Below are 70,635 nucleotides of genomic sequence, written 5' to 3'. Positions count from 1 at the left end.
GTATGACAAAAAAAAAATGTAGATAATATCATATTTAAAAAAAAAAAAATTTAATTTAAAAATCATTAAAAACTAACTAAACTAAAACTAAAAAAATAAATACCAACTAGGGCTGGGCACGAGCGGGTCGGGCTCAATTTGAAAAGGACCGACGAGGGTTATCGACGACAACTACCTAAAGCCGTACATGATATTGGAGCCGGAGGTGACGGTCACGGATCGTGCGGTGGAGGACGAGTGTCTTATCCTTGCCAGCAACGGCTTCTGGGATGTGGTATCGAACGAAACCGCCTGTGGCGTTGTCCGCATGTGCTTACTCGCGCAGAAGACGGCGGCTTCACAGTCGGCATCGTCCTGCCGTGACGCAAAGGCGAGGTCAAACAAGGCGTGCTTTGATGCATCCATTTTGTTGACGAAATTTTCCTTGGCGAGGCACAACAGTGACAATATCAACGTCGTCGTCGTGGATTTGAGAAGACCGGGGAGGTTATGGAGCTCCTGCACTCCAGTCCAATGGTTCAAATTCATACCAAACTGAAATTGCACAAACCCTAATTCAAAAATTGGGAATACAAGGATTTGGACTCACCTGGAGGCAAAGAGGCCCAGAAGCAGAACCTAGAGAGAGAGAGATCCAAAGACAAATAGGTGATTTTATTTTTGTGCTTTTCGAATTGCTTAGAAATATAAATGTTGAATTGCAGAGATTTATCTAGGAAAGTTTTGGATACGAAGTTGGGGGTGAAAATCGGTTCGAGCAGAGGGCCCATTTCTTCCAGGATTTGGACCCGCCCCGAACCGCTTAGACCTGCCCCGATCCGCGGGTCCAAGACCCGTTTGCCTACCCTTAATACCAACCCACCACCCCAACCACCTCAACTCGGCGTCGCCCAGCCCCTCTCTCTCTTTCTCAATAAGGTGAAGTGGTTGGTGGCGGCAGAGTGGAGTTGGTGTTTGTCAAAATTGGAGTTGTTAACTCATTTTTAAGTGCCTTGATTTTGTTTAACAATTTGTTACTTTGTTCTTCTAGTTGTCTATGTCGTAAACTGGTATTAGAAGCAAAATTCTTTGAGTTTTCAAATCTCTACTCGCACTAAAAATAGTGGATCCCATCTATTTATCATTTTTATACCTATAATATTCCTTCTATTTTCATTTATATTTCCCATCACGTTGTTCTCTACATCAGTAGTTAACTATGGTTATGTGATAAGACACATGATACTCTATGAATGACTGGCTAGCATAGTTTACTACGTGTAGCAAAAATGCTCCCTTAATTAACGGGAATGTCCATAACAAGAAAACTTCTTTTTATATGAATGGAAGAACTTATATGGTAGCCTATAGTGCCGAAGTGTTGTTGTGAGTCAATAAAATAAAAATGTGTAAATAGTTGTCAACTTATATTAAATTTATCATCACGGAACGGTACATGACGGTGTATCCTATTTTAAGGCCAACACTTTTGAAGAAAAAATATTGAGTTTAAAATGAATAAAGGAAACTAAAAGAATTTTATTATTAGTAATCAATTAGAATATGACAAATGAATAGATGCATAATTTTTTTTCATCGTATTAAACATTATAAAGTATTTTTGTATAGTCAAAATCTTTTTTTTTTTTTTTCAATTTACAAATGCCTTTTTTTTTTTCTTTTTTTTTTTTTACTGTTAAGGACAAGACCAAAGAGAGAAAGAAAAAAAAGTCTCTATTTATTTATTTGTGATTCTTCAATTTGGGATAGCGAGATGTTAACGTCTAGTCGATCAATTGCATCTTTGTGATCAACCAGACGCTCACATCTCACAACTTTCCTCCATTCTAGAGAACCTATTTTAATTTGTTAATTGTAGTAAAATAGGAGTTTTGAGAAGAAATATGTTGGATATATAAAGATGGCAAAAACAGCAATGATGTTTTTGATCTTTTGGATTAAAAAGTCTTTCTGTACATAACAAAATCCCCGTTTGCCATTAGATCCGTGGGGTGCCCTTTCATCCAGTATTCTTTCTGCAAAGACACACTCTTTGTGCAACCAACAGATTTTGAACATGAAATTCCGGTGCTCCAAAGACGGAGAAATGCTGCGAACCACTGTCTGGTTGTTGTGCTTTCGTGATTTCAATGCTGCCTAAATTCGTGTAGCACAATGAAGAATAGTGAGTACTTGACAGATACAAAGAAATTGCCACAAAAACTTGAAGGCCAATTTCATCTGCACACATGGTTTTAGCGCTACTGCATTGCTTGAACTCTAAGCAACCTTTAATTTGCTTCCAAACACAACCAAAGCATAAGTAATTACGCGGGAAAAAATTTTCCAAAATAAATTTTACCTACTCTATATGAAAAAACTAGGTCTCATCATCTGAACTGAAACCCTCCTCCACCCGCCGTTCTGCAATTGCCGGAAAGAGCCGTTGACGCATATCTGTAGGTGGTGGTTGACGATTTTTTGGAGTTGTTTCTGTCGCTGTTGGGGCTTGACGCATAGCTGTAGGTGGTGGTTGACGATTTTCTGGAGTTGTTTCTGTTGCTGTTGGTGCCTGGGCCTCTGTAGGTGGTGCTTGACGATTTTCTGGAGTTGTTTCTGTCGTTGTTGGTGCCTTGGCCTCTTTCTTGGCATTCTTCGCCGCCCTCATTGTTGAATTTCGAACCTCTGTGCATATCTTGTTTAGAATTACCAAGAAATCACGGACAATCGCAAATAAGCGAATGCCTTCTTCCCTCCCTGCGTTCCCGTGGAAGTAATCCGCTGTGCTTTTCACAAGAGCAGCTATCCTCCTTTCTTCTTCCAACAACCATGTAATATCAGATTCTGCGCGCTCCACAAAACTGACTAGTGTGCGTTGGAATTCACTATCTTCATCCAGATTCTTCATGTCAACATTTATGAAATCTCGAGTTTTGGTTAGTGATTGGCCAAGATTTGCAACTGTCGACACTAGGCTATCAGCATCTACAAGTGCCGCCTTTTTCACATCTTCAAGTTCATCGCTTAAACCAGAGACAACCTGAAGACCGAGGCTACACAAGTGCTCCTCTGATTCATCATTGACATCCTCAGCTATGTCCTCTGTACTCAAGTTTGACATGCTCCGGCTTTCTCTGGCTGTGCGAATAGCTCTTCGACCCTCAGAACGGATGATCTCTTGAACAACAAAGTGCATGAGTGTGGTTTTGCCATCAGTGCCTTTTACATCAGCAAGTTTCAAAAGTGTATCAAGCCTAAATGCCTGTGCACCCCCACGGTAGGTGCCATCATTCATACGGTTTCCAGTTTTAAGAACCGCTTCTAAAAGTTTTAAGAATAGCCTGCTCTTTCTGAGTTTGTTGCAAGCAACCTGACATTTACGACGAGGAATAGTAAGATAACAGAGAAACATTAAGGTTTCCTTGACTGGCTATAATCGTTCAAGAGATATAGTGCTAGTATCTCACCTCTAAAGTTATAAAGGACTCTTTAGTGGTAGAAACGTCCTCTTGGAGGGAACACATGAACAACAGTGACTCCATGCGCTTAAAAGCAAATGGTATGTCAACCATGACTTTGAGGAACCGCTCTGCAGTACCGAGTTGAGCAATATCGCCTGTGAATAACCTAAGCTTCAATTCTTCTTCTGTGGTCGGTGCCATCTTCAGCAAGGTTTGGAGGAACTCCACAGGAAGCTCATTACCTGACTCAATCAATAAAGGAAATAACTATGTTACTAATAAGAAATATCACATAGACTAGCCCATCGTTCTTTATAACTTATTAAACATGGTAGTTCCAGTTTTTATTCAATTCAAACATGGTATTTTTGAATTCTTAATTTCTGAGGTTCCATGTTATGTTCTTTCCTTTTAGCTTTTATTCTTTGTAACATGGTAATCGAGTTTTTATTCGATTAAACATGGTAGTTTCTATTTTGTACATGGCCCCGACTTATTCATTCTATTTCTTCTCATATTTTGGAACTTGGAATCAAAATTGGAGAAACATAACATGGAACTTCATAGTGGCAAACGCCAAAGGATGAAGAGTTGATCAGATGTAAAGAGCATACAAAATGGAATATATCCTAGAAACATTTCTCACGATGAGAGAAACAGAGAGAGTCACCTTCTCGGAGGGCATCAGCAACTTCTTCCGTTGTCACATTCAATGCTCGTAGAAGAATTGCAAGATTTTGTGCTTTCTTTCTGTCAATAATTTGAATATACTGGACTGCAGGTTCTGAGGCTGATGATTCCTTCTTCCGATCATTTTTAGCTTTATCCACTGCGTTATAACCAAATAGCGACTCTATCTGCTCCTCATTGAATCTGTAAATAAGTTGGAAGTTAAATTGGAGTTTCTTTAAGTAATTTTGTGGATGAAAAATTCGATCCATCAAGAGAAAGTAAAGCCTTACTGGAATGATCCTGCACTGATCTCATGCCAGACCATTGACTGATCAGAATTGGCATTAACCTTATCCCAGAAAAATGGCTTTAGCTTGGTCTTTTGAGATCCCTCAGCATCCATATCACCACTATCGCCACTTTTTGCTTTGCGATTAGGTCCTATAGGTGGACGGTTGATCTTACCGGCCAATGGTTTCGGTGGAGGTGAAACTTTTGGAGGTGGTGGGGCTTTAGGACGAGGAGGAGGAGGTGGTGGTGGACCTGGTGGTTCAGGCGGCGGAGGAGCTTGTCTTCCAGGGGGAGGTTTTAGGGGAGGAATTGACCCTCCTGCCATGGCTTCTGATGTAGTTGCATCACCCGGTGCAGATTCATTGTCTTTTTTCATGGCCATATTGTTTACAAAATTTGCGTTAGTGCCAAACTCTTTGTTACCGGAGTTTTCTAAACTAGCAGACTTCTGAGAAGAACCTGTGGCATTCAAAGATTGTGACACGCCTAAAAATGCGAAGAAAATCATCAATCAGTAGAAGAGATCTGAGAATTGCATACATACCAGCGGATAATGTGAGAAGAGGCCTGTCATCATTTGGTCCATTTCGTGGACCAATTTTTCGGCTTCTCCTTTTCTTAACACAGCAGAAACAGATAAGTGCAACAATGATAATTGTTACTACTGCAATTCCAACAATAGCAATTAGTTTAATCACACCGCTGTTATCCTTTTGTGGCGTCTTTTGTGGCGCCTTTTTTTTTCCAGATGAGGGATTCTTTGCTGGTGGATTTTTCTTTTTTGGTGAGGCATTCACATCCTTTGATGTTGGATTTTTCTTTTTCGATGAGGGATCCTTTGATGCAGGATTTGTACTAGCACGTAAAGTAGTATGAGTTCGTTTAGAAGGTGAGGGTGAAGGTGCTTGATGTCTAGGCAACTTAGCTGCAGGGCTGGGAGCTATAACTGGAGTAGGCCCTGGAGCTAGAGATGGAGAAGGGCTTGTCGTTGTTAGCCTAAGCGAATCACTGGCCAAATGTCTTCTAGGAGCATCGGGCCACCCTAAAAGCCACTCTGAGTAGTTGATGAACCAATTTTTCGAGGTAGCCTTTTTTCCAGAAGCACGAAGCAGAAGCCCTTTCTTTCTTAAGCAATCAAACAGTGTTTGTTTCACATGAGGAGGAAGAACTAAAACTGCATGGTGTATGTTGCTTTTCGTTAAGAGCGTTGTTTCAGAGTCAGCGGCTGCTTCCTGTGGAATGTACAAGTTAAAATTTTTGACAGCATCTTTCACGTCTATCAGTTCTTTCCTGCAATGAATCCATGCCTGCTCTACCTGTAGTCAAAATAATCTAGTCAAATTTATCCCTAATTAAATTCATACAACTATATATGTATCTACCAAATTACTATCCCCATTACGAAATGGCAAAATGTTCAACCTTGAAATTAATCATAACATGGCTAAATGCATGAAAAGGAGAAATAATCAGCACAAAAAATAATTTAGAGGGTAATTCCATACCATGTCTTCGTCTATCTCCTCCGAAAGCCAATCACCGCCATTGCCAGGAAACGTTTCTTTAGTCCTCCTCACCCCCTCCGACGCCCCTATCACCAATGCACAAAGCAGAATCACAAAAACAACCGCATAACCGTCTCTTCCCATTTCCATCCCGTCCATATATTTTCCTTCTCATTTCATCGAACTTGTCGCACGATCCTCCAATTTTCTCTCCAACCAACATAAACGAAACGTTTCCAAATTTAAAAAAAAAGTAAAATACCAGCCTCCAAGCTCCACCTGCAACAATGGCGGCCGCGCGCGCTTCTGCTCCTCCTCCCAAAGTGATTAAAAATCTTCAATTTTGACGACAACCCACGTCAGATTTCTTAGCTCCGAGAAGAACCCGCAATTTTTTAAACCATCTCGATCGGAAAATCCGAGACGTTGAAGATTTGAACGTGGAGATATGAACATGCAAAAACAACAATGCCTGAAAAATAAATTTATACTTTTTGATACGTCAGAGCATTGTTGTGTTCACGACCGCCATTGATAAATGCAATAAAAATGCTGAATCAAAACATAAGGTCATGGGGGAGGCTGTAAACTAATTCAACCCCAGAAAGATTTTAGCTAATTTGGATATTTTTTTAATAATATTTTTGCGTTTAGATTTTTGTTCGTCGGCATGTTTCTTGCTTTTCGGGGGTTTAGGAGGAGAGAGAAAGAAAATGACGCGTAATATAAGACGTGAGGAGAACAATGTGGGACGCCCATGACTGTCTTTAGACTTATTTTGGTCTTTTATCTCTTGACCTCCTTTCTGGCTTTACAATACTTGCCTTCAATCAACTTTTTGTTTTGTTTTTATTTTTTTTTCTTTCTTCCTTATCTAATACTTTCCATATTTTTATCCTAAATTTAGCTTCCATGTTTTTTTTATTTTATTTTATTTTATTTTTTTATAGGAAAACTAATGAAAAGAGCTTGAAAACTTTAAGTTTTAACGATAAGGACAAAATAAAAGGTAAAATGAATAGTATCATGTTTGACTTTTTAGTGTAAAAATGTGGTTTTTCGTTAAAATGAACAGTACCGCGGGCTTTACGTTAAAACTTTTTTTTTTTTTTTTTTTTATTAGAGTAGAGGGAAAAATTGAACTTAATCTCTCAAGTTAAGTGATAAATAATATTAATCGATTGAGTTACAAACTCTTTTATTTCAATGTTGTTTAAAGAACTCATTTTCTTAGCACTTGAGTTTGAAGTCGCCCCCCCTGCGGGCGGCCTCCCCAGGGAAACCCTTCATTTAATTAAGTGTTGATGTTGCTTTTCTTTCCAATTCGGAATTGGTTCGGTTGATTGTAATGACAAAGAAAACGTTACGATGGTAGTCGCAGTTGTCTTTCCTTTCTGCTCTACTGCTTCTCTAAAGTGCGTATAAATTTTGGCGGTTTATATACAAATATTTGATTGTCATGTGTATACATATATAACATGTAACAATGTTGCTCATCAGCTAGCAAACGATGTTTTTTAAGTTGTAGACTTGTAGTAGGACTCGAAGACCCCAACGCAGAAGTACCTGGACGCCGGGATTGTATGCCTCGATTCTAAGTCCTGAAGGGGGCGCAAAACAAACATGAGTGGACCAAGTTGATATATATAATAAAACAATTATCAACATACTAACCCCTAAGTTTTATGAAAACACATATATCATGAAAAAATAGGTTTTCCGAAACCTAGCATGCCATGCAATGTCTCAAAACATAACTCATATATATAGTAATCACTAGTGAATGTCCAATATCCCTCCAGGCCCCATGCCAACTCCCTGTCTCTGAGTAAACAGTCAGAGGAAAATTACCCCCAGGCCTCGTGCCCGCTCCTCGTCCCTGTGCTAATAGCCAAAGGAAAAACACTTCAAGCCCTATGCCAACACCATAACCATCGCCCGAGACGGACCGGAATCTATCCCTCGTCCCGTAGTAGAATTGGGACCAGTAGGTAAGTACAAAACCATTGAACATACATATATTTGAAAAACAACTTCATAGTATAAAGTCATTCATCATCTATACTATAAAGAGGTGTTCTAAACATGTTCTAAATATCATATCATATCATAAGAACACGGGTTGTAGGAAAAATAGTAATAATTCAAAATAGCCTCAGTAAGCATGTTATCTCAAAGCGTTTCATAGAACATAATTGTTAAATCATGCTTTTCCATGTATGCATATCTACTATCAAAACATGCATTTTTAGAAGGGGTCCACTCACAGATACTTAGCCGCTGAAGAGCCACGCAAACTAGCGAACACGAAGTTGCCACAAATAATTGCCCCTAAGCACATAAAGGGTACAGTTAATAAAGCTCTATTATAACCATTGAATTTGGGAAAAATGGACATTGGAAACGGATTCAAAACGTCGAATTACTCTACAAAAGGGTCCCGGGTAATTTTCAGAAAAGTCAACAGAGGAATATTCCATTGGACCCGAAATTGGGTTGGGCTAAAGGTCCAAGGATTTAAAGGGTTAAGGGTTTTGGGTTTTAAAGGGTTAAAGGTTTCAGATGCACAGGCCTAAGGCCCTAAAAGGAAATGGCCCAAAGGCCTTTTGGGTTTTTAAAAAGAAATGGGTTTAAGGGGAAATGGGTTTAGGGCTTGGGCTTAGGGCCCCCAACAACACACGGCCCAAAGGCCCTTAGAACTGAAATGGGAAAATGGGTTTGGATTCAGGGTCTTCACAGATGAGGCCCAAGGCCTTTAAAACAATTAATAAAAATATACTAAAAATAAAATAAAAGGACGTTGGGTTGGGCTCGGCAGGAATGGCCCGAAGGCCTTAGACTTAAAAGGATTTGGGTTTGGGGTAATTTGGCTAGGTCTCAGCCCAAATGGGTTTGGGTTTGAAGGCAAACTGGTTGGGTTAGCCCATTTTCAGGCCAAGTTTTTGGCCAGTTTTTGGGTTGATTTTCCAAGGCTCATAACTTATTCGTTACTCATCTAAATCAAGTGATCCAAACATGAAAGTCATAGTTCTCGAAGAGACAAAAAGAATGGTACTTCGCATGATGGCTAACTAGCCGTGGTTTGGCTGAAAAACACCTCAAAAGCCTCGGAGGTCGCCGGAAACTAGGTAAAATTCAAATGGATATAACTTCTTCAATACTCAACGAAATTGGGTGATTCAAAAAGGAAAGTTGTAGTACTCAGTGAGATGAAGAGATTGATACCTGTACGCTGGCCAACTCACCGTGCTTTGGCTGAAAATTTGGAAAAGGTACTTCGAGCTATTTTATGCAATTCACACGTATACACCACTTAAAATAACCTTCAATATAACCCTAAAACAGAACCCAAGGTTTTCTAGAAGCTTACCAACGTCGGAAAAACATGAAACACGTCGGAGAAGACGATAAAAAGTGACACCATCACTATTGGGGTTCCATGAAGGTTTGCTTGAGTTTTCCCGAGGTTCCTACGTCCAGTGGTGTTGGTTTAAGGCTGTTGTTGCTTGTGTGAGTGACAAAATCGAGAAGAGAGGGAGAGATCATAGAAGGGGTGCACGGGGAATGAGAGGTCTGGGGGTGACGGAAGAGAGAATGAAGGAAATGAGAGTTGTGAGAAAGGGAGAGAGGACTGAAAGAGGAGAGAGACGAGAGGCTCGGGGGACAAAAATCAGGGGACGAGCCCCTTGGGCTCACCAATTAAGATCCAAAACCAATTTTTAAAAGAAATAGATCTAGCCCAAGGTGAAATTTCACGCAAAATACTCCCTTTGTTTCGATAGAATCGGAACGGCTTGTTACATTTACTTATCATTTTATTTCAATTTCATAGATCTGTTAGAAAATCTGTTAAGTAAACCTTTAAGTGATGATGTGGCAAATATGAGATCCATATTTGTGCTGACGTGGCTACCACATTTGTGCCACGTGGCAAGAAAAATAATTTTTTATACATTTAAAATATAATAATATTTACCCTTAAAATAAAAAACCAATCAAACTCTGAAACCCAAAAACTCCCCCAACCCACTTCTCCATCTCCTCCCTCTTCATCGCCTATTCTCTCTCTCCCCAAACCCACTCCTCTCTCTTCACCCCCCCCCTCCCCGACCAATTTCCTACTCTCCCTCAAACCCCTCTGCGACACTCTCGCCATAAACCCCCAAACCTTAATCCCCATAATCCATCTCATCCCCAATCACCCCTAACCTACCTCCCAACTCGCACCCTCACCACCCATTTCGCCCTTTTCGTTCTAGAATTTTGAATTTGATTGCAGATAGAAAATTGATTATATAATAGTTAGAGAATCAAGCTTATTTTTTTTTATTAAGCTCAAGAGGAAGTTTAACCTTGTTGAAATGGAAGAAAATTGATTAAGCTCACGAACGTATTGAAAAGCTCGGCGGCAATGGAGAAGCTCAGCGGCAGAATCGGAATCGAAGAACCACATTTCAACAAAGACAGCGGCGGCTGAAGATTGGCCTAGTTCGAGCCGAGCTCCATGTTCTTGACGAAGATGGGTCATAATTTCATCGAAGGGAGCAACGAGAAGCAAGCTGAAGGTGGGTCGGGGGGTGAAGAGGGAGGAGTGGGTCTGGGGAGAGAGAATGGATGGAAGGTGAAGAAGGAGGAGATGGAGAAGTGGGTCGGGGGGGGGGGGGGGGGGGGTTTCTACGTTTGTTTGGGTTTTTCCTTTTCCTTTTTCTTTTTTTAATAGGGTAAATATTATTATATTTTAAATACATTAAAAATTATTTTTCTTGTCACGTGGCTCAAATGTGGTAGTCACGTCAGCACAAATGTGGATCAATTCTACAACTAAATGATTATTCATGTTAATTGCCCCTTTTACAAAGTGTAATATTGCATTTAGCATACTATCAAACATCTATTGTTTACATGTGCATATGTGAAAGATACATTTTAAGAAGTGTAATATTGGACTTAGCATATGTCTATAAAACTAAAATCTATTTAAAATTATTTTCACTTTGGACTTGTACTCATAGGTCTCGTTTGTTGTTTAGGGTTGTACAACTCACTAAACTAAATGAGTGTTGAATTGAAATATGGATATCAACTTGCATATTTGTCTAAGTGAAGGTAGACGATAGAAAAATCATGCTGAAAAATTATTTCTCTTAATTAATCTCCACAAAATAGTGGATTGGGGGACAAGTTTTCTTCATAACTTCTTCATCTTTTATCTTCACCTAGATAAAACATGCAAATTGACATTTATATTTTCATTAAATATTCATTGAATCTAGTTATCCAAGTCAGACCAATCCAAAACCGCAAACAAGTATTTAAAAAAGTGGAATGATAGGTTATATAAAATTTGTTCGTGAAACTATCAATCGGGGATGTAGCTCAGATGGTAGAGCGCTCGCTTAGCATGCGAGAGGTATGGGGATCGATACCCCACTTCTCCATCCTTTTTAAACTTTTCAGTTTTTTTTTTCACTCTTCTTTTTATGAGAGAGGCAGAAGAGGGAGAGGAAACTGAAATGCCCACCATCTTCACGAGCTTTTCAAATATATTTATACACACACACAAACTACTCAAAAAATCTCTCTGCACCTTCACTCTCCATCTCAAACAACAAACTCTCAGCCCACCATTCACTTCCCTACAATGCGGAACCACCTTCAATCCCTTGCCAAAACCAAATCCTTCCCAAAAGGCCAGCAGCTCCACGCCGTCGCCATCACCACAGGAAATCTCATCGACAACACCTATCTCAGCACCAAGCTCGCCGCTTTCTGCGGTAAAATGCCCCAAGCGAAGGTGATTTTTGATGGGATTCTACTGAAAAACTCGTTCCTGTGGAATTTCATGATCAGGGGTATGCCTGCAATTGCTGTTCGTTCAAGTCTCTGGTTTTGCACCGTGAAATGCTTAGTTTTGGACAGAAAGCGGACAATTCTACGTACCCTTTTGTTCTCAAGGCGTGCGGCAATCTGTTGGTTTTGGAAATTGGGAGGAAGGTTCATGGGGAGGTTGTGGTTAGTGGATTGAAGTCGGATATTTATGTGGGCTAATGCTCTTCTAGCAATGGACTCGAAGTTCGGGGATATGGGGTTGGCAGGGTGTGTAGATGAAGCATATGGGATCATTAAGACCATGGAAGTAGACCTAGCAGTGATATATGGGCTCATTTCTTTCTGCTTGCAGGCTACACAAGAATGTTATGTTAAGCTGGCGGACATTGCAGCACAAAAAGTTTCGAAATGAACCCAAACGGAGTGGGGAGCTACTTTTGCCTTTCCAACATTTATGCTTCTGAGAAGAGATGGGATAATGTGGAAAGAGTGAGAGCCAATTTGAGAAGGAAGGGAATGAAGAAACACCCGGCTACTGCTTGGTAGAGTTAGATAAGAAGGTTCATAGGTTTTTGGTTTGAGATAAGTCACACCTACTGACGCGATATATTTATGTAAAGTTAAAAGACTTGAATCTGCAGCTCAAGGAAGCTGGGATACAAGCCTGACACCGCTTCAGTATTCTATGACGTTTAAAAGGAAGTAAAGGAGAAGATGCTTTGGGATCATAGCGGAGACTCACAATTGCTTTCGCCCTTATTAACACAACCTGGAACAACAACCAGGATAACCAAGAATCTTCGTGTACATAGCGATCGCCACACAGTAACAATAATGATCTCTATGCTTATGAATTGAGAGATTATAATGTGAGATATCCGTAGGTTTCACCGCTTTAGACATGGAGTTTGCTCTTGTGGGGATTATTGGTGAATGACACTGTCATAAGATTATCTGTACATTCATTCCATGGAAAATACAGATTCTTTTATTTAAACAGCAGACATCTCAAATTGATTTGACATATTGCCATCCTATGCCAATTTATTGGTTGCTTCCCTCCCAGCTTGGCTGTTGTATCACTCAAAGACAGAAAAGATTTTGCTTATCAAATTAGAAACTAGGCCAAGAAGTCCACCAGCTCCACCACTGACATTCATATCTGTTTCTTTATCCCATGGGAATGGCTCCACTGCTTTAGTTTCTTCCAGAAGATCTTCAATCGAAATCTCTGGTTTCGACCGCTTCAAAGGACCTAGGTGGTGATTGTACTTCTCTGGGTCTGGACGGTAATCCTGCATAAATGAGGGATCTGATGACATATTTCACCAGGAAAGAGCATGTCCTTAAGGCACATACATAAAGATTTGCTTACCTGATCAGCATGCATCTTTTTTACAAATATCTTGAACGTATCAAGATTCGTCTTTTGTAGTAGTTCATCAGACAAACGAAGGTATGTCACCCCGTACATCCTTAATTTTGGTTGGCCGTCTTTATTGATGCCATTTGGCCTAGCATTTAGAAGGATTTGGTCATAAGCCACACTGTCGTATCTATAAAGTGCATTTTCTCCAGCAACTTCTATGTTTTCTCTCCAACCTCCACTCAAAACCTGCACATGCATTTTGCAAAACATGATTGTCATAGTACGCAGTTGTCCATTTTCAATGCATCCTTGGTTTAACTTGTTTGTTCCTTCTTAAATTTGTTAGTGATGCGCTTTTACTTTCCATATTTTTCTCATTGAAATAAATTCGTTAAGAAACATATTTGATTCCGAACCTGGGTGTTACTGGATGTCAGGAATCGAATTTCATTTTTCTGATTCTGTATAATTTTCAAACTGAAGAAAGATAAATTTTTGTAGGGTTTTCCGAGACAATGTTTTATGGAGGTAATTGTACAAGAAGAAAACAGTAAAACAGTATTTTCTCAATGACAAACGAAACTGAAGTAGGAAAGCTGGTATTCATAAATGTATAAGATATTTACCTGCTGAACAAGTTCCTGAGGCGCACTTTTGGCATCAGCACTTTGTTCTGAGTTCCTCATCTCTAAACATGTGAAATTCAAAATTGCATGATGCCTTGACAACATCCTTGCTATAGGTCTGTACCCATCTCTATCTTTCAAGTTGTAGTACCCTGCAGTAAGCTCCGCGGCGTGATTATCAACTTCATACCACCAGTGAATTCCAGATACCTGTTTTGATAATCAAGCACAGACTCATCGATTAACACGGGGGTTAAGATGGTAAGTAATGCTAGTATGAGGTTGTTACGACATTAGAATATTTACTTTGGCAGCTAGCTTTAATTTACAGCTCTCAAAAACTTTGTTGGCTTCATCCAGGATCTGATCACCTTGGATCAGTAATTTGTTAGAGTACCAAGTCAAGAAGAACTTCCCTTTCTCAGTAACGTATGTCCCGTTTGATCTGAAGAACCCTGAGGATTCAGGAGTGTCATTGTATTCTCTGGCATTATCTGGCAATGCCCATTCAGGATGACCTGCAACCATTGCAGCCTCTTTAAACTCTGCTTGGAGATACTTGTCATAGCACTGCAATATGGAATAGGTAATGTGCTTAAAACTCAAACCTGCTTAATGTTTCCAGTAAGCCGTAGGATTGTCAAATTAATAAATCAGTCCCACCTGAAATTCTCCAATCCCTGGAAAAGCCCATCCTTGACTTTCCGGATAAGAGGGATGCCTGAGCTCTCCTGCAGGGCCAAGCCCTACTTCAATGTCTACAATAAGTCCGGTTTCTAGAAAATCCGACAGTTCTCACTGAAGCTTTTCATGTAATCACTCTATATCTGTAACAGAAGGATTAATGTATAAGTAACCTTGATAAAATGAATGCTAGCTGATGGCATGAACATTTTACATGTTGAAATCTTGTGAACCTTACTTCCACAGCAGTTCGTCCGTCAAAGAGACGCAGGTTATCCACACCTAGAGTGAGGTATTCCGGGTTCCTGTTACCTTTGAGATTGGTATAAAGGATATCGGGGTCTGATTCTCCGATCTCAAGTACCCATTTGGGAATGGGGATTGTTACAACATCTCCTACATTCCCACCACATCGGTGGAATGACATTATAGTTTGTAATTTCAGCCCACAATCTTGAACTGCTTGAAACACGCTCCTATAAGCACTCCAATCATACTGCTTAGGCCCTTTGGATTCTATGATCCCCCACCACACATCTATCATAACCCCATCGACACCTGCCGCTCGTAGCTCCTTCAGATCCTTTACGAGTTTGTCTCTGTCTTCCAAAACATTGTCAACCGTAACAACTCCCAACTGGTACGAAGACAAACCCGAAAAGAAAAATTAGAACTTTTTGTGATGATCATTATATTTCAAACTATAATGCATACATAATGCGAGTGAAAAGAAGAATTATGACTTACAGGGAGCATCACAAAGATTGGCACATAATTTTTGAGCATCGTTTCTTGATAACTGAGAGAAGTTGCCACCTGCATTGTTGTGTAAGAGAAGATCTTTTAGGGTTTGATTTCTCTAAAACGATGGAGTTGATGCAGTTTTACTACTCCAGCCTGCTGCCTTTTATAGAACATATATCACTATCTTGATGACCTAAAAAAGAGATAAGCACTTCTTCTGCTGCACCTTATCTTTGCACAAATTATTGGCAGCCCCAATGGGGGGTCATTTATCATCTAAAATCCACATGCTTATTTTGTTTGCATGCTTATCTGCTATTTGGACCACCTCTGAGAGTCTGATACCATATATAGCCCTCAAACAACTTTACAAAACTAGGTCATAGATGCATTATACAAGGAGGCATTAAGGTCATTGAACCCATGGGGACGGAGGACCTTTACCTACAGCATCATTAATCTTACAGTGAAAACATAAACTTGCCCTCCCTTCTGCACATGTTCTAGGCTTTTTAAAGATTCAAACTCATGGATTTTTTTTTTGTTTGGTCAATATTTCAAACACATGCTTCTTGTGTCTGTTTCATGACAGAAACTTATCTATGCCATGCCACAGTATCTCAAACCAACCATGCACTACTATGCGTTTTGACGTTCTTACACAAGTTTTTGACTTGAGATACCACCACAATAACCCCTTAATGAGGAAGTTCTTCTCTTGTTTCAGCCCTTTAGATTTTTATGAAAGAATTTGTAGATGAGAAGATTGTGAGGAAGTCACCTTTCGTTCTGTGGTGGAAATTTCAGATGCAACAGCTCGAGGACTTTGGATTACACTGCAGGAGCGTAAAGCTGTGGCTGAGCTGGTTCCTTGCCTCCATACTCTACTTGCTCCCTCTGCACTCTCGAGCACGTTTGAAAGTGGAACATGCGGGCAGAAGAAGCACCCACTGTGATAAGCAGTTACTTTCTCTCACAAACCACTGAGAGCTGTGCTTGTTGTCATGGGGACTATACGTAATGACGATGCTACCACGCTATAATATTATGGAGCAGAAAACAGGCCGTGCGACATGAAGCGTGATGTAGTATGAAAACTCTGGTTTCTTGTTGCCTGCATTGATATATAGGTTAGGGTAATGGAAGATTTTCTAGAGAGTTTTGGTTGGAGAGGAAAAGAGAAGACAGTGGCCACATTATTTTCTGGCCATGCCTATTGTTGTCTTCTTTTCAAGTCATTTTCTTCTCCATTTTTTGTGGACTTGAGAGCATCTGTTCAAAGATAGAAACAAAAATGCATCCGAACAAGAAAAGATTGTATTCCTTTGAAAAGTGGTATGCCTTTTCGTTTTTAGGACGAATGATAGGATATTTATTGTGGCATGCCTTTTTGTTTTTTTGGACAAATGATAGGATATTTATTCATAACAAAGTTCTGTCACTGCAATAGGTTAGTCACGACTGTTGGTAGATCCACATAGAGGACAATGTATGGAATTGCCTTTCACTTGCCGTTAATGCATACGGCAACATGCTTGACAAAGCGTCTCGAGCCAAAGCAACTAGCTACGACCCACTATTGCTACACAAGAAATTGTCCGATCGTTTTTGTTGTTTCGTTGCTAATGACTGCTACGAAGGAAAGATGCTTGAAAAAAATGCTTCAATGAGGTCAAGGGTAACATAGGTGCCCAAGATAAACTAACCAAAGTGTTGTACGAGCTTCATCTTGTTTTCGAGAGAAAATATTCCTAGAGTAGCTCTTGGTCACGGCTAGTTATCAAACTCAATATAAATATTCTTCAACCATACATTCAAGTGAATCGAGCCATATACATCCTCAATGAAATGGAGACAAGTACCACTAAATCAAATGTGTTACATGTTAATTGTGATGTGAATCAATGGCTTGGACGTTGAACTTAGCCATCATAAATCCAAGATCCAAGTTAGCCAAACCAAATCTAGAGGCTCGCAACTATAAGGCTTCAAAAGCATTGGAGCCCATAAGACAAGATTGTAAATAGGAGGGAACCGAGGGTAAGTTGTTAAAATCAAGTGATCCAGATCGGAAAAGGATCCCAATGATCATTTTCTTGGGAATCTAGAAAATCCTGTAATCATAATCGTTCACTGTACATCGTGCGATAAAAAATTATTTTAAAATTAAATATAAATAGTACCGAACGAAAACTGACTGCACGATATACTATAAACAATCATGATCACGAAATCTCCAAGAAAATGTTCGGGCGAGATCCTTTTCCATCCAGCTCCATCCCAAGGGGAATGACATGGCACTCTAGCTGGCAGACATGGTTGGTGGCTCAACTTGCAATAGGACCTGGATTGTCTGCCCTTCCCATCCAATACCCTTTCCATCTCCTTCTATTTTTGTGGTCACGGTTAAGCCACGTCAACATTTTATATTCCTATTGCTTTTTGTCTTATTATTTTTATATAAAAAATTAATATAAAATGTTAATGTGGTTTAACCGTGACCACAAAAATAGAAAGGGATGAGAAGAGTATGGGATGGAGAGGGCAGACAATCCAGATCCCTTCCAATATATCCTCTTCAACGGCTTTACTTTATTGATGACCCTACTATTACAGAGCTTAATTGCTCTGCTCCTCACCTAAAATACCCCTATTAGTGTAAAGGTACTACAACAATGTCATTCAAGTAAAACTTAAATGATACCAGTCGTAACTATAAGGGTGTACTCAAGTAGATTATCGTTCCGAACCGCACCATATAAGTTGCTTTATTAAAGTAAAATATAAGCCGCAAAAGTATAAAGCCTAAAATATTATCCTACACTGGTATAACTTCATGTAAAATGCTTTCCAATAACTCAAATTCTCGAATTGTAAAAAATGTTAAATTGGATCAGCTGACCCTCCAATTTCCGAGAACAATGTAAGTTGCATCTCTATTGGTTATTAATAAAATAACAGTGACATCATCTGTTAATAATACTTACCTTTATATTATTAGTATGAGACGTTAATGGCGATAAAACCATGCCTTTACCCATATGCTTTCCACTTTCCCATTTACCCTAAATTAATTGGTCTTCACGTGCCCACAATTACTTCTGTCTCCCAAATTCCCAATCCTTAAATCTCCAAAAATACCCACACACACTCCCTACCCTCACTCTCTCCCTCCGCCTCCTAAGCCATGAAAAGAAGACGACGAAAAACACCCAGCAAATCCCAACACCACCGCCATTCTCTCCGCCAATCTGTCTGAACTCAAACCCAGCAGAAACCCAGCAAACCAAAATGTGCTATGTGGGGAAAGCAACAAAGATCTTCATTTTTGTGGTGACAGTGCTGGTGGTACTTGGGCTGGTTTTGGGATTTGGGGTTCTCCGCCACGGCCTCCAAAAATCCCACAAATGCTCCGCCGATTCGGATTCCTGCCGCCCTCTCTCCTCCCCACCAATTCAATTCCCTAACCCCAATTCCGGTTCGAACCAGCCCAGCCCACCAAATTCCGATCCAACTCTGACCCAGCCCAGCCCACCTAACCCCAATTTCAACCCGCCTCCTCCGCCTAACCCTGATTTGACCCCGTCTCCGCCGACATCAATCTCAACCCCGCCTCCTCCAACTCCGCCGACATCAATTCTAAGCCCACCTCCGCCGACATCAATTCTGAGTCCACCTCCGCCGACATCAATTCTGAGTCCACCTCCGCCTAACCCAACTTCCAATCCGCCATCTTTTCCGCCGCCTCCGCCGGCTATAACGGCGCCGCCGCCATTCAGTCCGCCAAGTGAGGCCCAGGTGACTCCAAGTCCTGCCCGTGTTTAGCTGCAATCTCATAGTACAAGTTCAAATTTGGCCCAATTTGTTATATATTTTGGAAAGCAGCCGTTCTTATTCTTTGATTCATATTCTTGGATTGATGATCAATGGGTTGGGTTGGGTTGGATTGGATTTGTATATAAGATGTTTAGTGGATGGATAAGAATCAAACATCGACGTCATATCGATCACAAGATAGCATCATTTGTCGTGCAATTCGAGAATTTTAGTCAATTTAGACAGTCTCGGTCAGTGTAACAGTGTTTCTTTCTTGTACTATGAATCAGATGACTACTTTTTTTCTTTCTTGTGTGGATTTCGATGTGTCCGTATGCCCCTTTGTCAATCAGGTTGACTGCGTTGCCCTACAATATTTGCTTTTTCTTTTTCACATTGCAGTTTCTGTTTTTTATATATGTCGGGAAATCAAAATTTTAAATTAAATTTACAAATTATGTAATGTGATATTAATGAGAAATAAGTACGTTAATTAATATTAACGTAATAATTCAATTATTAATAATCATGTTATTGTTTTACAAAATTTAATCTAAATAATTAGTCTCCCTACCATACTGCTTTGATATATCAATAGTTTGTAAATAACCATCAACGAATATGTCAATACCATTAATGGAGAGTTTTGTGAAGGAAAATACTTGCATCCGTTTTATATAATGCATCGCATTATTCATTTTTTGTGACTAACGTATTTTGACGCTATAAATATTGTAATCGGAGCCACTTATATTCTTAATCATCCTTTAAAGATCATATCTATAGAATATCAACCAAAGAAAATATGATTTAGTCATCTATATGATTGAACAAACAAACAATGTTGAGCTAGATAACAAACTCATGATGAACCATCTATTTTCACCAAATAGCCCTTATAATTCAACTTGTTATTTACAAAAAAGTATAGATAGTTTGCAAACAACCATCAAGCAATATGTCAATACCATTGATGCATAGTTTGTGTAAAGGAAAATACTTGCATCCATCCAAGGTTCTAAAATGCACTAGTCGTGACACGTTCCGATCCCGATATTCTTCTAATATCAGGATGGGCACGTGTTGGCCGACACTCGAAGGTAACGAAGTCATTTTTAAAATGCCTACGAATAAAATATGTAATCAAAATGAAAATGCTAATGCAGGAACATGTTCAGAGCATACAAATAAATAAGAATAATATGAAAGAATTATAATTAAAAGGTATGAACGAAGGGAAAAGTCATACACTGAGAAGACTCGAATATACCTTTGTGGACATATCGTGTGCCTCGATTCTAACTCCTAAAGGGGCGCAAAAACAGAAAATGTGAGTGGACCAAAGTTTATATTAATACTAATAATAGGAAAACCATTTTCTTTAAGAACATACTAACCCTCTGTTTTGAAAACGCATATATATAATACTACATAGTAGTTTCTGAAAATTCTACATGCCATGAAAACGTTCATAAAATCAGTATGTATAAAACCGTGCTCAGAAATGATAATATAACAGCCCGAAGGCAAATCCGTAAAACCTCTGTAAATCACATCAATGTTGTACTCTCTAGGGGTATCATAGTCGCCCGAAAGCAGTACATGTCCATCACCCGAAGGTGAAGTTGTACGACACTAGGTTACGCCAGTGAAGAAACATGGTAGGCCCCATCACCCAAGGGTGAAGATGTACGACTTTGGATTACACCAGAGAAGAAATATATAACATCACACACCGACACTAGCCATGACTAATGAAACTGTCCGACACTAGTTTCGCCAGTGAAGCTAGGGATATGGCATAAATATCTCACTCCTCATTCGCCTGAAGGCAGTACCTGTCCATCACCCGAAAGTGAAGCTATACAACTTCAGGTTACGCCGGAGAAGAAATATATACATAGATATCTTCAATTGTGTCATATGGCTATAGACGTCTACATGCCCATATTGTGTGGATGTTTTGTATGATAACCCGCTAGATAAGTACCAAAAACATATCTCAAAATATCATCTCAAATTCGGAGCTCAAAAGCTCAAAGTCTCATCTCATAACTCCATCATAACTCATGTTCATAAACCGTAAATAAATCGTATCCACAAATCCATAGAATTTCATCTACGAAAATCCAATAATTTATAACCTTTCGAAAAACATAAATTCGATAAATCGTAATTATCTCGTAAAAGCAATTTAAATAAATCATAATTTCTCCGTAAATCATAAATATAAAAATCCACAAAAACAACTTGGGTTTGATGGAGAAATAAAGATGGGAGGTCTCTGAGTTGATTTATGGTGGTGAATGGTTGCAATTTGCCGGAAAAACCAAAGAAAAACCGCTGAAAAAATTGAAGGGAATCGGGTTGGGTCACGCGGGTCAAGGAGAACCCGGTCGGTTCCTTTCATTCTATCATCCATTCTTTCCTCTTCTTTCCTCTTTCCTGATTGAGTAACCTCTCTTTTTCGTCCATCTCTCTCCTTTCATCCTTCCATCCTAGCCACACACGTGGCACTAGATTGATGCTCCAACAAATCTGGAGCCTTCCAAATTTATGGTCAAATGACCATTTTACCCTCTACTTCAATCGTTTATAACTCTTTCGTTATAACTCCAAATTTGATTCCGCTTGCGCCTACATGTCCGTAACGTTGAGTACTATAAGGATACGCTAAGGGAATAGATCTTACATGACACGACATGGCAGTCAACAATAGCCAACACATTTGCTTCGATGGGCATTTTCGTAATTTCACATTTTAAAATTATAAAAAAACGTAATTTTTTTGGGGTCGTGTTGTTGCAAGTCAGGCGACGGGCATGAACCGAGTGCAAATTTGTCCAATTTTTCCAACTGTAGTCAAGTAAAATTGGATTTTTAGTTATAGCTTGAACATTGTATATAGTAAACACATTGACTGCACAATGAATTTGTTTTCCAAATGCAAAAGGAAGCAATCATAAAATTGGAATAAAATCCTAAGGAAATTTTGTCACACTGAAAACACAATTGAATACATTTTTCATGAACAATAACGTAAATCTTCCTTGCTTAAAACCCTAGTGGGCTAGCAACAACATGATCACAACATTGAAACCCATAGTGAGACTGATCGGGAGACCGGCTTTGTAGTTCGATGATGATGCAGAAGGTTGCCCTGAAGACTCGGTTCGAGAAATGGAAGTAGGAGCTTCAATTGAAGGAATGTCAGTAGGGTTTGATGCAGGACTGATGTGCAATCCAGATGGCAAAGTAGGGGGCAATGTGGGAGCATATTGTGGTACCGATTTTGCTGGCGAGGCAATAGAAGTTTCTAAAGCCAAACTAGGAGTCTCCGGCGAAGATGATGGAGCTGAAGGAGATTCTAGTGGGGAAGGGCTTATAGGAGAAGTTGTTGGTGTGGCAGAAGATGCAAGAGTGTTGACTTCAAGCTTCATTCCTTGACTACAATGTCCAATTGTTCCACAAATGAAGTACCTTTTGCCTGGAGAAGAGAGAGGAATTGTAGTGCTTCCCCCAGTGTAAGACTGAATTGAGTTACTTGCTTGGCAAGAATCATAGTCTGCCTTTGGCACTTCAATCACATCATGGTTTGGTGAGTACTGAAAATCTGGATTCATACAAAAGGTATGTGTTAATTAGTAGAGGAAAGTATACGTGAGAGTTAAAATTGGGAAATATTATTAGTATTTCAAAATCGTCATCACACAATCTTCTCTTTCTTAACTGTATTTTTTTACTAAGGACTGCAGAATGACTATTGAAATGTGCGAATATCAGCTCCTATATTATAAGATATTGGCATTCAGCATCTTCGAGTATGAAAATAACTTACTGAGATTATCTCCGACTAAGAATGACTGCGATGATGCCCATGTCTGAAGGTCAGTACTCGAATCCCACGCGCCGTTTGGACCTCCGACCATGTAAGTGGCTGCCATGGCCAATTCTATGAGCATGGTCACAACAACCAAGCTCATCAATGTTGTTCTTGGAGCTGCCATATTTTGCTTAATTAGTTATGAAGGGGCGAAGAAGTTGAAGGATAGAATGAAGAAGTAGACAGAGTCGACCACGTAGATATAAATTTAGGCACTTCATGTATATAGACGCTGAATGAGAAAGGAGAGACATTTGAAAGTGAAGATAATATTAATTTAGGGTATAGTTGCTTTAGTTGGTCAAGTACCATGATGATTAGGCAAGGACAGGTTGTAGATAACATATTGAAGCAAATAGTTCAAAATTTTCTTTTCTTCTTTTTTAACGAATACATAATTGAAATCTATGGACGATTAAAGGTGTAGATAAATTTTAATGTGTATCGTGGTGTATCATTTCATGTGTTATAATAATTAAGTTGATGAAAATGTTGATTTATCATACTTTTAGACAATGGCAGAGCCACTATGGGACCAGAATGGTCCCTGGCCAATCTTGCCATTTTTTTTTCTTGCTATACCCTTAAAATTCCAGTGTGTTCTGAATCCACACTTTTCCGTTCCAGGTCTTGCCTCATTTTTCTTTCAATCTCTCTTATTGCGGTGCAGTCTTCATTTCTCCTCCTTATTATATCAACTTTTCTTTGGCTTTAACTTATATTTTGAAAAAATTCTTGCTTACTCTTTACCTCATACTCGAGTTTTTGGGTTTGTGCAATGTTTTTAGTTTTCAATTATTATGTAAATTACTCCAATCTTGTATGTTCTGAGTTCAAATTACTTATATTAATAAAAAACAAACACACGTGTTATCATTTGAGTTGAATAACACCCTTACATGGTGGTGTTACAACTTACAACTACGCCGAAACAGAATCTGATAGTTAAATTTTGTTAACAAAAACAAAAAAGTAGGCCTGAAAAACAAAAGAGCGAAGCCAAACTTATGCAATGGAGTGGTTTATGGCTTCCACGTTGAAGGGTTAATGGACAGGGTGGCTAACTTCATCTTCATGCATGTTTAGTAGGTATACATCGACTCACCTAATCTACTAATCCAACCCAGCAGAATGTTAAATAAGAAAAAGTATGAAGCTTTCCATGACGAGGTCCATTGAAATAGTGACACGTTTCATTTCCAAATGTCTGAACACAACTAACCAAACCAAGCATCCATATGCTCTCTTTCAAGAAAAAGATTCATAAGAATTACGAGGATGCAGCCTCGATGAGACCCCGTGCAAAATTACGAAGAGATTGTAGCAACTTTTTACATGTTATAATAATAATGAACTACATAATCAATACGTCTTATTTTAAGATATATTAATAAAATAAATTTGCGTGTTATAATTTATGTAAAATAATAACGTCCCGTTGTCATATTTCATCTATATTAAAAAATTACTTTTGAAAACAGATCGAATGTATGGATGTACTACTCTTGAAAATGAAAAATGTCCACGTATTCTAATACAAACTTTGAGCAGCTACTGAGATTTGCACGTATAGAAGAACATGAAAGTTATAGCTTAACCAAATTCTGGTTTGGTTTACCAAAAATAAAAGGTTCACCAAATTTTGGTATGGTGAACAAGATTTCAAGCAATGGGGACAGGAGAACTGAATTTGTAGGTACTATGTAAAATCTCAGTACAAAAGATTCAGTTATGAATGCTAATAGCTTGGTGTAAACAAACCGTGCCTTCCATTGACCTGCAACATGCATGTCAAGCAAAGAAAATTGTTGACTTGTTCACCTTGCCACTTAGTGATTGTTTTTGTAAGGATGTAAAGGTACCCACATATATTGTGGGGGGAAAAAATGATTGCAAGAGATTATAAGGAGTTTTATCGAAAATGATTTTGGTATTACTGGTTTGACAATTTAAGCAAGTTCACAACTTATTTTGCAATCTACATAAAATAAGAATAAAATGATAAAAAAAACTCTCAATTTTGGTCAAACCATTTTGGTCAAACCTTCAATTTAGGGTAATTTTATCATTCTGATCCTTATTTAACATACTTGTTCACCCAAGGACCAGAATGATTGATGGTAGACAATCTCAGGGACGACTTTTATTAATTTCAAATCTCAGTGACCAAAGTGAGGAGTTATACAAATCTCAGGACCATTTTGGCTAAAAAGCCATAACAAGTTCTAAGTTATTAGCTATATCTATGGGTGAGCGATATCTTAAAGCCAATGGTAAAGGTTTGAGAAGAAATACTGATGATACTTCCACAATTGTTAAATGGCATCCGCTGAATAATAGTTTTGTTAAGTTAAATTTTGACGGTTCGGTGGCTGAGGACAAGACGGCAGCGGGATTTGTCTAAAGGAATCATAATGGGTAGCTTATTGGAGGCGGAGCTTTAAATCTGGATGGTGCCACTATTTTAGAAGTGGAGGCTAGGGCTCTTTGCTCAGAGGAAGGGCTATACAAAGACAATAGTTGAAGGTGACTCTAAGTTGGTCATTCAGTCAGTGTTGGACTGGGGTGCGACACCATGGAATCTGGTTCCTATTATTGAAGATATCAAGTGGACAGCGACCAATTTTGATTGCATTGATTGGAAACATATTTATAGAGAGGCTAACTTTGTGGTAGATGCCTTCGCTCGCCAAGACCTTCTTATTACTGTTTGTCATATTTGGAATCATTGTATTCCTTCATTTGATCTTCATGCTCTTCAGTTTGTAGTGTAACTATTGAGCATCTTAACAACCTCCGACATGGTAGGTCTTTCAGCCGAAGCTTCTTGAACGCGTAGCAACCCAATGTGGATGCACTTCAAAACTTCATATCTAGGCCACCGGTCTCCCACACTTGGATCCAATAACTCCAATGATGTTCCCTTGGCCCAATGTTGCCATGCATATGTAACAATTTTAAGTGTTCACTTCAAGTCAATCTAAATTTACAAAGCTTGTTCAACCAATTTAACATGTTATGTTGACATACTATGAATGTGAATTGTTAATCAAGTGATCAGTTCTTGTGCGGCTGTCAGATTTTTAACAATATAACATATACATACTTACATAACTTCGAAGATTTGAGAAAGTGCAGAAGCTGGAATTCTTCCGACCTATTATAATTTCCAAAAGGTTTTTATCACAAATGGTCTCTAAAATTAACTCATACCATCAAGATGAACAGTACTATTCATATTTTTTTTAGTTTTTAACTATACAAATAAAAATTGTTTTTATTATTTAAATATTTTTAATTCATTAGGAATATTTAATTGATTTGTGGGACCTAGTTATGTGCCACATCAGCACATAACAGAAATTTTGACGAAATTGTGACAGAATGACCGTATTGATTTGTGACACTTATTTTCAAGGACTACATATATTGATTTTCAATTTCACAGACTATCTTGATGGGGTGGGTCGATTTAAGGGTTTGTTTGTGATAAAAACCCTTTCTAGAACTAAAATCCCAAAGCTGGTTTCTGGCGTATTTGGAAATGTAGGAATGAGGCAGTATTCAAGAGAACTCGGATTCTACCGCACGGGGCTGTTGAGTTATGGAAGCAGCAAGTCGGTGAGTTTAGGGAGGCTATGGTGGATACGACAGTGGAGGGAGGGGAATAACGGAGAAGTAGGGGGTCATGTATGGACAGTGTCATTTACGTACAAATGTCATCAAACTGTAGAGAATGCATTAATTGCAATTGAACTGGAAGTACGTACCTTGTAAACTGGACCAAATCCACCTTCACCGAGTTTATATGAGAAATTGCCGGTTGCAACTTTAAGTGTATTTAGTCAAATCAAAAGTGCATCCATTCTATTGTTACCATCTTCACGAACATCCGAAACATCATCTGCATGACAATATGCATAGATAATGTCCTTGGGGGCATATATAAGTTAATCTCTTCATAAAGCTTGTAGCTCAAGTAATTCGTTTATGTGGTCATTCAAGAGGTCCTAGATTCGATTCCCCATTCTCCAATCTCCAATATAACATGTATAAAAACAAAAATAAAGTAGAACTTAATGCTTCAATTGATAAGAGGTATGTATGATCCACTTACCAACTCCATTTCTCCTGGTCTTTTTCCACAGCAAACAACAAGCGCAGCTTGTGGGTATCACAAACCCCACAAGAAGTGGGATAACTATGATAATAATGGTTTTTGAAATTTTCTTCTTTCCTGCATAAACATGAAATTATTACTTCTCTAATTCATATCTAATTCTCTAAAGGAGTACTCAATTCATAAAACTAAAAGTTTTGCATGCTAACTAAGTTAATTAGCATGATGAGCATGCAGTTGATTAGTGCCGCTAGTAGTACTTGAGAATGTAAAGAAATCATTTCCCGTTGGAATACCATCTTGTAGATTTTACATGAGCATGCAGGAAGCTTTTGAATGCATCAAAAGAACCTAAAAATTTACCAGGACTAGTCTCATTAGTGCCGCTAGTAGTACTTGAGTTAGGCTCAAGCAATGAAGGAAATGGAGAAGATGCCGCTGCAGGTGGTGGATGTTGTAATGGTGACTGGAAAAACGAATATATCTCATACCGGAGATAACGTACAGCTCTTAGAAATTAGTGTAATCCCAACAAATCCATCACAGCACTCCGACACATAACTGGCAATCTCCTGCAGGCAAGTTAAGCAGCTATTTTCTGCTAGGTCTTGGTGCACTGAGTCATGCCATGTATATCGTTGAAATCCGTGTAACTGGTGACCCCTATTGCGAATTTTGAAGGATCCGAAGCAGCTTTTGTTGAAACGTTCTTAACCAAGTTGCCTACCTGACGTTGAAAAGAACGGGGTCAGTTGCTGTCTGGACGTCATGTAAGTTCACCCTTGGGAAACTGTCGAAAGTAGAGAAGAAACGCCGGTCCGAATACTGCAACGAGCAATTTATGTAGCCAACCGAAGCCTCCTTCTGGCTAAAACACAATTGCCCGATCTCAGTTGCTGTTTTATTTGCACAAGCTTGGCAATCAATTTTAGAGAGATCACCGCGGCATTGAACAAGGCCATAAACCACATTGTTGATCTGACCCATGCTTGTGACGTAAAATCTGATAGTGTTTGATTTCTGGATTGAATTGATTCAATGGAACAGTGTATATGAAATCGAAGATGTGCAGAGAGAAAGATTAGAGAGTCATGGAAGCTTCAGTGTCTGAGATATCTCATTGGATTCTACACCCACAAGCAAGAAGCTCGGAGGGAATATATGACCGTTGGAGGAGGAGTACCGAACTCACTCTCTCTCATCATTACAAAAAAACAATCACAACCATCCATTCTTAAGTCATCATGTAAGATGCTTACACTTGTCATGAGCTATGACTCAATACAATCTAATTTAAGATGCCATATGGAATATGATCCAACGGCTCACATTTAATCCTACAACCTGCATACCAAAGATTATGTGATGAATGCTAATTAAATGTGTCGCCTGCAGCATTCTAAGTAGAACATATACAGTACAGTCATTGACTAGTTCCGGCACGTTTTCGTCGGCGACATTTTGTCAAACACTTAGTGAAAATTCATGGACCCTCGAAACCATTTTCAGACTTTGTTTCCGATCTTCTGTGAGTTCCAGAACCACCCCTGTTCCACCCCTGATTAAAGCGCGCACACATGCATTGCGCTCTTGTTTTGAGGATTTTTTTTTTGTTTTAATCTAGCATAGTCAAAGGCCAAAAACACCCTTACTTACCAAAATTTATTAGAAAAAAAGTACAAGGAAAAACATATAACCAAAAAAAAAAAATACAATATCGTCACACCCCAGCTTGGGCCTCCATCATATTTCAGGTCATCATATTTCAGGTTTGACTCCACCGTAGTACGATATTGTCCGCATTGGGCCCTGACCATACCCTCACGGTTTTGTTTTTGGGAACTCAGACAAGAACTTCCCAGTGGATCACTCATTCATTGCTCTCGCACAAACTTGCTTAACTTTGGAGTTCCGACGGAACCCAAAGCCAGTGAGCTCCCAAAAAGCATTGTGCTAGGTAGAGATAAGAATATAAATATAAGGCTTACATGATCCACTTCCCTAGACGATGTGGGATGTTACAAATATGGCTTGTGGTGAATCAAAGAAAATACCAATCATCTTGAGGATCAATTGAATCTAAGTTCAATCGTACTGAACAAGTTTTTTGGTTGAAATATTAATCACTTTTGAGTCTTTTAGAGCAAGTTTGGTATTCTATTCAAAAACTTTCATTACTTCTCAAAATATTTCTTAAGAACATGTCTTAAAAACAATTTTCTTTAAGGCTTAAAAACTTGTTTGGTATGAGATTTACAAAATTTTAATTCTTAAAATTTAAATTGAATTGGGTTGCACGAGAGGGAGAAAGAGGAGAGGGGTGTTGGAATCAAATTGGTCCACCGCCTCTTGTGGTGTAGATGCCCAAACTCACCAACCTGTAAAAGAACAAATAGCCCTAAGCAAGCCAAGGACAGGAGGCCAGAGGGTGATTGTGTGCCACTCAAAGACTTTCTAACAATCAAGTTGGTAAACAATATTAAGACTTAAGCGGTAGGTAAGAGAATAAGTATCCATAAATTGCGTTATCAGAGATAAACCCTAGAATGATGTATTTAGACCAATCGAGAAGAGGATCTTTTAGGAAAAGTAGAGTCCGTATGAAACCAGGAGAATCCATGAAGAAACCTCCTTATTCCTTGTTGGATTAGGTTTTCGAATCTTATGGAAAAAGAATGGTCTATCTTAGCTAAGTCGACAGGCTTCGCCCACTAATTCCAAAGCATAATGATGATGGTATCACTGATCCGTTTAATCAGCTCAGCAATGAAGATTTTTTAGTCTATGACTGAACTTTTTAAGCTGGAAGTACTCCAACCAGTTACCCAAAAACCATATTTTTCGAATAAGCTGAAATACTTACCGTTTGCTCCCTTCAGACGCGTGGCGTCTCAGCTTCAATGCGTTTGGTCATGAATTTTACCAACCAAAAACTTTTGGTTGGACTTTTTTGGGTTGTTTGGCTGGTCCACTTTCCCAGCAGAGTGTTAAATAAGAAAAAGTATGAAGCTTTCCATGAATGGGTCAAATGAGAAAGTGACGCGATTCATTTCCAAATGTTTGAACAACTAATCAAACCAAACACCCTGATGTTCTCTTTCACGAAAAAAAATCACATCCATGAGAATTACGAGGATAGAGCTTCAATGAGACCCACCATGCAAAAGTATGAAGAGATTGTAACAAATTTTTACGTGTTAAAATAAAATAAGAATGAACGATATAGTTGATATGTCTTGTTTTAAAGTATATTAATAAAATAAATTTGCATGTTATATTTATGTACAATAATAATGTAACGTGACCATGTCTAAAATATATTTAAAAAAATACTCCAGAAAACAGAATGTATGAATTTACTACTCCTGAAAACGAAAAATGCCCACATATTCTAATACACATTTTCAACAGCCAATGGAAGAACATGAAAGTTACGGCGTCACCAAATTCTGGTTTGGTTTACCAAAAACAAAAGGTTCACCAAATTTTGGTTTGGTGAACAAGATTTCAAACAATGGGGACAGTCGGACACAAGAACTGTATTTGTAGATACTATGTAAAAATCTCAGTATACCACAAAAGAAAGGATTCAGTGATGAATGCTAATAGTTTGGTGTAACCAAACTGTGATTTCCATTGGCCTGCAACATGCATGTCAAGCAATGAATATTGTTGATTTGTTCTCCTTGCCATATTTAGTAGTTGTTTTTGTGATGATGTGAAGGTAAAAAAATCTCACATTGACGAAAGAAAAAAAAACGTTATAAAAGGTTATAAGGAGTTTATCGAAAATGTTTTTGGTGTTTCTGGTTTCACAATTTAAGCAAGTTCACAACATATATTGATCAATAAAAGTCAAATCAAAGTAAGTATACATAATTTCCCAAAGTTTCTTCTAGGATCTACATTTTTGTATAACAAAAAATGAGTAACAGTAAACTAATAATTCTGTGGAATACTTTCTAGCTAGCTAGATAGCATGATATACCAATTACATGATCAGTATGATATAATGTTGTATAATCCGGCTATATGCAATATGAAACACTGCTACGGATGCATTCGTATTAGTTCTTCTTCTTTGCATTCTCTGATTTCGATTTCCATCAGTTTGCTGCCCTTAGAAGGTAATACATCGCAACATTGCCTTCGTGGCGCCAGCAACTGATTAATTCACAAAAAAGTGGATTTAGTATTGTATAAGTTTCATGAAGAAGTATAACAATGCTCAAGTGATTGAAAAATGTATGTCCAAAATATTGTAAAGCAATACCTGTTTCATATCAAGGTCTAGCTTATGTGAGTACACTCTGACCTCCTCCAGCTTCCTCGGCGAAGCCATGTCGTAGGAGCAATTTTCGTAGGACTTTTTGTATATGCTCTTGATTCCATCCGCACCAGAAGACACATTATCCAGAAAGAAAACAACCGGCCTTCGACACGGATCCTTGTGATGTTCTCTTGTGTTAAAAGTATAAACTCCTGACAAAACACTTCCCTTTTTCCACTGGCTGAATGTCTGTTGCACGGGGAGGACGTCCGGCAGAAGAATATGATTTCCGTATACTTGAACAGCGTAACCCCATGACACCATGATAGTCCACGAAAACCATCTGTCGTAGCAGACTGTTTTCTGTAACATTCTTTGAGAATCAACATTCGCAGCTTTAAACAAATGTTTTAGAGCATTGATAGTTGTCATGTTGGGGAAGACAGGGTTTGCATGATCGAAGTGATGCAGGGATACCAAAGGCGTCACCGGATGCGAAGCCAGTAAGCCAAACATATCGCCGTGAATGTCATTCTGGTTCAATTTTAACAACCCAGAACCAAAAAATTTATTTCTTTGATACATAAACTAAGAAAAAAGCACGCTGAAATTTCGATTTAAACTACTAAAATGTGAATGTCACATACAATTTGAGGAGCTAAGAATAGGGTACCTGATGGAAACCGGCTTCGCTTGTTAATCCAACGCCGAGTTCTGCCAAGCAAGAGGAAATCCTAGAGTCGCTTCCATAGAGATGTGGATATCGTTCTAAACACGAATCAAACACCTTCGCCAGTACTTTCGCCAATGGGGCACTTATAGCGAAACCTGCACCACCATAAGCCATTCCAAATCCGAACACCCTATTTTGCTCATAAACTTCGGAGTTTGTCCCAATGTAGTACCACAGTCCATGATCATACTTAGAAAGTGTCTTCACCAAATTCTCTGGGAAAAAAACTGTGTCATCATCTCCGAAAACATACCACCTCACATTCGTGTGGTTGAGCGCCACGGTCTCAGAAACAACGCGTGCAACACGAATAGCAGACTTGAGACCGCCTCTGTAAGTGTAACGAAATCTTGCAGTGTCACCCGAGATGCACACAGGAGGAAGAGAAGTATCATTGACGTGACGCTGATGATCAGGCGGAAGGCTATCGAGAAAGACACACCCCCTCATAGACTGGTTCCTCCACCAGAGCCGTACATACTCCTTCCTCTTAGCAGACCACGCTTTCTGATTCGAAGCAATCCCGAACACAATGTGCTCGAGGGAGGTCGAGGGCGGGGAATACGCATCTTGAGACAGAGAACTTATACGTCCAAGCTTTGAGCTCGTAAACACAAGGAAGAGCGACCCAAGAAGGAAGAGCGTGCATACAGAAGATGAGACTATGAAGAGGTTTATCAACCGAGATGGACTTTGGGGTTTCGAAGGCGACTGAGGAAACGGCAGCATTTTAAGTGGAAGGGAAGAAGAACAAGCAATGAAAACAGAAATGCAGAAAATATATCTAGAAAATACAAGTGTGGGACATAAAACCAAGATGTTGATCAAGAAGCGCAATCTGCGGGAAGAGAAAGATGTAAACTTTGACCTGCAATTCTGCACAAAAGTGTATTTAGTTGGTTAAAATTCCAAAAGAAGTCATGGTTCACACAGAAAGTCCTCCATTTTCTTGCCAACCTATTGTAAATCGGGCAGCCAACCAAGCAGCTGGGTGCGTACGTTAGGTTAGAGTCAAAGGTCAGGTACTTGATAGCAATGGCATTGACTGAAAGTGTGAGAGATTAGGAAGAGAGGTTAGGCGTTAAAAATGGTGTTGGAAATGTATTAGGACGTGGCCTTTGGAGATTATAAGAGATTAATTAATTAATATTAATTATGCGTGGTTTTGTTAAAGGAAAATGCAGAACGTGAAAGAGCAAGCAAACTTCAGCTGCAAGTTAAAAAAAGATTAAAAAAAAAATACTTTAACGGGCTTAGCAAAAACAAAAGTGTGGAACTGTTACGTAAAGCAAAGTTCGAGGTTCCTATTTATGTTTTTGTTTTTTCTTGGATGAATAAACCAACAACGTTGTATGCATTTGATTGGAAAATCCAAGGAAACGATTACTTACAATTTGAGGTTTCTTGAGGCATCTACGTAACTTATGTTCCGGTGCATCGGATTTGATCATAAATCACTTGCGTTAAAATCCATTTGCTCGTGAAAAAACGACTAGGTAAATGTCTTTAAACAAACAATATTGAGGGCGTAAAAACGACTCAAAAGGACTTCATGTGCATGGTATCTACTCTTAATCACTTGAGTTACAATCATTTAAGAAAAATCTTCTGAATAATTGCTTATTTCGAGATTAAGATACAGCTAACCGAAATGTATTAACCCGATACATTGAGCTAATTTAATTACGAAAAGTATGACAAAGTAAGCAACTAACTAGTGCGTTGTACCAGTTTGATTTGATAATCTGAGTTGTTTTATCATGTCCAGATCCTGAAAATCAGATGCATGACACCGTCGATGCTTACTGGAAGATTCAAAGGATGCACATGCATTAGACTTTCAATGGTTTAGGCCAAGGAGGAAGACAATGGATGGTTGGCAAGAAACCAAGTACGGCAGTCACCCCGATCAAAAATTACAAGACCAAACCCTACACAACTTATCATCTATGGCATCAGCAAAACATGCTAAATGCAGGAATGAAAACGCAGCTAGCATTTCAACAATATTTCCTTCGCATGCTTACTAACCAATCGAAGCTCTTCCTCATCATTTGATGTCTCAAAACGCAAGTTACTCTACAGCATGAATACATTACATACCTATCAGATCACTAGTTACCGTTCATTCCTCCGGATATCCAATTTACTCGGGTCATCTCCACTAGCGGACGTGTGAATGGCGTTGTCCTCCCTTTTTGTCTGTTCATCATATTTTCAAATAATAAGCCACTGGAGAGTTTAACCAAGAGTATCAGACATCGAAACCTTGACTGGCGGCAGATTTTTGCAGTAACTTCCCCTTTCTGCAATCTTTTTCTTGTGATTCATTGTTTTCAAGGAAATTGTTCCAGAAGCATTATTTTTGCTCCATGTTTAGATCAGAAAATAGCCCGTCTCCAAGTATATTCTCTTCTTCCTCCTCCTGTCAAGAAGAAAAGGAACTTGAGTTTTATGAAGTGCAGATCACATCTGAGAATATCACGTAGAACAGATCACTTGTAGTTCCATTTCCCAATAATAAAATTTAGGAACCTGAAGCATTCTTACTAACAAGTGAACTTACTAGAAGAAAAATGAATAGAGAAAATGAGGAAAACTCAGATTTTCCATTATTTTCAACTACTTAAAGATATAAATCACCTTGATGAACGGATTGCATTGCAGGGTGGACAGTTTTCCCCAAGCACTTTTCAAACATAATATAAGAACAAGAAATGACATCACAATTTACCTTGATAAGATGATGAGTACACCAAAATGCGTGTGATTCTCTGAATTCTGTATCTAACTAAGTATCCTCAGAGCAACCATTCCAACAGAAAACTCTAGATATTCATGGATATCAACTCATTGTCTCTGCACCGTCTAATGTTTATAGTCATGGAGTCATCAAACGACTGCAAAATTTCGCAACACTGACGGCGTTGGGCCTTCAGCTGAATTATAACAAGTGGACAGTAGTTGATTAATGGCATTGACTAAAACGAAAGACAAAAGAAAACTTAATATAAGAGAGAAGGTATAAGTTCCAAATCAGCTACATCTATATTAGTGAAGCAAATACCTCATCCGCATCAAGCTCTAGCTTCTGTGAGAACACTCTGATCTGTTCCAGATTCTTTATTGCATCTGCTTTGGAGCAATTTTCTACATTGAGCCTGGTGTAGTTACTCGAGCTACCATGACTATTGGATACGACAGTTTCCAGGAAAAAGACAGTTGGTCGTTTACATTTATCTCTAGGATTATCTCTCATATTGAACATGAACTGACTTGCCTCGATACTACCACTCCTCCTCCATGGCATAAACGTTTTCTGCAGTGAAAGGAGATCTGAGAGAAGTTCATTGCCAGCATACACCTGAATAGCATAGCCCCATGCAACGGAAACAGTCAACGAATGCGAACTGTCATAGCAAACAGTTTGCTGCAATATCCTGGCAGGATCAACATTCACAGCTTCAAAAAGATGTTCCAAAGCTTGAGTCTTGTTCATGTTTGGGAAGATTGGATCTGCAGCCTCCAAATGATGAAGGGACACCAGAGGTGACAACGGGTGTGCAGATAGCATTCCAAACAAATTCCCCCGCATATCAACCTGATTACAAATTATGAGGATAATAAGTGCCCTTAGATTCAGCGCATAACTTGACACAAGTCCACAACAAGAATCTTTGCTAACAAGCTCACATTGGAATCAACAGATGATAGGATGCAAATCAAAACCATATCATGATTTGAAAAGTCTCGTCATCATTAATGTAATCCAACCTAACTCAATCAGCTATTCAACCTATCAACAACTGAATCGTTAACTTAGGGACCGTTTGATAACTATTTAGTTTTCAATTTTTGTTTGCATTTTTTTTTTTTTAAACTGAAAGCTGAAATCTTGTTTGGTAACTATTACTGAAAACCAAAAACTGAAAACGACTTTCTTGAGTTTTCAAAATTTGTGAAAACTGAAAGTAGTTTCCAAACAAGATTTCAGTTTTTAGTGAAAAGGGAAAATTGAAAATGAAATGGTTCTCAAACGTCTCCTTAGTTTGTGCACATGAAAATAAGCTATAAACTAGAAAATCAGGCCAGAAATGTGATTGCATCATATCCAGAGTAAAAACATAACGAAGAAGAGTAGCAGAAAATATAGTATAGACTTGTAACTCGTTTCAAGTCAAACAACTAGTGTTCTAAATTTCTAATGTTCATTCATTCTGTTTCTTCACAAAGTCCTATGAGCTGAATGCCTTGTGATTTGTTCCTCTTTCCCCCCTACCACATTCAGCATAGCACAGAAAACAGAGATTGCATCAAAAGTAACCTCCCATTTTTGTAGCTCCCTATAAAATTAAGGAACACCAACGAATGGACCTCCCCACCTAAAAGGCGAGTTATAGAAGAAAGCCGAAGCCATTCCTTCGGCCTTGAACCTACTAACAGTTGACAAAGCTTTCATTGAACACAATCAGTTCATCAAACACTATCAAGCAATTACTTTCCTAAGTTTCCTTCCTAACAAAACCAATTTCTGCATCATATCATCAAAATCTTATAAAGTTCATTACTTTTTCCGATAATCCATGCATAAATCGTTGAAGTCTTATCAAGCTAATTACTTTTCCTGATTTTTCACATAAAATTAATTTAATTCAACAAACCTGATGAAACCCAGGCTCACGGGTCAACCCAACGCCGAGCTCCGCCACGCATGCGAAAACCCGAGCATCGCTTCCGTACAAGTGACCGTACCTCATCAAGCACGAGTCGAACACCCTAGCCAGAGCCGTAGCCAGCGAATGGCTTATGGCGAACCCTCCGCCCCCGAACGCCATTTCGAACGAGTACTTGGCATTCTGCTGGTAGCTCTCCGAGTTGCTCCCGACGTAAAACCACCGATCGTGATCGTACTTCGACAGCGTCCTCACCAGATTCTCGACGAAGAACACCGTATCGTCGTCGCCGAACATGAACCACCTCACATCCGGCTCGCCACGATCGACGACTTCCTTGACCGCGCGCGCCACACGGATCGCGGACCGCAGCCCTCCTTTTAGAGTGTACGGAAAGCGGGAGGTGTCACCAGAGACGACGACAGTCGCGACGGATCGGTCACCGGAGGGATCTGTTGGGGCGCGGTCGAGGAAAGCGAAGACGCGGGTGGAGGCGGGGGAGCACCAGAGGCGGAGGTAAGGCTCACGGCGGGACCAGGAGCGGGAGGAGGAAGCGATGGCGAATACAAGGTGGCGGCGCGTGGTGGGAGAGGAAGTGTAGCGGGAGAGAACGGTGGGCGGCGCGTGGAGGAAGAAGAAGAGGAAGTAGACGTTGAGGAAAACGGAGAGGATTAAGAGGAGGGCCGAGAAGCGGGGGAGGGTCAGGGTTCTGGGCATCACGGAGGGGAGGGAGAGAGAGAGGTATTGGAATCGGATTGCTTTGCAGGCGGAGTTGGTTTTTCGTTTGATTTTCTGGTACATTAAAAAGTTACGGAGAAGATGATGAACCAGTCGCAGTCGCAGTCGCGGGGACGGTATTGATATTCGAAGAAGAAGGTGATGAATTCACGTGTTAGATCCACCTGACCAAGGTCAGCGGTGACATAAACTGTTTGTTGGATTCTGCAGTTCGCTTTTGTCCCGAAGAACAAGCCGTATGTCACTGGTTAAACGACACGGCGTTCCGTACTAATATTATGCGGTATTGATATTCGAAGAAAGAAGTTAGGTGGTTTTGTTACATCATTCTATTATTTTAGAGTCAGAAAGATTCACAGAGATATTTTAGTTTCTTTCTAATCATGATCGTACGATTCATCAACGTCAGGAATCAAATTCAGGATGTGCAATGTGAAATACCTATTTGAAATTCGTTTATAACCACTAGGTCATCCCGTGATGGTTAAATTAACTCTCATTTTATCCATTATTAGCGGTATATCTCAAGTTAGTCATATATTTTTATGTAGAAAAGTTAAAATTCATAATAGTGCATGATTAGCTTGAGAGATCCACCGTAATGATCATCCTTATTATACGTAAGTTTCGATCTCCAACGGATTAAGGGGATTTGAATTTGGTAACTCTCTCAACAATGGGAAGGGAAGTATTACTTGGTTAAGAAGTTGTTGATGAACAACATCTATTTAGGCCATGACTATCCCTCATAAATATAAATAGAAATATAAAAGGGAAGGCAAGACTATCATGCTTGGTTAAAAATTGTTAGTGATTGACATCATTCTCTAATCTTGATTATTTATTGACTAATGGACTAAAGGTAGTGAGAGCACTAGATAAGTTTCCATTAAGTTTCAACCATTATTAAAACATTTTCATCGAGAGTATGAATACGGAGGTGACAAATGCAATTGGGAAAGTAAAGAAGATAAGCATTTCAATCGAACAAGAACTGGTTATATTAGCTTACCATTCTATTTCAGTGCTTAGTTTTCTCTAATATTTCTATATATTTAAGATTGACCTTAATAAACTTATAAGGGCTCATTTGACAATCCTTTTAAAATAACTGAAAACGTTTTTAAAGAAAATATTTTTGGATTTCAAAGGCACTTGAAAAGTTTTTTGCAATAAGTACTTTAAGTGTTTTTCCAAGATTTATTTGCATTTTCGCTAAGGATTGATTCAAAAAATATTTTCACCAAAATCTCATTCAACCATTTTAAAAGTACTTTCAAACGAGTTCGTTTGATTCTTCACCGTTAAATGGTAACTTTACATATAAAAAGAATATCATCTGATTGTAAATGTATGGAATGTGGATAACTACAATAATGTCCATAACCTCTTATCTTAATATTTTGTAACCAATGCTCTAAGTAGTGTATTTAGTGGTCTGTAACTAATGGTTTAATGTGTCAACCCAATAAACAATATGTGGACAAGGACATCTTCTACATGCATACAAGCTCTATGAATCCCAATTTGAAGAAGGCTTTAATTCTAGGCCATACAATTACAAACGAAAGCTTTCTTCTCTAGTGATCAAAATTGACCGGTTAACAACTCACCAAGAAAATTATGGCTCAAAATCTTGCACCAAGTCATCTCATAAAGCTTGCTTCTAGCTTAATCATGTTTATCTTCTTCTTTTTTTTCTTTCAAATTAGTGGTTTCTAATTTGTCAAAACTAGTGGTAAACTTGATTAATTTAATAGGACCTATTTTATAAATAATTATATATAGACCAAGTTTTTTTCTGAATCACAAGTTTAAATTAGGAAAAAAAAAAATTAAAAAATTGGAAGGGTGGAACTTAAGAAAAGGAATAACAATTTGACTGTGTTGACATCCCAACCCAAACGTTCCTTATAAATGGCTTTTTTTGGTTCCAACTTCTTGGCCATTGTCATACAATATAAAATTTGAGATTTTAAAATGTGCAAAGGAGTACAAGAGAGTGGCCTCCGCCGGTCACCAATTCTCATTCCTTCAGGAGGGTCGGTTTGCTGTGAACTGTGCAACTCAAGGGCTTCATTGTATTGCCTAGCAGACGATGCATTTTTGTGCAGGAAATGTGACCGATGGGTTCATGGGGCTAATTTCTTAGCACTCAGGCATGCCAGGTGGTTGTTGTGCAACACATGCCAGAATCTTACGCGAAGATACGTCGTCGGGATTGCAGTTAAGGTGATGCTTCCGACCATTCTTAGTCGGGTAGATAGAAACCGGTGTGATTCAAATGTCAAAAGAAGGTGCTCGGCTAAACGGAAAAGGCCTTTCTTTTAATTTTTTTATGGTATGTATATGAGCTCTTTGAGTTATTCCTTTTTATACGGTTTTCTTCGATTGTGGGATTGTGTATTTTGAATCATTAATCGATAGAGAATCAATGCAGTCTCTGAGGTATTGAAGAGGGAATACCGAATTTTGGGTTATGTTAAGTCATCTTTTCGTAAATGCCTTGAGAAAAAGGATACTGAGATAATGTTTCCAAAGGTTTAGTCAGGTCATTAACTTTAACTTCTTATTAATGTCATTGTAATCTCAAATATAATGACATTAATAATCATCCAGTCATGCTAAAATTATTGGTTGGAGCAGATTTTTACTAAGAAATGGCCATAAGTAAAACCAGTTTCGGATGATGATCATATTCATAACTCACGTATAGAGAGTTACTAGAAAATAAGCCCGCACGTTACGATGGGAACCAACTGTTTCAGGCGTAACTGCATGAATAAGACACATTTAACCTGAATAAATTCAACACAATCATGAATGAATAGAGGGACACATGAGTGAATGAGGTCGATAAGATGTGTAACTTGGCTTTTATATACATTCAACTGAGCTGACAATTCAGTACACCTTGGTTGCACATTTGTCATATCCAGCAGCTCACATCGGCCACCCCCCACTGGAATCCAAGGCTGAGAGAAGCCTTCTGCGGGAGTTGTCATCTGAAGCACCACTCTTATCTTTGGCTTTGTCTGATTTGACATCTTGCTTATTATTGCATGGATGCCAAGTTGCTTCAACAGCCTTCGATGTACACATATCTGAAATGCGGTCTTGTCCTACTGTTAGAAGCAAAGATAGGAACCCTAATACTATATTCTCAAGAGCTTCATAGAGAGCTCTTTTGCTTCTCTTTGTCAACCACTGCAAGGAGTGCAATTAAAATTTAATTAAAATACCTCATTTCGCATTCATAATAAACCCGAAAGTGACTTCATAAGATGAAATTAACCTAATTACATGTGAAAGGAAACCTTTCCGATTAAATGAAGGAAATATTCGATGTGGATCAAAACCAAAACCAAAACAAAACAAACATTGACAACTGCCCAAGTTGATGTTTGCTCCAAAAGGTCTTCCTCCTCCTGCCATCCTTTAATTGAAACCCTAATTTTCCTTACTACAAAATAATGCTATTTTCGATCTATTTCTTTCGGTGTGTAAACTTATATTAATTCTCTATAATTTTCAATCACGTCCACTGTAATTAAAATAAGTACTGAGTATATACACTCATAAACACAAAAAATTCAGTTTTCCATTCTAAAAAATGAACGAAAGCACATATGCCAAGTCAATGTTCCTACTGTATTCATTAATCTAACGATGCATCAAATATAAAAATTAAATTATACCTCTAATTTATAACCTTTTGATCTTGCTTCATCTGTAGCTAAACCAAAATTTGGACAGTCCCCAATATAATTCTGTCAAAAACCAGATGGCAATACCATGTAAAAGTCATGTTGGGTGTCTACACCCACACTTGTCAATTTACACATAAATTTGAAATTTGAATCACTTGGGCTTCAAAAATATTTGCACACAAATTTGAAAGAAAATGAACAAATTAAAGAAAAATCATATGTAGACAATTGAGACTCACCTAAAACTGCTATCGAGCTATGCTGCACGGAATGGTGGTGCGCCATGAAGACAACTCTGCGTTGTTGACAAAGTCCCAGAATAACCTGGAAATTTACAGAGGTCAAATTTTACAGCTGAAGGAGCAATCATTTACTGCATTATAAAGAAAAACCCAAAATAAACAATCAATCAAACAGAACCAAATGATATTTACCAGTTTGAAAATTTTCATACTACACCCAATTATAAGGGGAATGAGTGTACTGTGTACCTGGTGAAGCATTCCACCATTGTTGATGGCAGACTGGGTAGTGCGTGCAGCATCAGCATACACTCTGTAATTGTCTCTCTGTTTTTATTTTTTTTATGTCAATCTATATGACAAATGATTTGGGAATTAATAAGGGTGAAAAATGGATAGAACCAAGAATTGAAATCAAGAGAAAACACACATCCAATTTGATAGCAATCAAACCGCTAGTGTGGTGCAAAATGAGCAATTTTAAACTTGCAAAATATATTTTTTTTACAAAAAGGTAGGCCGAGATTATCTATAAATGATGATTGCATTGTATTTTTGCCCCTCGGAGCATTGTATTGTATAGAAATGACTCCAAGAAGCAATCCATCCTAAGTTTACGCAAGCAAAAATCAGATTTATGCAATAAAATTTAAATATTTTGTTATGGACAAATACTATAAGTCTATAACTGAGTTTACACACCAATGAGTTTTGCGAGTCCCAACTACGTACCTAAGGTATTATTTAAATTGCTTTCAAGTTAAATGAATAGGACCACATCTTGTGTCGCTTGAAGGTGAATAAATAACCTGTTGTGCAAACACAAATAATCTGTTAGGGAGAATCAAATTCCTTAATGCTCCCTATGTCGTACAAAATGCTCACTAATTAGATAAGAAAGAACGCAAAATCTAGAATAAAACGCCAAATCAGTATGTACAAACTGCAAACTACAACTAATGTTAGTAAGTCTCAAACTAACAACCGAAATGAGAAACTAACATTGACAAAGGAAAAGTAATAACAGAGAGAGAGGGAGAAATATGGGCGTGGCACATGCCATGACTCTTAATTCTGCTAATTGTCACAATATCAAAATTAGCTTACTCGTCATCGATAAGCATGTTGGCGTGTCTACCTATAAACTAATACTACAAACACAAAATTAATAAGTCAACTTTTTGGAAAAAAAATTAACAGGGAAGATAAATGATTAGCACAAAAACTCCATGAATGTGTTAGTGTAAGTTTTGATTTAAAAATGGCAGCATCAAGACACGAATTAGGAATTTTTTACACGTAAACAGCATTATTAAACTAAAACCAGCATCCACAAATCACCCATTTCACAAAAATAGTCAATAATTTCACTCAAAAATCACACCAAGAAAGGAAGTAAAAATAGAGGTAAAGATCTACCAAGAGATTACAAATTAGCACAAATAAGGAAGTAAAAAAACCCTATAATCCAAAGACAGAAAGATTGCAAATTGGCCTAAAAATTTGAGGAATAATAAATTGACTTGAACTGGAGGAGAATCTGAGAAAGTTGAAGCATTGCCTATGATTTTGGGAATTTCAGGTGAATCAGTAGGCTTAATTGAAAAGCAATGAAAGATATAGCTTATGGCGAACATGGCAAATAGCTTCCACTTCGATCTTAAACTCTTTCATCGTTCTTAATACGCTAAACTCAAGCTCAATTTAAAATGGCAGAGTTAGGCTGCTTAGCTTCAATACCACTGCATAATTAAACATCCAAATATGATAATAGCCATGTCTACATTTTCCCTCAAATCGATTATTTTTACATTCACATGATGTTGAGAGAAATATCCTTGAAAATAAAGCACTACACATATACAAAATCAGTTCAGTAATAAAAGCAGTAAGAAACTAATTAATTTTCAGCTTCTAACTCATTCATTTGATCAACATATTAATGGAACTAATGTAATTTTCTTAACAGTTTCTAACTAATTCATTTGATCAATATCATCCGAGTCAGAAAAGATAGAACACAAAAATCATTAGGACAAACAGAAAAACGATTAGGATATATAAATAGACAAAGGACTATCATAGCAAAACCAATTAGTTGGTGAAAAGTGACCAAGGAATTAGGACATAAAATGCCTAATAAAAAATATTCATAAGAGAAAAACAAAGGAAAATTGGGGAAACTGATTGCTATAAACAATTAAAATTGAGAAGAAAAGAGTAATACAACATACCACAAATGGGAAAGGACTTACCTTTACTTCGTCAATTATGGCCAAACAAAAACCCTAAACTTTTCCTTGTCTCTCAACTGTGGACTGGAAGTCTGAAAGCATAAAAATCAAACCCAAATTGAAATTCTAACCAACCCAATAATTTTTTACTTAAAATACAATAATTTGAGAAAGCAATTGACTGAATGGCCTAGATTGAAAACTAAAGTACCGGTAAGTAATTAAAAAATGGCAATTAGCCAAAAATATATGCTCCCAAATGAGGAGGAAAGAAGAAAGAGGAAAACCTTAAGATACAGGGCCAATGGGGTTTGCAGACCGCCCTTTTTGGGCAGCCATCCCCAATGATAATACTTAGTTATCCCTGCTATCAATACACCAATTGCAGGCCCTCATCAGTTTCCATTCTCACACCATTTGGCATGTACTTGATGTTCAATTTCAAATAAAATAAAAGAAAAAGCATCATGAAAGAAATCAAGATGAAGAATTAAATTTTGGCAACTCACCATTCTTTTCTTCTATGAAAAAAATGCATCCTATTTGTAGTGAAAACAGGTACCGCCAAATACATTTTATCCTCAAGAAATATTTTGTATGACTTTAAAAACATAATCCATGAAATTATATCTCTTAGTTGAGAACAACAACAAAGCTTCATGCATAGCTTGGCATACAAAAGAACACGCAAGCATAAAATAAACGAAGCAGGGAAAACCAAAAAATACAATTGAATACGTTGTCAAAAGAACATGAATAAATGAAAATTACAAAACAAAGAAATGATGAGAAACCAAAGTACCCATTTCATAATCTAATTGCTTTTTAGTTTGCTTGCCATTTTTAGTTCTTCAGAGAGAAACCATAATTCAGCACATGAATAAAGTCAAAACGTAAAAGATAAGTGGGATAAGCTGACAGTCATCCCTAAGTAATGCATTCACTTTTGAACCCCAAACACAGCGAAACAAAAATTCACACACATGAACTACTGCTCCCATATGTAATAAGAAATTAAAGCATCTCGAAACTAAATGGCAAACTATAAGAGCACTGTAAAAGTAAAATTGCAAGAAATCTAATACTCGGAGAGGAAGTACTAATAGCAAACGAAAATGAAAGATTGAACTACCTCGCTTGTAACTGTGCCTTGGTTTTTTCCCATGTTTACAGGAAGCTTTGCATTGTGCTCTTATAGCCCAAATTTTCTCTGAAGGAAAAAAAACACGATTTTGAAATCAGATTTTCATATTATACCTTAAAGAGAACAATTAGAAAATGAAAAAGAGAACAATGAGTACTTTTCATCATATATCGTTAGAGTATGTGGTCCTCTGGTCCAATGGTCATGCAGCCATTTTTACTTTATAACTCTTTCTTTTAATTTAAAAAACATCTTCGATCTCAAATTAATATGAATACGGATTCATACTTTATAACTAAAGATCTAACTGCTCTTGATAAGATAAACAATACATCAGTCATCACATGCATTGCATTACAAATTTACAATCATAATCGAACATCTCATCAGACATCCCCACACAAAAAGTTCTTATTGCTACTTTGATTTTTGTTTATTTTTTTTCCTGAAACATGAGCTAATTTTCTTTTTATTCCAATAATGTTATAGGGTTGCAAGGATATTATCAATTTAATTGATTGTATTTGATTGGTGGAAGTTCTACATCTATATTTGAGGTTTTCAATTTCAGCATTGGGAGAGTCATTCATAAAATGTTCGACAATGAGATTACCTCCATGGATTATGCTCACACTGGACAGCTCATTTTCCGTGGTGATGCAACGGTATTTTTCAGTCATTCGCCATTCAATCAATTCAAACCGAGGAACAGTCAACATCAAGAAGACGATCTGCCGTGTCAGGATCACTGTCGTCCAATTAATACAAAAAATTCTGCAAAACCACAATTGAACACACCGATCTCTAAATAATTGAGGAACCAATCAAAGCAGCTGAATACACATGGAAAAATAAGTGTTTCAGTTTGCATTTGTATTCTATAAACTTTACATTAACAAAATACATTTAGGGATTAATACTACAATGACATTGATGCAACATCAATTACAAAATCTTTTAGAACAAATAAACAGAGTAGAGAGAGCTTGTACAGTTGTACGCGAAAGTGAAGCATATGATCACACCATCCTCAGGTGCCCAAGAGTAATTGAATGGTGGCGCAGCCCCTACGGAATGTTTTTTAATCGATTCAGGAGTTAACACTGGCCAAATGCACAATAGATGTCTTAGAAACTATTTTCAGTTAAAATCCAAAGAAGTTAGAGCAAAAATTACCTCCAATCTTTGTTTCTCTTGTACTTTGGCATTGTGGGGTTGAATTGTAAATGGTAAATGAAGTTCTGAAAACCAAAGAATAAAAAGCCTTTCTTTTTTCAGTTAGCTAAAAAGCACATCACAAACGGAGTGAGATCTCTGGTAAACAAAAAAATGAATCTTGGAAAGCAGACATAAACAAACTTCTATCACAATTACTTTAATATATTTGGATATCAAGGAAAATTAAATTTATTCAATTTCGATATAAAGAAAAATAATTAATGCAAGAACAACATTTGTGCCTCAATGGCGTGAGAAATACTGAAAACACACATTGTTTTCTAAGTCTTTAGTCTATCCCTGCAAATCGCAATGAGTTCTCTAACTCATATCCATAGAGAATCAAATTAACTATGTCAAGCCCTGATCCCAATATACGTTCAAGAACGACACGTGAAGTCACCAAATACCCGTAACTCTAACATACCCCGCCTCTGGGATATGGGCAAAGCACAACTTGAGATCCAACTACGTAATAATTTTTTGTATACTTTATGGTTGCATCTAACATCCTCGTTAGACTGCCTACGTAACCTAAACAGGGATCAAGCCATTCGTAGTTCGCCGTTTGCTATACTCGAACATTCATCACATATATCATCATGTCTCAACATAATACACAATTCAGCGCATGCAGCATCTCAAAGAGTAATCGACGAAGCGCAATAATAATCTCTAGCCATACTGGTCAACGAGTCTAATCATAATGACAACAATCACAACCAACATCATTCCACAATCACATCAATCAATAACACATACCATACACCGAAATCCAGGGCTACAGCGACATAGTTCGGCCGAAGCCTACATCTCTGAAGTTGTCTCAAATGAATCAATCCAAGGAACCAATGAGTCAAATGATGCGATTTTGGACCACTCAACAAAATCCATCAACATCGGGTTTTGAACCACTCAACAAAACCAAGACACCAAAGGGTATTCCGGACCACTCCACGGAATCTAAACCAGGATATGATTCCGGACCACTCAATGGAATCGCGGAGTAGAAGGGATTCCGGACCTCTCAACGGAATCTGAGTGGATACGATTTCGGACCACTCAACGGAATCACGGAGTACAATGGATATCAAATCACTCAATGAAATCCAAGCTGGACACGATTCCGGACCACTCAACAGAATCACAGATCACAAGGGATTCCGAACCACTTAACGGAATCCAGACGGAGCAAGAAACCGGACCACTCAACGGAACCCCAGCGAATACTCAGTTTCGAATCACTCAACGAAACCTAGTGGAAGGCCAAAGGACAAATCAACGGCTCGAAGAAACAAAACATGAACCAAGTGCTCAATTTACAAAGGCTCAACGAAATGAAAGAAAACACAAGTACTAAATTTAGAATAGGTCAACGAACCAAGATATGAAACGATATCAAAGCAACTAATCCCCATAATAGTGGGTTAACGGTCCACTACTAGCCCTCACATTTCATCACATCATACCAATCATACACATCAAACCACATTCCACAAACATTTTCAATGCACAAATCAAAAGATACTTAATAAACAAGTATAATATAATATGATGCCACTAGTATAATACGATCCCACCCCCTCATTGGTCTGCACCCCTCCTTTTTCTCTCATTTCCTTTCCATCACAACCACACACGTTGCTTCACAGATCTTTGCTCCAGAAAATCTGGAGCCTTCCAGATTAATAATTAAATTACCATTTTGCCCCTAACTTCGTTCGTTAATAACTCCTTCATTATAACTCCAAATTACATTCCGTTTACGCTCACACGCTCATATCGACGAGTACTATCCAAATACGTAAAGAAAAATGGAAAAATACATACACATCAAATATGTCCTCAAAAATTCCGTTTAGTCCATTAAGGGTGTTTTCGTCCTTTTACTTTAAAAAAAATTCTACACCGCAAATACAAAAGCATCAAAACTACAAATAAGAATACAAAATATGGAACACGCAATTTTAAATAGTGAAATCCGGGGACGGGATTTCACAAACTAATTAACTTACTAACCCCTCCTGTAAATTTCACACCTATGCTCCAAACAGATTTTGCAACTAATATCCCAAAAAAGGGGTAAAAGGGAAGAAAGAAACCTTTGTACAATACACATGCAAAGTATCAAAGAGAGAAAGGAGAAAAAAATATCAAAATAAGAATTACACACCTGTCCTATAATTTAGCCAGATGATACGTTCTGGCAGTAGAAATCATGGACTAATCACAGACAAAAAAGTATGTCAATTTCCAAAACAATTGTATCCAAACCCAATAAATCCATAAGAAATTACTCCATCACTTGCTGAAAATTAAAGATTACCATTTGAAATACCAGTGGCATAGCCTCTTGAGCTTCCAAGCCTGAAAATGGCAAAAAATATGCAATCTTTGAAATACCCATTCCAATTAAACATCAGAAGAATTTTCCCTTCCAATTCAAAGCTTTGGGAAAATTGAAAATTCTCAGTGCCCAAGCAGGACATTTAACCAATCAAGATCCTAAACCCACAAAATCAATCCCAAAACAAAACCTAATTAAGTACTATGTTCATAACATGTTAGCTTTCTACTTCAAGAAAAATTATGAAATTGGGGAGGTGATCAAATGGGATGGGTCTTCCATATTAAGCAACATTAATCCAAGATTAATTCCAACAAAAGAAAACAATATGATCAGATCAAGAACAATGCATGCAACAAAGAGACAGAGAGAGTGTGCGTGGAAATTAGCAGGGTGGATAGAAAAATACCTTAGAAGTGATCTCTTTTGTGCCTGCCTGGACTACACTTGCAGCAGACTAAGCCGCCGATGCAGCAACCAAAGATAATTTTCCAAACTCTATCCAAATTAAATAAATGGAAAACCATAAACAGACAGATAGTGTGTATCAATATCAGCCATCTTCATCTACAATCACGAATCAAGAATATACATAATAACAAAAATAATGCAACCTGAGATACAACAGACAACACATACAATTTATACATTACCATTGATTCAAGTTCTGGTAAGGTGTGCAACGGCGATGAGAAGGCGAGGTGTGCAACGGAGATCAAATATACCTGCCATCAACCAAAACCAAATGCAAGCAAAACCCATCAACTAAAACCCAGCGCAAGGTAAACCATCAACCAAAACCAATAATTTATCAATTGCAGTAATTAGGTCAAACCCACATTGACATTTCACACAGAAAAGTAAAAAAAAAGAAAAGTTACCTTGCACTGGAAAGTTACCTCGCACTGGGCGGCCCCCTGGGCATTTCACGTTCAAACTCCGGGCACTTCATTGGTTGGTGGAAATATCAACGGAGATGAGACGGCAGGGTGAACAACGGAGATCGCAAAGCAGGGATTGAAGAGTTCACAAAGCAGGGATTGAAGAGATAACGAAACAGAGATCGAAGAGATTGTCAATCGCGTTGCAGAGTGAGAGTTAAGATAAGAAGATACTCACAACCCAAAACGGATGACATCACCAACACGTAAATCCACATAAACCTTTTTGTTCACCTGATTATTAGGCAAGAGCAAACCACTAGGAACAATCAAGAGCCTTTGTATAGAGTATAACAAAACACCAGCCATCCCCACTACAAAGTTAATTACTAATTTGTACACAACTCTCAAGATTTCTCAGGTCAATGAGTGTTTTCATTCTTTGTTCAATGCTTTTGCTCCATCATTATGTTGAAATTTCCAGTTCTATTTTTTAATATTTGCTGATTATGGATGGATATGAGCATTTGACCGGGGAGTAGTTGTGAAATAGTAAATTTATACATTTGGGTCATCAATGCATTTATTTTAAAGAAGTATTATTCGTAGAAATAATTTCCATTTATTTCAAAGAACCTTCTGAGATTCAAGTCAAGTCAAGAACATGCTCAATTCAGCTCATATCATAGCAACTGCTGCGTTTTAAACTTAGTTCCGGGAAGTTGGCTAGCATGAAAAAGTTGAACTGTTTTTAGAATGTATGTGGGAGGTGACATAATGAAGCTTATTTTGTTCTTCAGATTAGATTGGATTGAATTACTCATAAGATTCAAGGTCTACACCTTGGACTGGATTGGATTCATCATATATGTTGAAGAAAAAGTTAAGTGGTAATGAATCCAACATTTATAAATCGTCATCGTAGTAAATCATAAGCCATAAATCATAATTTATAAATCTGGTAAAGTCTGTACTAAGACCAGATCATAAAAATATCATATCCCAAACTCGGAGACATGATACACCATTTAATTTTATTTAACCTTTTGGCTGCATCTAACTTTCGAGTTAGATTGCCTACGTACCCTCCAAAGAGATCGAACCAATTATATATCACCATTTTGTTAAACTCAAAATAGAAATCTTGTGTTTGCAATGACTTTCAAAATTTCTCATTCAATTCTCATTTTCATTTCTTAGGTCGATTATGCCGTAATAGACATTTGCTTCAACAATAATATATCCAAACCAAAATCAAGTCTACTCTTCTCTTAAGAAAACCCACTTTCTTCAAATACTTGAACCCAGACAAAATCTAATTAGAATTTCCTCATTCTTCTATACAACTCCTACATGCAAACAACCTTAACTTTTGATAAACAATTCTTAATTTCTTATAAAGCTTCACCACCAAATCTTCCCAACATCAAACATATAGCCATCAGTTTCTTCCCCAACAGCATAATCATACCAGGCAATTGTGTTCCTACTTCTTATGTCCAACCAACTCCATTCATGCATAAAGTACAATAAAGAAACTTAATTTCTATTTAATCATCCTTATTGCTAAAACCCAATTGCAAGTATAAAAATCAATACAAACTTCACCTATCAGTTTGTAGAAAATTAAACCAGAAAAGAAAGGTAACAAAGCAAAATTAATCCACACCTGAACCGAAGCACGACCTTCCTCCGAAACAACAGCAGCAGCAATCCAAGTAATGTGAGAATGGTGCCAATTCATACTCACATTGCAGGTGACTCCAGAAGCAATAACGGCAATTCCGTCGTCTCCCAGCTCGAAACGCTACGGACCCACATAGATTCCATATATAGTGACGTTGAAGCATTTCCTAGAACGGGATTCTCTTGGATTTCGAAGTTTTGGGGAGCTGGAGTGGAATTATTGAGGAAACGGCCTGAGTTACGGCCTTTTTGGGAGGTGATGATGGATGTGAAGGCTTTGTCAGCGGCTTCCCCCTTCCCGTCAACCCTCTCTCTACCTGCAACCCATCAACCCCTCTGTGAACCATGCCTCTGACGACATCGACAGCCGGAGGCAGCATGGCCCACTCATTAAATTAATGGCATAGCCATAAATAGAGCGAAACTAAAGAAGTTAAAGAAGCCTGTGGGAGCCAGAAAAGGTAGACAAAGAGAAGGAGGTGGTGTGGCCACCCGAGCAGGTGTGAACACCGAAACTCTACGCACATTCCCAATTAAAGACCGCAACAGTTCGCAGTCAATAGAGATGGCAGATCGAAACGGAAATGGGATCGGTGGAAGCTAGATGAAGGACATGTAGATGGATGGGTAGATGAAGGAATAAAATAGTTAATCCATTTTTTTCTTATTAGGCGAGGACTTCAAGGAATTTGCTGGGTTGCTTCGTGATCGGCTACGAAATGCTGCTGCTGTCCGATGGGAACGGCGATTTCATGAGGGCGATCGGCGACTGTAGGGCGTCGAAGGAAATCTGGGATTGGGTTTTTTTGGGGGCGGACCGGTGGAGTCGAAGAGGGAGGGGTAAGGGTGGGTAAGGGGGCGGGGGGTGGCGGCGGGTTTCGGAAGGGATGAGGGAGAAGACCAAAAGTTTTTTTTTTTTAATGTCCAACAGTCTAGTCATTGTCCACTTGATTATCGGTTAACGGTAAATTTAACAGCAACCTTAACCGATACATGAAAATGTTCCAAAACTATAACTTTCTGTACCACTCTAAGATGAAAAAAAATTCATGTACTAAATATTGAAAACCAATAAACTTTAAGATAGTAAACTGAAATTAATCCTTAATTTTATTCGCACAAAACAATATAATATCAAAAAGCATAACATGCGGTTTTACAATCATTATCAATTTTATCACACCCAAAAAAAAAAAAAAAAAAGACTGAAAATTAACCAAAGATTATCATTTTCTAGCTATTCACAACTGAACATTGCTTCCTAATCTCGCCAGCCGATCCAGTCTTAACGTTAGCCCGACCCATTTTCTCCATAGACTTTCCAAACTCATCGTAGAAGTTCTGCAGTGAACCTTTGAGCAGCTGGTTGATATAATTATAAGTTGTTGGGCTGGTTGCCAAGGCAGCATCGGATTGGAAGAGCGCTCGCCTTTTGAGCATATGCGTGTAGTAGCTTCGGTCAAAAGTCCTGAAGCTTCCAGGATCCATCTCAACAATTGTGGTGTTATCAGTTGGAGTTTTGCACTTGGCCTTGAGCTTCGCTGCGTATTGGGTGTCCAAAGCGGGGTCCTGGTCACCCACTCCGGTGAAATTGTAAAGGCGGTTTGAAAATGATGAGCAATGAGAGATCCCAATTGTGTGAGCACCTGAGAAGAAAAAAACCATATTAACGCATACGGTGTGATTAGATATGGTAGCATTACTGGCACTATTTGATTATTTCGTTGCCAAATGTATGACATATGTTTTTATCTATTTTATATGTGCACGTTAAAAGTTATTGTATATTGTTTTTGTAGTATACGTTGTTTGATTATAAATTAACATTTCGATTAAGTTAATTATTGTTTATAATTTGTAATTTTGATTCATAATCAATATAGGTCTGATAAGAGAACATTACCACGTATACATTGTGAGTCATACGTAACAGGTAAGATAATTATTTGGTAAAAAGATTCGTTTCCTTTATTTGCATATTTACTATTATGTTTAAGAATTAGCTTTACCAGATAGTAAGACCAAGTCCTTCAAATCAAGACCCACATTGGCAAAAAATCTTTGGAGATTGCTGACGTCGTAATTTGTGTGTGGAAGGTTGGCTACGGCTTCCGCCGCCCTTGCGATCACCCCATCTCTTCTACCTGTTGGAACCTTCCAAGTTGGACCTCCCTACACACCATGCCCAGAAAACAAATAAATAAACAAAGTTGAAATCCAATAAATAATTGGGACGTTTGATTATTTTGGTTTTTAAACTATGATGGTTGGTTGAAGATCTTACTGTTGCAACAATAGAATCTCTTGCTGCCAAAGCAACAACATCTGCGCATGAAACTATTCCAGGGCATTGAGCTTCAAGTCGGCTTTTTATTCTGTCGATGAAGTCAAACCCTCTGAGGGTTAGATTTGGGGAAGCATCTTTTTCAGCTTGGTTACTTGAAGTCGAGTTCAGAAGAACAGATGCATCACAACCCTAATAAGCAAAAATCATTCATTAGTTCCAAATTACAATTCTAACCCTAATGACTTGCAGAGAATGTTGGTCTGTAAAGAGAAGAAGATGGATACATACCCTGACAAAGCAATCATGGAAGTGCAACCTTAGGAGAGCAGCTGCAAGTGAGGGTGCGTTGTGGATGTGCTTCTCGACGTAGTCTTTCACAATCTTCTCTGCTTTCGGGCAGTTCTTGGCATAGAAACCCAGTTGCAACTGAGCCTCACTGAGGCCTATGATCACCAGAAGACATGAAACCAAAATCCCAGAAAATCGAGTCGACCCCATTTTTCGTTGCAACTGAGCTTCAACTTGCATTAATTTGGAGGAAAGAAACTTGATTTGAAAGTATTTGCAATTACAAAACTGTGGTTTGAAATTTATAGGCCTCCCCCAAGGCCCCAACTTCAACTATGTGGACCTCTGCAAGATAAGAAAATGCAAGGTGACGAAAATAGTCCACCTATCCAACTAACATGTGCTTGAAAGCGATGCTATATCATTTCTTTAGGGGTGACTTTGGATGCAGTCCCTATTTATCAACGTTCTTTGATTGAAACCTTATTGGTTTTTGGTTCAGAATAGTCCAAGCTTTAAATCCAGCTATTTTGTCCCAGTTTTGGAGCTGATATGGGTCCAAAATGTGGCTGTGCAGAATCCGCGACCTTGGTAATCAGGATTGCTTTCCCAGCTGATGCTGGACAGTGAAAGTGACATGCTCGGATGAACTTGTTGCGTGGTAGGAAATCCAAGGTTGACGCTTCTGCTACAAGTAGGATTCATGAATAAGCAGTTTGCATTACCATTCATGCCTGGCATCTATCTGATCCACAAGAGGATCCTGATGGTGATGCCTATGGAAAACAATACTCATGCGCTTTGTGAATAAATCCGGTCGAGTCAGAATGCAACCGGATATACAACGAAAGGAAAAGAATTCTGGTTCAGGCATTTTTATCAAACTCTTAGCTCATAGAATCATTCCTTGAACTTCAAAGCATAGAAATAATTATTTCTTGCAGTCAATCATAAAAAATTTGTTAATATGGTAACTAGCAGCTCCTAATAGTTACACGTTTTTTACCAAGTAATGTTAGAAATGGATTGCTAATAGCAGCAATTTGATTGTCACAGAGACAAGGAAAATTACTATATATCCTGTGCCAGCAGAATCATTTCATTCCATTTCTAATATATCATTAATTGGTGTAAAATTGACTGACTATTTGGTATCAATCACAATTGTTGAATCAATCAAAATTAACTATCGACCACATATTAATATTGATAACATAGTGAGCATATATTAATGACATAGAGACAAGTTAATTACGACGTATTGAAAATTTGACTACGTCAGAAATTGTGGTTTGAAAAACAACAATTTTGACCAATTCCTGTAATTAGTCATTATCTATTAATGACATAGAATAAAAGAAAGATACTTTCATGAGAAATATGATCCTGATTTATTAATGCATGATGCATTGCATGATTTTGCATCCATTGAAATTTGATGTGATTTCTTTCCATTCAAATTTCAATAATCAATTTCTTGCCATTGCCAACTTGCCGCCCTTTTTGAAAAAAAAAATGGAGGGAAAATGAAAATGTTAAGAAAAGTTGAAAATAAAACAAAAAATTGAGGGAATTAGGGAAAGATGTTGGAGGGAAAAGTGAAAATGATAAGAAAAAGTTGAAAAGGAAACAAAAAAGAGAGGGAAAAATGAAAATTAATAGAAGTGGTGAGAAATTTTTTTTTTTTTTTTAAGTTATTAACTTTTTATCACACACATTACTGTCATGACATATCTCACTATTTTTATAATGACACACGTGACACGTGATGTATGTACTATTCCGTGATCCAGTCAATTATAATTTATACATACAAAATAAATAGATTTAAATCTACTTAATAAATATATATACACACACACACACGGAACTTGATTGATGGCATACGAATTCTCCAAAACTAATTTCAACGATCCCAACCGTCAAACTTGTTTGTATATGCTTTGAGATCACATAAACAAAAAACCATAAAAAATAAACATTCAGAGATCAAGTAACGGGACAAAGCTTTTCAACGGTTATAAACGAAAAATCACGATTTAACGGTTATTTTAACTCCGATTTTGATGATTTTTTATAACTACACTCCTTGACCCTATATGAATACAATGAATGAATTCGATCTTCAATTTAAAATATTTACACAAGTGGATACCACAAAATCTTATGTTATACTTAATGAAAGTATAAATAAACTCTAAGTGTTAGTCAATCTATCGTTTTACGAATTCTCCAAAACTAATTTCAACGATCCAAACCGTCAAAATTGTTTGTATATGCTTGGAGATCACATCAGCAAAAAATCACAAAAAAAAAAACATTCAAAGATCAAGTAACGGGACAAAGCTTTTCAACGGTTATAAACGAAAAATCACGATTTAACGGTTATTTTAACTCCGATTTTGATGATTTTTTATAACTACACTCCTTCACCCAATATGAATACAATGAATGAATTCGATCTTCAATTTAAAATATTTACACAAGTGGATACCACAAAATCTTATGTTATACTTAATAAAAGTATAAATAAATTTTAAGTGTTAGTCAATCTATCGTTTTACGAATTCTCCAAAACTAATTTCAACGATCCAAACAGTCAAAATTGTTTGTATATGCTTGGAGATCACATCAGCAAAAAATCACAAAAAAAAAAACATTCAGAGATCAAGTAACGGGACAAAGCTTTTCAACGGTTATAAACGAAAAATCACGATTTAACGGTTATTTTAACTCCGATTTTGATGATTTTTTATAACTACACTCCTTGACCCTATATGAATACAATGAATGAATTCGATCTTCAATTTAAAATATTTACACAAGTGGATACCACAAAATCTTATGTTATACTTAATAAAAGTATAAATAAACTCTAAGTGTTAGTCAATCTATCGTTTTACGAATTCTCCAAAACTAATTTCAAGGATCCAAACCGTCAAAATTGTTTGTATATGCTTGGAGATCACATCAGCAAAAAATCACAAAAAAAATACATTCACAGATCAAGTAACGGGACAAAGCTTTTCAACGGTTATAAACGAAAAATCACGATTTAACGGTTATTTTAACTCCGATTTTGATGATTTTTTATAACTACACTCATTGACCCTATATGAATACAATGAATGAATTCGATCTTCAATTTAAAATATTTACACAAGTGGATACCACAAAATCTTATGTTATACTTAATGAAAGTATAAATAAACTCTCAGTGTTAGTCAATCTATCGTTTTACGAATTCTCCAAAACTAATTTCAACGATCCAAACCGTCAAAATTGTTTGTATATGCTTGGAGATCACATCAGCAAAAAATCACAAAAAAAAAAACATTCAAAGATCAAGTAACGGGACAAAGCTTTTCAACGGTTATAAACGAAAAATCACGATTTAACGGTTATTTTAACTCCGATTTTGATGATTTTTTTATAACTACACTCCTTGACCCTATATGAATACAATGAATGAATTCGATCTTCAATTTAAAATATTTACACAAGTGGATACCACAAAATCTTATGTTATACTTAATAAAAGCATAAATAAATTCTAAGTGTTAGTCAATCTATCGTTTTACGAATTCTCCAAAACTAATTTCAACGATCCAAACCGTCAAAATTGTTTGTATATGCTTGGAGATCACATCAGCAAAAAATCACAAAAAAAAAAACATTCACAGATCAAGTAACGGGACAAAGCTTTTCAACGGTTATAAACGAAAAATCACGATTTAACGGTTATTTTAACTCCGATTTTGATGATTTTTTATAACTACACTCCTTGACCCTATATGAATACAATGAATGAATTCGATCCTCAATTTAAAATATTTACACAAGTGGATACCACAAAATCTTATGTTATACTTAATAAAAGTATAAATAAACTCTAAGTGTTAGTCAATCTATCGTTTTACGAATTCTCCAAAACTAATTTCAAGGATCCAAACCGTCAAAATTGTTTGTATATGCTTGGAGATCACATCAGCAAAAAATCACAAAAAAAAAAAACATTCAGAGATCAAGTAACGGGACAAAGCTTTTCAACGGTTATAAACGAAAAATCACGATTTAACGGTTATTTTAACTCCGATTTTGATGATTTTTTATAACTACACTCCTTGACCCTATATGAATACAATGAATGAATTCGATCTTCAATTTAAAATATTTACACAAGTGGATACCACAAAATCTTATGTTATACTTAATGAAAGTATAAATAAACTCTAAGTGTTAGTCAATCTATCGTTTTACGAATTCTCCAAAACTAATTTCAACGATCCAAACCGTCAAAATTGTTTGTATATGCTTGGAGATCACATCAGCAAAAAATCACAAAAAAAAAACATTCACAGATCAAGTAACGGGACAAAGCTTTTCAACGGTTATAAACGAAAAATCACGATTTAACGGTTATTTTAACTCCGATTTTGATGATTTTTTATAACTACACTCATTGAGCCTATATGAATACAATGAATGAATTCGATCTTCAATTTAAAATATTTACACAAGTGGATACCACAAAATCTTATGTTATACTTAATGAAAGTATAAATAAACTCCAAGTGTTAGTCAATCTATCGTTTTACGAATTCTCCAAAACTAATTTCAACGATCCAAACAGTCAAAATTGTTTGTATATGCTTGGAGATCACATCAGCAAAAAATCACAAAAAAAAAAACATTCAAAGATCAAGTAACGGGACCAAGCTTTTCAACGGTTATAAACGAAAAATCACGATTTAACGGTTATTTTAACTCCGATTTTGATGATTTTTTATAACTACTCCTTGACCCTATATGAATACAATGAATGAATTCGATCTTCAATTTAAAATATTTACACAAGTGGATACGACACAATCTTATGTTATACTTAATAAAAGTATAAATAAACTCTAAGTGTTAGTCAATCTATCGTTTTACGAATTCTCCAAAACTAATTTCAAGGATCCAAACCGTCAAAATTGTTTGTATATGCTTGGAGATCACATCAGCAAAAAATCACAAAAAAAAAAAACATTCAGAGATCAAGTAACGGGACAAAGCTTTTCAACGGTTATAAACAAAAAATCACGATTTAACGGTTATTTTAATTCCGATTTTGATGATTTTTTATAACTACACTCCTTGACCCTATATGAATACAATGAATGAATTCGATCTTCAATTTAAAATATTTACACAAGTGGATACCACAAAATCTTATGTTATACTTAATGAAAGTATAAATAAACTCTAAGTGTTAGTCAATCTATCGTTTTACGAATTCTCCAAAACTAATTTCAACGATCCAAACAGTCAAAATTGTTTGTATATGCTTGGAGATCACATCAGCAAAAAATACAAAAAAAAAAACATTCAAAGATCAAGTAACGGGACAAAGCTTTTCAACGGTTATAAACGAAAAATCACGATTTAACGGTTATTTTAACTCCGATTTTGATGATTTTTTATAACTACACTCCTTGACCCTATATGAATACAATGAATGAATTCGATCTTCAATTTAAAATATTTACACAAGTGGATACCACAAAATCTTATGTTATACTTAATAAAAGTATAAATAAATTCTAAGTGTTAATCAATCTATCGTTTTACGAATTCTCCAAAACTAATTTCAAGGATCCAAACCGTCAAAATTGTTTGTATATGCTTGGAGATCACATCAGCAAAAAATCACAAAAAAAAAACATTCAGAGATCAAGTAACGGGACAAAGCTTTTCAACGGTTATAAACGAAAAATCACGATTTAACGGTTATTTGAACTCCGATTTTGATGATTTTTTATAACTACACTCCTTGACCCTATATGAATAAAATGAATGAATTCGATCTTCAATTTAAAATATTTACACAAGTGGATACCACAAAATCTTATGTTATACTTAATGAAAGTATAAATAAATTCTAAGTATTAGTCAATCTATCGTTTTACGAATTCTCCAAAACTAATTTCTACGATCCAAACCGTCAAAATTGTTTGTATATGCTTGGAGATCACATCAGAAAAAAATCACAAAAAAAAAAAATTCAAAGATCAAGTAACGGGACCAAGCTTTTCAACGGTTATAAACGAAAAATCACGATTTAACGGTTATTTTAACTCCGATTTTGATGATTTTTTATAACTACACTCCTTGACCCTATATGAATACAATGAATGAATTCGATCTTCAATTTAAAATATTTACACAAGTGGATACCACAAAATCTTATGTTATACTTAATGAAAGTATAAATAAACTCTAAGTGTTAGTCAATCTATCGTTTTACGAATTCTCCAAAACTAATTTCAACGATCCAAACCGTCAAAATTTTTTGTATATGCTTGGAGATCACATCAGCAAAAAATCACAAAAAAAAAAACATTCAAAGATCAAGTAACGGGACCAAGCTTTTCAACGGTTATAAACGAAAAACCACGATTTAACGGTTATTTTAACTCCGATTTTGATGATTTTTTATAACTACACTCCTTGACCCTATATGAATACAATGAATGAATTCGATCTTCAATTTAAAATATTTACACAAGTGGATACCACAAAATCTTATGTTATACTTAATGAAAGTATAAATAAACTCTAAGTGTTAGTCAATCTATCGTTTTACGAATTCTCCAAAACTAATTTCAACGATCCAAACAGTCAAAATTGTTTGTATATGCTTGGAGATCACATCAGCAAAAAATCACAAAAAAAAAACATTCAGAGATGAAGTAACGGGACAAAGCTTTTCAACGGTTATAAACGAAAAATCACGATTTAACGGTTATTTTAACTCCGATTTTGATGATTTTTTATAACTACACTCCTTGACCCTATATGAATATAATGAATGAATTCGATCTTCAATTTAAAATATTTACACAAGTGGATACCACAAAATCTTATGTTATACTTAATAAAAGTATAAATAAACTCTAAGTGTTAGTCAATCTATCGTTTTACGAATTCTCCAAAACCAATTTCAACCATCCAAACCGTCAAAATTGTTTGTATATGCTTGGAGATCACATCATCAAAAAATCACAAAAAAAAAAACATTCAAAGATCAAGTAACGGGACCAAGCTTTTCAACGGTTATAAACGAAAAATCACGATTTAACGGTTATTTTAACTCCGATTTTGATGATTTTTTATAACTACACTCCTTGACCCTATATGAATAAAATGAATGAATTCGATCTTCAATTTAAAATATTTACACAAGTGGATACCACAAAATCTTATGTTATACTTAATGAAAGTATAAATAAATTCTAAGTATTAGTCAATCTATCGTTTTACGAATTCTCCAAAATTAATTTCTACGATCCAAACCGTCAAAATTGTTTGTATATGCTTGGAGATCACATCAGAAAAAAATCACAAAAAAAAAAACATTCAAAGATCAAGTAACGGGACCAAGCTTTTCAACGGTTATAAACGAAAAATCACGATTTAACGGTTATTTTAACTCCGATTTTGATGATTTTTTATAACTACACTCCTTGACCCTATATGAATACAATGAATGAATTCGATCTTCAATTTAAAATATTTACACAAGTGGATACCACAAAATCTTATGTTATACTTAATGAAAGTATAAATAAACTCTAAGTGTTAGTCAATCTATCGTTTTACGAATTCTCCAAAACTAATTTCAACGATCCAAACAGTCAAAATTGTTTGTATATGCTTGGAGATCACATCAGCAAAAAATCACAAAAAAAAACCATTCAAAGATCAAGTAACGGGACGAAGCTTTTCAACGGTTATAAACGAAAAATCACGATTCAACGGTTATTTTAACTCCGATTTTGATGATTTTTTATAACTACACTCCTTGACCCTATATGAATACAATGAATGAATTCGATCTTCAATTTAAAATATTTACACAAGTGGATACCACAAAATCTTATGTTATACTTAATAAAAGTATAAATAAACTCTAAGTGTTAGTCAATCTATCGTTTTACGAATTCTCCAAAACTAATTTCAATGATCCAAACCGTCAAAATTGTTTGTATATGCTTGGAGATCACATCAGCAAAAAATCACAAAAAAAAAAAACATTCAGAGATCAAGTAACGGGACAAAGCTTTTCAACGGTTATAAACGAAAAATCACGATTGAACGGTTATTTTAACTCCGATTTTGATGATTTTTTATAACTACACTCCTTGACCCTATATGAATACAATGAATGAATTCGATCTTCAATTTAAAATATTTACACAAGTGGATACCACAAAATCTTATGTTATACTTAATGAAAGTATAAATAAACTCTAAGTGTTAGTCAATCTATCGTTTTACGAATTCTCCAAAACTAATTTCAACGATCCAAACCGTCAAAATTGTTTGTATATGCTTGGAGATCACATCAGCAAAAAATCACAAAAAAAAAACATTCAGAGATCAAGTAACGGGACAAAGCTTTTCAACGGTTATAAACGAAAAATCACGATTTAACGGTTATTTTAACTCCGATTTTGATGATTTTTTATAACTACACTCCTTGACCCTATATGAATACAATGAATGAATTCGATCTTCAATTTAAAATATTTACACAAGTGGATACCAAAAAATCTTATGTTATACTTAATAAAAGTATAAATAAACTCTAAGTGTTAGTCAATCTATCGTTTTACGAATTCTCCAAAACTAATTTCAATGATCCAAACCGTCAAAATTGTTTGTATATGCTTGGAGATCACATCAGCAAAAAATCACAAAAAAAAAAACATTCAAAGATCAAGTAACGGGACCAAGCTTTTCAACGGTTATAAACGAAAAATCACGATTTAACGGTTATTTTAACTCCGATTTTGATGATTTTTTATAACTACACTCCTTGACCCTATATGAATACAATGAATGAATTTGATCTTCAATTTAAAATATTTACACAAGTGGATACCACAAAATCTTATGTTATACTTAATAAAAGTATAAATAAACTCTAAGTGTTAGTCAATCTATCGTTTTACGAATTCTCCAAAACTAATTTCAACGATCCAAACCGTCAAAATTGTTTGTATATGCTTGGAGATCACATCAGCAAAAAATCACAAAAAAAAAAAACATTTAGAGATCAAGTAACGGGACAAAGCTTTTCAACGGTTATAAACGAAAAATCACGATTTAACGGTTATTTTAACTCCGATTTTGATGATTTTTTATAACTACAGTCCTTGACCTATATGAATACAATGAATGAATTCGATCTTCAATTTAAAATATTTACACAAGTGGATACCACAAAATCTTATGTTATACTTAATGAAAGTATAAATAAACTCTAAGTGTTAGTCAATCTATCGTTTTACGAATTCTCCAAAACTAATTTCAACGATCCAAACCGTCAAAATTGTTTGTATATGCTTGGATTTTCGAGTGTAGATATAGTACTTGAACGAGAAATGTTTTAATGTTTTGGAGTAATATTTATGTGGCAATGTGTGGTATGTGCAAATTTTAAAAAATATATTTTTTTCTTAACGGGTCATAACGGGTCGGGTCACTTTACCCGTTGGGTAAAGTGACACGACCTGTTAAGGACCCGTTAAGATAACGGGTGTGACACGACACGACCCGTTAAGATAACAGGTATTACACGAAAACGACACGACCCGTTTGCCAGGCCTAGGCAATATGGACAAAAGTTACATTCGTTTTCAAATGGCATGCTTGATTCATTCAAAATGACCAGAGAATTAACTGCTCTAATTAGTAATTCCACACTTTGAGAACTTGAGACCTTGGACTGATATGCATTTCTGAGATTTATTTTTATATTTTTTTTTATAGAATATTTAAGGGTGGTTTTAAACTTTTAGTGTAATTATAAAAGTATGGGTCTTTGATTCCATATAAATTGCTATTTATATATGTGAATTCAAGAGGGGAACATTTGTATGTGGAGGGAATAAGGAGGGGTGGCTTTGAGAAGGTTTGGCTATCTATTTTATCTGTAGTTCTTCATTTCACTTAATTAAAAATGAATTATTAATTTTTCAATTTTAAAACAAAAGATAAAAGAAAATCTTATGTACTTAATTATATATATAATGTGTGTAGGTAGTTACAGAGAAGAAATGGAGGGAAGTGGGAGGTGCTTTCATGTTCTCCCCAACAACAACAAGCGCTTTGTTTGTGCTGAGGAAACATTACTTAACCCTTCTCTACCATTACAGACAGGTTCACTTTTTTAGGCACAGGGTTCTTTATCTACCCCCACACCCTCACCCTCTGGTACTCATTTACTTCTTACTGCTCTTATCTTTTACGTTTTTTTTTTTTTTTACTGATGCAATTGCCTTTTGATTTTTGTATCTTGACTGCGGATATCATATGTGACTTTTTTGCTCATAAGTGCTTCCTTTTTCAGGATCTTTTTGCACTGCCGGCTTTTGCTTTTATGTTTTTGGAGGTTCTGAAAAAGTTCAGAGCTATTGAAATGTTACTACTTACAAGTTCATATTTTTGCAGTATTTTTTGTTGCAGTCCTCGCAACCTTCTCATTCTTGAACATTATATATGATCATGCTCTACAATGAGTAGCCTGTTCTGGCAAGGCTGTGCCCTGTTATTTCTAAAGTGCAAGGTTGACTTGGTAATTAAGATGCCTTACATTTAAGAAACTAGGTGTAGATAACGGCTTAGATGAGAAGTTTTTAGTTTGCCATCCTGATATTCGAGACACACAATTGGTATAGTATGCCACTGTCTCACATTTATAAATCGTCATCGTAGTAAATCATAAGCCATAAATCATAATTTATAAATCTGGTAAAGTCTGTACTAAGACCGGATCATAAAAATATCATATCCCAAACTCGGAGACATGATACACCATTTAATTTTATTTAACCTTTTGGCTGCATCTAACTTTCGAGTTAGATTGCCTACGTACCCTCCAAAGAGATCGAACCAATTATATATCACCATTTTGTTAAACTCAAAATAGAAATCTTGTGTTTGCAATGACTTTCAAAATTTCTCATTCAATTCTCATTTTCATTTCTTAGGTCGATTATGCCGTAATAGACATTTGCTTCAACAATAATATATCCAAACCAAAATCAAGTCTACTCTTCTCTTAAGAAAACCCACTTTCTTCAAATACTTGAACCCAGACAAAATCTAATTAGAATTTCCTCATTTTTCTATACAACTCCTACATGCAAACAACCTTAACTTTTGATAAACAATTCTTAATTTCTTATAAAGCTTCACCACCAAATCTTCCCAACATCAAACAAATAGCCATCAGTTTCTTCCCCAACAGCATAATCATACCAGGCAATTGTGTTCCTACTTCTTATGTCCAACCAACTCCATTCATGCATAAAGTACAATAAAGAAACTTAATTTCTATTTAATCATCCTTATTGCTAAAACCCAATTGCAAGTATAAAAATCCATACAAACTTCACCTATCAGTTTGTAGAAAATTAAACCAGAAAAGAAAGGTAACAAAGCAAAATTAATCCACACCTGAACCGAAGCACGACCTTCCTCCGAAACAACAGCAGCAGCAATCCAAGTAATGTGAGAATGGTGCCAATTCATACTCACATTGCAGGTGACTCCAGAAGCAATAACGGCAATTCCGTCGTCTCCCAGCTCGAAACGCTACGGACCCACATAGATTCCATATATAGTGACGTTGAAGCATTTCCTAGAACGGGATTCTCTTGGATTTCGAAGTTTTGGGGAGCTGGAGTGGAATTATTGAGGAAACGGCCTGAGTTACGGCCAAGACCGTAAGAAAATCGCGACCCCTTTTTGGGAGGTGATGATGGATGTGAAGGCTTTGTCAGCGGCTTCCCCCTTCCCGTCAACCCTCTCTCTACCTGCAACCCATCAACCCCTCTGTGAACCATGCCTCTGACGACATCGACAGCCGGAGGCAGCATGGCCCACTCATTGAATTAATGGCATAGCCATAAATAGAGCGAAACTAAAGAAGCTAAAGAAGCCTGTGGGAGCCAGAAAAGGTAGACAAAGAGAAGGACGTGGTGTGGCCACCCGAGCAGGTGTGAACACCGAAACTCTACGCACATTCCCAATTAAAGACCGCAACAGTTCGCAGTCAATAGAGATTGCAGATCGAAACGGAAATGAGATCCATTTTTTCCTTATTAGGCGAGGACTTCAAGGAATTTGCTGGGTTGCTTCGTGATCGGCTACGAAATGCTGCTGCTGTCCGATGGGAACGGCGATTTCACGAGGGCGATCGGCGACTGTAGGGCGTCGAAGGAAATCTGGGATTGGGTTTTTTTGGGGTGGACCGGTGGAGTCGAAGAGGGAGGGGGAAGGGTGGGTAAGGGGGCGGGGGGTGGCGGCGGGTTTCGGTAGGGATGAGGGAGAAGACCAAAAGTTTTTATTTTTTTTTTATTTTTTATTTTTTAATGTCCAACAGTCTAGTCATTGTCCACTTGATTATCAGTTAACGGTAAATTTACAAGCAACCTTAACCGATACATGAAAATATTCCAAAATTATAATTTTATGTACCACTCTAAGATGAAAAAATTTTCATGTACCAAATATTGAAAACCAATAAATTTTAAGATAGTAAACTGAGATTAACCCTTGATTTTATTCGCACAAAACAATATAATATCAAAAAGCATAACATGCGGTTTTACAATCATTATCAATTTTATCACACCAAAAAAAAAAAAAAAAAAGACGGAAAATTAACCAGAGATTATCATTTTCTAGCTATTCACAACTGAACATTGCTTCCTAATCTCGCCAGCCGATCCAGTCTTAACGTTAGCCCGACCCATTTTCTCCATAGACTTTCCAAACTCATCGTAGAAGTTCTGCAGTGAACCTTTGAGCAGCTGGTTGATATAATTATAAGTTGTTGGGCTGGTTGCCAAAGCAGCATCGGATTGGAAGAGCGCTCGCCTTTTGAGCATATGTGTGTAGTAGCTTCGGTCAAAAGTCCTGAAGCTTCCAGGATCCATCTCAACAATTGTGGTGTTATCAGTTGGAGTTTTGCACTTGGCCTTGAGCTTCGCTACGTATTGGGTGTTCAAAGCGGGGTCCTGGTCACCCACTCCGGTGAAATTGTAAAGGCGGTTTGAAAATGATGAGCAATGAGAGATCCCAATTGTGTGAGCACCTGAGAAGAGAAAAATCATATTAACGCATACGGTGTGATTAGATATGGTAGCATTACTGGCACTATTTGATTATTTCGTTGCCAAATGTATTACATATGTTTTTATCTATTTTATATGTGCATGTTAAAAGTTATTGTATATTGTTTTTGTAGTATACATTGTTTGATTATAAATTAACATTTCGATTAAGTTAATTATTGTTTATAATTTGTAATTTTCATTCGTAATCAACATAGGTCTGATAAGAGAATATTACTACGTATACATTGTGAGTCATTTGTAACATGTAAGATAATTATTTGGTAAGAAGATTCGTTTCCTTTATTTGCATATTTACTATTATGTTTAAGAATTAGCTTTACCAGATAGTAAGACCAAGTCCTTCAAATCAAGACCCACGTTGGCAAAAAATCTTTGGAGATTGCTGACGTCGAAAGTTGGCTGTGGAAGGTTGGCTACGGCTTCCGCCGCCCTTGCGATCACCCCATCTCTTCTACCTGTTGGAACCTTCCAAGTTGGACCTCCCTACACACCATGCCCAGAAAACAAATAAATAAACAAAGTTGAAATCCAATAAATAATTGGGACGTTTGATTATTTTGGTTTTTAAACTATGATGGTTGGTTGGAGATCTTACTGTTGCAACAATAGAATCTCTTGCTGCCAAAGCAACAACATCTGCGCATGAAACTATTCCAGGGCATTGAGCTTCAAGTCGGCTTTTTATTCTGTCGATGAAGTCAAACCCTCTGAGGGTTAGATTTGGGGAAGCATCTTTTTCAGCTTGGTTACTTGAAGTCGAGTTCAGAAGAACAGATGCATCACAACCCTAATAAGAAAAAATCATTCATTAGTTCCAAATTACAATTCTAACCCTAATGACTTGCAGAGAATGTTGGTATGTAAAGAGAAGAAGATGGATACATACCCTGACAAAGCAATCATGGAAGTGCAACCTTAGGAGAGCAGCTGCAAGTGAGGGTGCATTGTGGATGTGCTTCTCGACGTAGTCTTTCACAATCTTCTCTGCTTTCGGGCAGTTCTTGGCATAGAAACCCAGTTGCAACTGAGCCTCACTGAGGCCTATGATCACCAGAAGACATGAAACCAAAATCCCAGAAAATCGAGTCGACCCCATTTTTCGTTGCAACTGAGCTTCAACTTGTATTAATTTGGAGGAAAGAAACTTGATTTGAAAGTATTTGCAATTACAAAACTGTGGTTTGAAATTTATAGGCCTCCCCCAAGGCCCCAACTTCAACTATGTGGACCTCTGCAAGATATGAAAATGCAAGGTGACGAAAATAGTCCACCTATCCAACTAACATGTGCTTGGAAGCGATGCTATATCATTTCTTTAGGGGTGACTTTGGATGCTGTCCCTATTTATGAACGTTCTTTGATTGAAACCTTGTTGGTGTTTGGTTTGGAATAGTCCAAAAGTTTTAAATCCAGCTATTTTGCCCCAGTTTTGGAGCTGATATGGGTCCAAAATGTGGCTGTGCAAAATTTTGGGCGAATTGACCAAGTCAATTTAGAATTATGTTTCCTATTTTATTTCAATTTGTTTGATTTCCTAGTTTGATTCTAAGACCCTTTACTAGGATGATTTAATTAGAGTAGTGTAAATAAGCTATTGTGGCTTTCTTGTTCTTTACGCAAGATTGGAGAGAAGAATTTGGCTAAAGCTTTGAGATTTTCAGACTTTATTCTACAAGAAAAACTCGCACGTACTTGGCAATCCTGATTACCAAGGTCGTGGATTGTCACCAGCCTCCAAAGTTGATTCCCAAGGCTCTCCGGTTAGAAAGACTGGTGACAATCCACGACCTTGGTAATCAGGATTGCTTTCCCAGCTGATGCTGGACAGTGAAAGTGGCATGCTCGGATGAACTTTTTGCGTGGTAGGAAATCCAAGGTTGACGCTTCTGCTACAAGTAGGATTCATGAATAAGCAGTTTGCATTACCATTCATGCCTGGCATCTATCTGATCCACAAGAGGATCCTGATGGTGATGCCTATGGAAAACAATAGTCATTGTGAATAAATCCGGTCGAGTCAGAATGCAACCGGATATACAACGAAAGGAAAAGAATTCTGGTTCAGGCATTTTTATCAAACTCTTAGCTCATAGAATCATTCCTTGAACTTCAAAGCATAGAAATAATTATTTCTTGCAGTCAATCATAAAAAAATTTGTTAATATGGTAACTAGCAGCTCCTAATAGTTACACGTTTTTACCAAGTAATGTGTAGAAATGGATTGCTAATAGCAGCAATTTGATTGTCACAGAGACAAGGAAAATTACTATATATCCTGTGCCAGCAGAATCATTTCATTCCATTTCTAATATATCATTAATTGGTGTAAAATTGACTGACTATTTGCTATCAATCACAATTGTTGAATCAATCAAAATTAACTATCGACCACATATTAATATTGATAACATAGTGATCATATATTAATGACATAGAGACAAGTTAATTACGACGTATTGAAAATTTGACTACGTCAGAAATTGTGGTTTGAAAAACAACAATTTTGACCAATTCCTGTAATTAGTCATTATCTATCAATGACATAGAATAAAAGAAAGATACTTTCATGAGAAAATATGATCCTGATTTATTACTAATGCAAGTCTGATCCTGATTTATTGCCACTACAGCTGATCCAAGTGGCTGATCCCAGTTACTACTTTCAAAATTAGCAAGTCAATGCATGAGTCCTATGCCCCCCCTGTTGGGTCTTTCCTCCTAGCTATAATCTATGACTGGAAATCCTAGTTCATTGCGGGAATCCGTAGCGTTTTATGGTTTCAAGCTCCAACCACAAAAAAGCTTGCTCTTATCCTTCATCATTTTCAAACAAACAAACAAAAACAAAACATATCAGCAACACAACATTAATTAAAAAATCGCAGATCAAGAAACACAAATATCTAACCAAGAACCTCAGTAATATGCTCCAAAACAACAGTAGTGTATAGTTACAAACTGATAGTGTGAAGAACTTTATTCTATTTTCATTTCATTTGGAAAAAATTGCGTAAAATATATTTTTATATATTTATACGTATACGTAACATAACCGGAACAACTAATTAGAGTAATTGCAAGCGCTCACCGGCCGGAAATGGAGCGAATTCCTGCCGAAACCATCAAAACAATATCAGCCAGGATCAACAAACATGCATTCCATTGGTGAGCGCATCAAATTCAAGATTTTTTTAATTATTAAAAATGATTTTTTCAAATCGAAAATAAGAAGTATCGACGGTCAGAAGGTACGTAGTAGCAGCAAAAATGGGGTAGCCTAGCCGGGTAGGTTTGCATTTGTTGTCATTCAATGAGGGTTTCGAGGATGGAGGCTCTGAGAGAGAGTGAGAGAGAGAGAGAGAGAGAGAGAGAGAGAGAGAGAGAGAGAGAGAGAGAGCACAACGGGGAGGGGTAGGGTCTCAACGCTATTCCTACATATGGATTTCACAAGTGTGAGAGGTGGGGATGGTAAGAGAAAACCATAAGGGTCATCAGGATTTCTGGGAGAAGGGTAGGTGTCATGAATAGAGGCAACTGAGGGTGATGTCTGCCGGATCTTGCGCTTCATGCCTGATTTCCAAAGATAAGTTGACTTTTTAGTGTAAAAATGTGATTTTTCGTTAAAGTGAATAACAGTGGTAGCTTTTCGTTAAAGTTCTCTTTTTTAATTCAGTTCTGCTTTTTTACTGTGAATTATTTTCGAATTTTTTAGTACGTTAGGTCAGGTTTTGGGGGATTCATCTCTCTATTTATTGTTGGGGTGAAAAACTTAGAGTACACAACTCTAGCACAAGTGTTGGAGAGACAATACAAGTAAACAAATTACTTGTATTACACAAATAAATAGTACAACACTCTCAAAGGACACTCTTAGAAGCAATGACGCTCACTTACTTTCTAGAGACACACTCTAGATCACTCACACTACTACAAGACTATTCTTGCTTCTCACTCTTACTTGATTGCTTGCTTGCTTGATTACAAGCTTACTTGGTTGCCTACTTTTACTTC

General features: G+C 37.1%; 7 protein-coding genes, 1 long non-coding RNA gene, 1 other non-coding gene and 3 pseudogenes across 9 annotated transcripts; 2 read left to right on the top strand and 10 right to left on the bottom strand.

Annotated features, from left to right (window-relative positions):
• The window catches only part of LOC137708353 (STOREKEEPER protein-like), a 3,158-nt pseudogene extending 1,886 nt beyond the window's left edge, over positions 1-1,272 (bottom strand).
• Positions 1,273-1,709: 437 nt separating this feature from the next.
• On the bottom strand, positions 1,710-6,420 carry LOC137709541 (formin-like protein 3). The gene is made up of 6 exons (XM_068448624.1): positions 5,909-6,420; positions 4,948-5,719; positions 4,403-4,862; positions 4,111-4,313; positions 3,447-3,682; positions 1,710-3,349 (listed from the first exon to the last, which is right to left on the bottom strand). Exons 1-6 carry the CDS (start codon positions 6,065-6,067, stop codon positions 2,360-2,362), a joined length of 2,820 nt encoding a protein of 939 aa, XP_068304725.1. The 5' UTR covers positions 6,068-6,420; the 3' UTR covers positions 1,710-2,359.
• A 4,853-nt stretch (positions 6,421-11,273) lies between these two features.
• On the top strand, positions 11,274-11,346 carry TRNAA-AGC (transfer RNA alanine (anticodon AGC)). Its single transcript has one exon. It is a non-coding gene; the product is annotated as a tRNA-Ala (tRNA).
• A 1,337-nt stretch (positions 11,347-12,683) lies between these two features.
• LOC137749315 (beta-amylase-like) lies at positions 12,684-14,975 on the bottom strand (annotated as a pseudogene).
• A 3,476-nt stretch (positions 14,976-18,451) lies between these two features.
• On the top strand, positions 18,452-18,985 carry LOC137709182 (leucine-rich repeat extensin-like protein 3). The gene has a single exon (XM_068448291.1). The coding sequence runs from the start codon at positions 18,452-18,454 to the stop codon at positions 18,983-18,985; it is 534 nt and encodes a 177-aa protein (XP_068304392.1).
• A 3,053-nt stretch (positions 18,986-22,038) lies between these two features.
• Positions 22,039-22,983, bottom strand: LOC137749498 (uclacyanin 1-like). The gene is made up of 2 exons (XM_068489598.1): positions 22,815-22,983; positions 22,039-22,589 (listed from the first exon to the last, which is right to left on the bottom strand). Exons 1-2 carry the CDS (start codon positions 22,981-22,983, stop codon positions 22,039-22,041), a joined length of 720 nt encoding a protein of 239 aa, XP_068345699.1.
• Positions 22,984-25,617: 2,634 nt separating this feature from the next.
• Positions 25,618-28,247, bottom strand: LOC137709181 (antimicrobial ginkbilobin-2-like protein; annotated as a pseudogene).
• A 2,561-nt stretch (positions 28,248-30,808) lies between these two features.
• LOC137708806 (uncharacterized) lies at positions 30,809-32,951 on the bottom strand. Its single transcript, XM_068447959.1, has 3 exons — positions 31,923-32,951; positions 31,253-31,783; positions 30,809-31,143 (listed from the first exon to the last, which is right to left on the bottom strand). The coding sequence occupies exons 1-3, from the start codon at positions 32,709-32,711 to the stop codon at positions 31,030-31,032; spliced, it is 1,434 nt and encodes a 477-aa protein (XP_068304060.1). The 5' UTR covers positions 32,712-32,951; the 3' UTR covers positions 30,809-31,029.
• A 500-nt stretch (positions 32,952-33,451) lies between these two features.
• LOC137708805 (uncharacterized) lies at positions 33,452-37,634 on the bottom strand. Its single transcript, XM_068447958.1, has 4 exons — positions 36,644-37,634; positions 35,050-35,583; positions 34,717-34,921; positions 33,452-34,407 (listed from the first exon to the last, which is right to left on the bottom strand). The coding sequence occupies exons 1-3, from the start codon at positions 37,454-37,456 to the stop codon at positions 34,811-34,813; spliced, it is 1,458 nt and encodes a 485-aa protein (XP_068304059.1). The 5' UTR covers positions 37,457-37,634; the 3' UTR covers positions 33,452-34,407; positions 34,717-34,810.
• A 2,408-nt stretch (positions 37,635-40,042) lies between these two features.
• Positions 40,043-51,698, bottom strand: LOC137708622 (uncharacterized). Its single transcript, XR_011064818.1, has 16 exons — positions 50,839-51,698; positions 49,188-49,463; positions 48,942-49,013; positions 48,698-48,855; positions 48,268-48,308; positions 48,115-48,164; positions 45,900-45,964; positions 45,724-45,826; positions 45,337-45,497; positions 44,712-44,789; positions 43,601-43,671; positions 42,078-42,154; positions 41,595-41,697; positions 41,343-41,427; positions 41,092-41,163; positions 40,043-40,600 (listed from the first exon to the last, which is right to left on the bottom strand). It is a non-coding gene; the product is annotated as an uncharacterized lncRNA (long non-coding RNA).
• A 231-nt stretch (positions 51,699-51,929) lies between these two features.
• LOC137708085 (peroxidase 3-like) lies at positions 51,930-53,777 on the bottom strand. The gene is made up of 4 exons (XM_068447075.1): positions 53,431-53,777; positions 53,140-53,331; positions 52,865-53,027; positions 51,930-52,501 (listed from the first exon to the last, which is right to left on the bottom strand). Exons 1-4 carry the CDS (start codon positions 53,668-53,670, stop codon positions 52,089-52,091), a joined length of 1,008 nt encoding a protein of 335 aa, XP_068303176.1. The 5' UTR covers positions 53,671-53,777; the 3' UTR covers positions 51,930-52,088.
• A 12,255-nt stretch (positions 53,778-66,032) lies between these two features.
• On the bottom strand, positions 66,033-67,847 carry LOC137708610 (peroxidase 3-like). Its single transcript, XM_068447729.1, has 4 exons — positions 67,510-67,847; positions 67,219-67,410; positions 66,944-67,106; positions 66,033-66,580 (listed from the first exon to the last, which is right to left on the bottom strand). Exons 1-4 carry the CDS (start codon positions 67,717-67,719, stop codon positions 66,168-66,170), a joined length of 978 nt encoding a protein of 325 aa, XP_068303830.1. The 5' UTR covers positions 67,720-67,847; the 3' UTR covers positions 66,033-66,167.
• Positions 67,848-70,635: the final 2,788 nt, after the last annotated feature.

This window comes from Pyrus communis, chromosome 11 (assembly GCF_963583255.1).
Source record: "Pyrus communis chromosome 11, drPyrComm1.1, whole genome shotgun sequence".
NCBI classification, from domain to species: Eukaryota; Viridiplantae; Streptophyta; class Magnoliopsida; order Rosales; family Rosaceae; genus Pyrus; species Pyrus communis.
Note: the sequence above shows the minus strand (reverse complement) of the source record. Positions and strands in the feature narration are given on the sequence as shown.

Excerpts from the sequence above, each read along its gene's own strand:
- LOC137708805 (XM_068447958.1), bottom strand. The coding sequence starts at position 37,456 with ATGTACCAGAAAATCAAACGAAAAACCAACTCCGCCTGCAAAGCAATC. Across the intron at positions 35,584-36,643 it reads GTGAGCCTGGGTTTCATCAG|GTTGATATGCGGGGGAATTT; the intron begins GTTTGTTGAATT and ends ATTTGTAATCAG. Across the intron at positions 34,922-35,049 it reads TAGAGCTTGATGCGGATGAG|CTGAAGGCCCAACGCCGTCA; the intron begins GTATTTGCTTCA and ends GTTATAATTCAG.
- LOC137708085 (XM_068447075.1), bottom strand. The coding sequence starts at position 53,670 with ATGCAAGTTGAAGCTCAGTTGCAACGAAAAATGGGGTCGACTCGATTT. Across the intron at positions 53,332-53,430 it reads TCCATGATTGCTTTGTCAGG|GGTTGTGATGCATCTGTTCT; the intron begins GTATGTATCCAT and ends TTTGCTTATTAG. Across the intron at positions 52,502-52,864 it reads GGACTTGGTCTTACTATCTG|GTGCTCACACAATTGGGATC; the intron begins GTAAAGCTAATT and ends TTTTCTTCTCAG.
- LOC137708806 (XM_068447959.1), bottom strand. The coding sequence starts at position 32,711 with ATGCTGCCGTTTCCTCAGTCGCCTTCGAAACCCCAAAGTCCATCTCGG. Across the intron at positions 31,784-31,922 it reads GCGAAGCCGGTTTCCATCAG|AATGACATTCACGGCGATAT; the intron begins GTACCCTATTCT and ends AAATTGAACCAG. Across the intron at positions 31,144-31,252 it reads TAGACCTTGATATGAAACAG|TTGCTGGCGCCACGAAGGCA; the intron begins GTATTGCTTTAC and ends TGAATTAATCAG.
- LOC137709182 (XM_068448291.1), top strand. The coding sequence starts at position 18,452 with ATGTGCTATGTGGGGAAAGCAACAAAGATCTTCATTTTTGTGGTGACA.
- LOC137749498 (XM_068489598.1), bottom strand. The coding sequence starts at position 22,983 with ATGGCAGCTCCAAGAACAACATTGATGAGCTTGGTTGTTGTGACCATG. Across the intron at positions 22,590-22,814 it reads CTTAGTCGGAGATAATCTCA|ATTTTCAGTACTCACCAAAC; the intron begins GTAAGTTATTTT and ends GTATGAATCCAG.
- LOC137708610 (XM_068447729.1), bottom strand. The coding sequence starts at position 67,719 with ATGGGGTCGACTCGATTTTCTGGGATTTTGGTTTCATGTCTTCTGGTG. Across the intron at positions 67,107-67,218 it reads GAGATTCTATTGTTGCAACA|GGAGGTCCAACTTGGAAGGT; the intron begins GTAAGATCTCCA and ends CATGGTGTGTAG. Across the intron at positions 66,581-66,943 it reads GGACTTGGTCTTACTATCTG|GTGCTCACACAATTGGGATC; the intron begins GTAAAGCTAATT and ends TTCTCTTCTCAG.
- LOC137709541 (XM_068448624.1), bottom strand. The coding sequence starts at position 6,067 with ATGGACGGGATGGAAATGGGAAGAGACGGTTATGCGGTTGTTTTTGTG. Across the intron at positions 5,720-5,908 it reads AGGAGATAGACGAAGACATG|GTAGAGCAGGCATGGATTCA; the intron begins GTATGGAATTAC and ends TTTTGACTACAG. Across the intron at positions 4,314-4,402 it reads ATCAGTGCAGGATCATTCCA|ATTCAATGAGGAGCAGATAG; the intron begins GTAAGGCTTTAC and ends ACTTATTTACAG.